Genomic DNA, 72,089 nt, shown 5'->3' with positions numbered 1-72,089 from the left:
GAAATCTAATGTCAGAAAATGGCACTTTACTCTAGTGATTTTTCGGTTTTTTCAACTTTCTGTAAAAACCTATCATTAGATTTTCTTCAAAATACGATATTCTTGCTTAAATAACGTTTTTACATAGGGATTAAGCATTTAGAACGAAATCTAATGTCAGAAAATGGCACTTTACTCTTGTGATTTTTCGGTTTTTTCAATTTTCTGAAAAAAACTATCATTATAGATATACTTCAAAATACGATATTCTTGCATAAATAACGTTTTTACATAGGGATGAAGCATTTAGAACGAAATCTAATGTCAGAAAATGGCACTTTACCCTTGTGATTTTTCGGTTTTTTCAATTTTCTGAAAAAACCTATCATTAGATTTTCTTCAAAATACCATAATCTTGCTTAAATAACGTTTTTATATAGGGATTGAGCATTTAGAACGAAATCTAATGTCAGAAAATGGCACTTTACTCTTGTGATTTTTCGGTTTTCTCAATTTTCTGAAAAAACCTATCATTAGATTTTCTTCAAAATACCATAATCTTGCTTAAATAACGTTTTTATATAGGGATTGAGCATTTAGAACGAAATCTAATGTCAGAAAATGGCACTTTACTCTAGCGATTTTACGGTTTTTTCAATTTTCTGAAAAAACCTATAATTAGATTTACCTCAAACTACGATATTCTTGCTGAGATAACACTTTTACATAGGGATTAAGCATTTAGAACGAAATCTAATGTCAGAAAATGGCACTTTCCTCTTATGATTTTACGGTTTTTTGAATTTTCTGAAAAAACCTATCATTATAGATATACTTCAAGATACGATATTCTTGCTTAAATAACGTTTTTACATAGGGATGAAGCATTTAGAACGAAATCTAATGTCAGAAAATGGCACTTTACTCTAGCGATTTTTCGGTTTTTTCAATTTTCTGAAAAAACCTATAATTAGATTTACCTCATACTACGATATTCTTGCTTAGATAACACTTTTACATAGGGATTAAGCATTTAGAACGAAATCTAATGTCAGAAAATGGCACTTTCCTCTTATGATTTTACGGTTTTTTCAATTTTCTGAAAAAACCTGTCATTAGATTTTCTTAAATACGAGAGTCTGGCTTAGCTAACGATTTTACATTAGAACTAAGTATTTAGAACGAAATCTAATGTCAGAAAATGGCACTTTACTCTTGTGATTTTTCGGTTTTTTCAATTTTCTGAAAAAACCTATCATCAGATTTTTTAACTACGAGAATCTTGCTTAACTAACGATTTTACATCAGAATTAAGTATTTAGAACGAAATCTAAAGTCAGAAAATGGCGCTTTACTCTAGTGATTTTTCGGTTTTTTCAACTTTCTGTAAAAACCTATCATTAGATTTTCTTCAAAATACGATATTCTTGCTTAAATAACGTTTTTACATAGGGATTAAGCATTTAGAACGAAATCTAATGTCAGAAAATGGCACTTTACTCTTGTGATTTTTCGGTTTTTTCAATTTTCTGAAAGGATCTATCATTATTGATATACTTCAAAATACGATATTCTTGCTTCAATAACGTTTTTACATAGGGATTAACCATTTAGAACGAAATCTAATGTCAGAAAATGGCACTTTACTCTTGTGATTTTTCGGTTTTTTCAATTTTCTGAAAAAACCTATCATCAGATTTTTTAAATACGAGAATCTTGCTTAACTAACGATTTTACATTAGAATTAAGTATTTAGAACGAAATGTAATGTCAGAAAATGTCACTTTACTCTTGTGACTTTTCGGTTTTTTCAATTTTCTGAAAAAACCTATCATTAGATTTTCTTCAAAATACCATAATCTTGCTTAGATAACGTTTTTATATAGGGATTGAGCATTTAGAACGAAATCTAATGTCAGAAAATGGCACTTTACTCTTGTGATTTTTCGGTTTTTTCAATTTTCTGAAAAAACCTATAATTAGATTTACTTCAAAATACGATATTCTTGCTTACATAACGTTTTTACATAGGGATGAAGCATTTAGAACGAAATCTAATGTCAGAAAATGGCACTTTACTCTAGTGATTTTTCGGTTTTTTCAACTTTCTGTAAAAACCTATCATTAGATTTTCTTCAAAATACGATATTCTTGCTTAAATAACGTTTTTACATAGGGATTAAGCATTTAGAACGAAATCTAATGTCAGAAAATGGCACTTTACTCTTGTGATTTTTCGGTTTTTTCAATTTTCTGAAAAAAACTATCATTATAGATATACTTCAAAATACGATATTCTTGCATAAATAACGTTTTTACATAGGGATGAAGCATTTAGAACGAAATCTAATGTCAGAAAATGGCACTTTACCCTTGTGATTTTTCGGTTTTTTCAATTTTCTGAAAAAACCTATCATCAGATTTTTTAAATACGAGAATCTTGCTTAACTAACGATTTTACATTAGAATTAAGTATTTAGAACGAAATGTAATGTCAGAAAATGTCACTTTACTCTTGTGACTTTTCGGTTTTTTCAATTTTCTGAAAAAACCTATCATTATAGATATACTTCAAAATACGATATTCTTGCTTAAATAACATTTTTACATAGGGATGAAGCATTTAGAACGAAATCTAATGTCAGAAAATGGCACTTTACTCTAGCGATTTTTCGGTTTTTTCAATTTTCTGAAAAAACCTATAATTAGATTTACTTCAAAATACGATATTCTTGCTTACATAACGTTTTTACATAGGGATGAAGCATTTAGAACGAAATCTTATGTCAGAAAATGGCACTTTACTCTAGCGATTTTACGGTTTTTTCAATTTTCTGAAAAAACCTATAATTAGATTTACCTCAAACTACGATATTCTTGCTTAGATAACACTTTTACATAGGGATTAAGCATTTAGAACGAAATCTAATGTCAGAAAATGGCACTTTCCTCTTATGATTTTACGGTTTTTTCAATTTTCTGAAAAAACCTGTCATTAGATTTTCTTAAATACGAGAGTCTGGCTTAGCTAACGATTTTACATTAGAACTAAGTATTTAGAACGAAATGTAATGTCAGAAAATGGCACTTTACTCTTGTGATTTTTCGGCTTCTTCAATTTTCTCAAAACACCTCTCATTAGATTTTTTTAAATACGAGAATCTTGCTTAACTAACAATTTTACATCAGAATTAAGTATTTAGAACGAAATCTAAAGTCAGAAAATGGCGCTTTACTCTAGTGATTTTTCGGTTTTTTCAACTTTCTGTAAAAACCTATCATTAGATTTTCTTCAAAATACGATATTCTTGCTTAAATAACGTTTTTACATAGGGATGAAGCATTTAGAACGAAATCTAATGTCAGAAAATGGCACTTTACTCTTGTGATTTTTCGGTTTTCTCAATTTTCTGAAAAAACCTATCATTAGATTTTCTTCAAAATACCATAATCTTGCTTAAATAACGTTTTTATATAGGGATTGAGCATTTAGAACGAAATCTAATGTCAGAAAATGGCACTTTACTCTAGCGATTTTACGGTTTTTTCAATTTTCTGAAAAAACCTATAATTAGATTTACCTCATACTACGATATTCTTGCTTAGATAACACTTTTACATAGGGATTAAGCATTTAGAACGAAATCTAATGTCAGAAAATGGCACTTTACTCTTGTGATTTTTCGGTTTTTTCAATTTTCTGAAAAAACCTATCATCAGATTTTTTAAATACGAGAATCTTGCTTAACTAACGATTTTACATTAGAATTAAGTATTTAGAACGAAATGTAATGTCAGAAAATTGTCACTTTACTCTTGTGACTTTTCGGTTTTTTCAATTTTCTGAAAAAACCTATCATTATAGATATACTTCAAAATACGATATTCTTGCTTAGATAACACTTTTACATAGGGAATAAGCATTTAGAACGAAATCTAATGTCAGAAAATGGCACTTTCCTCTTATGATTTTACGGTTTTTTGAATTTTCTGATAAAACCTATCATTATAGATATACTTCAAGATACGATATTCTTGCTTAAATAACGTTTTTACATAGGGATTGAGTATTTAGAACGAAATCTAATGTCAGAAAATGGCACTTTACTCTAGCGATTTCTCGGTTTTTTCAATTTTCTGAAAAAACCTATAATTAGATTTACTTCAAAATACGATATTCTTGCTTACATAACGTTTTTACATAGGGATGAAGCATTTAGAACGAAATCTAATGTCAGAAAATGGCACTTTACTCTAGCGATTTTACGGTTTTTTCAATTTTCTGAAAAAACCTATAATTAGATTTACCTCAAACTACGATATTCTTGCTTAGATAACACTTTTACATAGGGATTAAGCATTTAGAACGAAATCTAATGTCAGAAAATGGCACTTTCCTCTTATGATTTTACGGTTTTTTGAATTTTCTGATAAAACCTATCATTATAGATATACTTCAAGATACGATATTCTTGCTTAAATAACGTTTTTACATAGGGATTGAGTATTTAGAACGAAATCTAATGTCAGAAAATGGCACTTTACTCTAGCGATTTCTCGGCTTCTTCAATTTTCTGAAAAAACCTATCATTATAGATATACTTCGAAATACGATATTCTTGCTTCAATAACGTTTTTACATAGGGATTAAACATTTAGAACGAAATCTAATGTCAGAAAATGGCACTTTACTCTTGTGATTTTTCGGTTTTTTCAAATGTCTGTAAAAACCTATAATTAGATTTACTTCAAAATACGATATTCTTGCTTACATAACGTTTTTACATAGGGATGAAGCATTTAGAACGAAATCTAATGTCAGAAAATGGCACTTTACTCTAGTGATTTTTCGGTTTTTTCAACTTTCTGTAAAAACCTATCATTAGATTTTCTTCAAAATACGATATTCTTGCTTAAATAACGTTTTTACATAGGGATTAAGCATTTAGAACGAAATCTAATGTCAGAAAATGGCACTTTACTCTTGTGATTTTTCGGTTTTTTCAATTTTCTGAAAAAAACTATCATTATAGATATACTTCAAAATACGATATTCTTGCATAAATAACGTTTTTACATAGGGATGAAGCATTTAGAACGAAATCTAATGTCAGAAAATGGCACTTTACTCTTGTGATTTTTCGGTTTTTTCAATTTTCTGAAAAAACCTATCATCAGATTTTTTAAATACGAGAATCTTGCTTAACTAACGATTTTACATGAGAATTAAGTATTTAGAACGAAATGTAATGTCAGAAAATGTCACTTTACTCTTGTGACTTTTCGGTTTTTTCAATTTTCTGAAAAAACCTATCATTATAGATATACTTCAAAATACGATATTCTTGCTTAAATAACATTTTTACATAGGGGTGAAGCATTTAGAACGAAATCTAATGTCAGAAAATGGCACTTTACTCTTGTGATTTTTCGGTTTTCTCAATTTTCTGAAAAAACCTATCATTAGATTTTCTTCAAAATACCATAATCTTGCTTAAATAACGTTTTTATATAGGGATTGAGTATTTAGAACGAAATCTAATGTCAGAAAATGGCACTTTACTCTAGCGATTTTTCGGTTTTTTCAATTTTCTGAAAAAACCTATAATTAGATTTACTTCAAAATACGATATTCTTGCTTACATAACGTTTTTACATAGGGATGAAGCATTTAGAACGAAATCTAATGTCAGAAAATGGCACTTTACTCTAGCGATTTTACGGATTTTTCAATTTTCTGAAAAAACCTATAATTAGATTTACCTCAAACTACGATATTCTTGCTTAGATAACACTTTTACATAGGGATTAAGCATTTAGAACGAAATCTAATGTCAGAAAATGGCACTTTCCTCTTATGATTTTACGGTTTTTTCAATTTTCTGAAAAAACCTGTCATTAGATTTTCTTAAATACGAGAGTCTGGCTTAGCTAACGATTTTACATTAGAACTAAGTATTTAGAACGAAATGTAATGTCAGAAAATGGCACTTTACTCTTGTGATTTTTCGGCTTCTTCAATTTTCTCAAAACACCTCTCATTAGATTTTTTTAAATACGAGAATCTTGCTTAACTAACGATTTTACATTAGAATTAAGTATTTAGAACGAAATCTAAAGTCAGAAAATGGCGCTTTACTCTAGTGATTTTTCGGTTTTTTCAATTTTCTGAAAAAACCTGTCATTAGATTTTCTTAAATACGAGAGTCTGGCTTAGCTAACGATTTTACATTAGAACTAAGTATTTAGAACGAAATGTAATGTCAGAAAATGGCACTTTACTCTTGTGATTTTTCGGCTTCTTCAATTTTCTCAAAACACCTCTCATTAGATTTTTTTAAATACGAGAATCTTGCTTAACTAACGATTTTACATTAGAATTAAGTATTTAGAACGAAATCTAAAGTCAGAAAATGGCGCTTTACTCTAGTGATTTTTCGGTTTTTTCAACTTTCTGTAAAAACCTATCATTAGATTTTCTTCAAAATACGATATTCTTGCTTAAATAACGTTTTTACATAGGGATTAAGCATTTAGAACGAAATCTAATGTCAGAAAATGGCACTTTACTCTTGTGATTTTTCGGTTTTTTCAATTTTCTGAAAGGATCTATCATTATTGATATACTTCAAAATACGATATTCTTGCTTCAATAACGTTTTTACATAGGGATTAACCATTTAGAACGAAATCTAATGTCAGAAAATGGCACTTTACTCTTGTGATTTTTCGGTTTTTTCAATTTTCTGAAAAAACCTATCATCAGATTTTTTAAATACGAGAATCTTGCTTAACTAACGATTTTACATTAGAATTAAGTATTTAGAACGAAATGTAATGTCAGAAAATGTCACTTTACTCTTGTGACTTTTCGGTTTTTTCAATTTTCTGAAAAAACCTATCATTAGATTTTCTTCAAAATACGATATTCTTGCTTAAATAACGTTTTTACATAGGGATTAAGCATTTAGAACGAAATCTAATGTCAGAAAATGGCACTTTACTCTTGTGATTTTTCGGTTTTTTCAATTTTCTGAAAAAACCTATCATCAGATTTTTTAAATACGAGAATCTTGCTTAACTAACGATTTTACATTAGAATTAAGTATTTAGAACGAAATGTAATGTCAGAAAATGTCACTTTACTCTTGTGACTTTTCGGTTTTTTCAATTTTCTGAAAAAACCTATCATTATAGATATACTTCAAGATACGATATTCTTGCTTACATAACGTTTTTACATAGGGATGAAGCATTTAGAACGAAATGTAATGTCAGAAAATGGCACTTTACTCTTGTGATTTTTCGGTTTTTTCAATTTTCTGAAAAAACGTATCATTATAGATATACTTCAAAATACGATATTCTTGCTTAAATAACGTTTTTACATCGGGATGAAGCATTTAGAACGAAATCTAATGTCAGCAAATGGCAGTTTACGCTAGCGATTTTTCGGTCTTTTCAATTTTCTGAAAAAACCTATAATTAGATTTACCTCAAACTACGATATTCTTGCATAAATAACACTTTTACATAGGGATTAAGCATTTAGAACGAAATCTAATGTCAGAAAATGGCACTTTCCTCTTATGATTTTACGGTTTTTTGAATTTTCTGAAAAAACCTGTCATTAGATTTTCTTAAATACGAGAATCTGGCTTAGCTAACGATTTTACATTAGAATTAAGTATTTAGAACGAAATCTAAAGTCAGAAAATGGCGCTTTACTCTAGTGATTTTTCGGTTATTTCAATTTTCTGAAAAAACCTGTCATTAGATTTTCTTAAATACGAGAGTCTGGGTTAGCTAACGATTTTACATTAGAACTAAGTATTTAGAACGAAATGTAATGTCAGAAAATGGCACTTTACTCTTGTGATTTTTCGGCTTCTTCAATTTTCTCAAAACACCTCTCATTAGATTTTTTTAAATACGAGAATCTTGCTTAACTAACGATTTTACATTAGAATTAAGTATTTAGAACGAAATCTAAAGTCAGAAAATGGCGCTTTACTCTAGTGATTTTTCGGTTTTTTCAACTTTCTGTAAAAACCTATCATTAGATTTTCTTCAAAATACGATATTCTTGCTTAAATAACGTTTTCACATAGGGATTAAGCATTTAGAACGAAATCTAATGTCAGAAAATGGCACTTTACTCTTGTGATTTTTCGGTTTTTTCAATTTTCTGAAAAAACCTATCATTATAGATATACTTCAAAATACGATATCCTTGCTTAAATAACGTTTTTACATAGGGATGAAGCATTTAGAACGAAATCTAATGTCAGAAAATGGCACTTTACTCCTGTGATTTTTCGGTTTTTTCAATTTTCTGAAAGGACCTATCATTATTGATATACTTCAAAATACGATATTCTTGCTTCAATAACGTTTTTACATAGGGATTAAACATTTAGAACGAAATCTAATGTCAGAAAATGGCACTTTACTCTTGTGATTTTTCGGTTTTTTCAAATGTCTGTAAAAACCTATTCTTAGACTTCCTTCCAGGTACAATATTGTTGCTTAAATAACGTTTTTACATAGAGATTAAGCATTTAGAACGAAATCTAATGTCAGAAAATGGCAATTTACTCTTGTGATTTTACGGTTTTTTCAATTTTCTGAAAAAACCTATCATTATAGATATACTTCAAGATACGATATTCTTGCTTACATAACGTTTTTACATAGGGATGAAGCATTTAGAACGAAATCTAATGTCAGAAAATGGCACTTTACGCTAGCGATTTTTCGGTCTTTTCAATTTTCTGAAAAAACCTATAATTAGATTTACCTCAAACTACGATATTCTTGCATAAATAACACTTTTACATAGGGATTAAGCATTTAGAACGAAATCTAATGTCAGAAAATGGCACTTTCCTCTTATGATTTTACGGTTTTTTCAATTTTCTGAAAAAACCTGTCATTAGATTTTCTTAAATACGAGAATCTGGCTTAGCTAACGATTTTACATTAGAACTAAGTATTTAGAACGAAATGTAATGTCAGAAAATGGCACAATACTCTAGCGGTTTTTCGGTTTTTTCAATTTTCTGAAAAAACCTATAATTAGATTTACCTCAAACAACGATATTCTTGCTTAAATAACACTTTTACATAGGAATTAAGCATTTAGAACGAAATCTAATTTCAGAAAATGGCACTTTACTCTTGTGATTTTACGGATTTTTCAATTTTCTGAAAAAACCTATCATTATAGATATACTTCAAAATACGATATTCTTGCTTAAATAACGTTTCTACATAGGGATGAAGCATTTAGAACGAAATCTAATGTCAGAAAATGGCACTTTCCTCTTATGATTTTACGGTTTTTTCAATTTTCTGAAAAAACCTGTCATTAGATTTTCTTAAATACGGGAATCTAGCTTAGCTAACGATTTTACATTAGAACTAAGTATTTAGAACGAAATCTAAAGTCAGAAAATGGCGGTTTACTGTAGTGATTTTTCGGTTTTTTCAAATTTCTGTAAAAACCTATCATTAGATTTTCTTCAAAATACGATATTATTGCTTAAATAGCGTTTTTACATGGGGATGAAGCATTTAGAACGAAATCTAATGTCAGAAAATGGCACTTTACGCTAGCGATTTTTCGGTCTTTTCAATTTTCTGAAAAAACCTATAATTAGATTTACCTCAAACTACGATATTCTTGCATAAATAACACTTTTACATAGGGATTAAGCATTTAGAACGAAATCTAATGTCAGAAAATGTTACTTTCCTCTTATGATTTTACGGTTTTATGAATTTTCTGAAAAAACCTGTCATTAGATTTTCTTAAATACGAGAATCTGGCTTAGCTAACGATTTTACATTAGAACTAAGTATTTAGAACGAAATGTAATGTCAGAAAATGGAACTTTACTCTCGTGATTTTACGGTTTTTTCAATTTTCTGAAAGAACCTATTATTAGATATACTTCAAAATACGATATTCTTGCTTCAATAACGTTTTTACATAGGGATGAAGCATTTAGAACGAAATCTAATGTCAGAAAATGGCACAATACTCTAGCGGTTTTTCGGTTTTTTCAATTTTCTGAAAAAACCTATAATTAGATTTACCTCAAACTACGATATTCTTGCTTAAATAAGACTTTTACATAGGAATTAAGCATTTAGAACGAAATCTAATGTCAGAAAATGGCGGTTTACTGTAGTGATTTTTCGGTTTTTCAACTTTCTGTAAAAACCTATCATTAGATTTTCTTCAAAATACGATATTCTTGCTTAAATAACATTTTTACATAGGGATTAAGCATTTAGAACGAAATCTAATGTCAGAAAATGGCACTTTACTCTTGTGATTTTTCGGATTTTTCAATTTTCTGAAAGGACCTATCATTATTGATATACTTTAAAATACGATAATCTTGCTTCAATAACGTTTTTACATAGGGATTAAACATTTAGAACGAAATCTAATGTCATAAAATGGCACTTTACTCTTGTGATTTTTCGGTTTTTTCAAATGTCTGTAAAAACCTATTCTTAGACTTCCTTCCAGGTACAATATTGTTGCTTAAATAACGTTTTTACATAGAGATTAATCATTTAGAACGAAATCTAATGTCAGAAAATGGCACTTTACTCTTGTGATTTTACGGTTTTTTCAATTTTCTGAAAAAACCTATCATCAGATTTTTTAAATACGAGAATCTTGCTTAACTAACGATTTTACATTAGAATTAAGTATCTAGAACGAAATGTAATGTCAGAAAATGGCATTTTACTCTTGTGATTTTACGGTTTTTTCAATTTTCTGAAGAAACCTATCATTAGATTTTTTAAATACGAGAATCTTGCTTAACTACCGATTTTACATTAGAATTAAGTATTTAGGACGAAATCTAAAGTCAGGAAATGTCACTTTACTCTTGTTAATTTTCGGTTTTTTCAATTTTCTGAAAAAACCTATCATTAGATTTTCTTCAAAGTACGATATTCCTGCTTAAATAACGTTTTTACATAGGGTTGAAGCATTTAGAACGAAATCTAATGTCAGAAAATGGCACTTTACTCTTGTGATTTTTAGGTTTTTTCCATTTTCTGAAAGAATCTATCATTTGATTTTCTTCAAAGTCAGATATTCTTGCCTAAATAACGTTTTTACATAGGGATTATGCATTTAGAACGAAATCTAATGTCAGAAAATGGCACTTTACTCCTGTGATTTTTCGGTTTTTTCAATTTTCTGAAAAAACCTATCATCAGATTTTTTAAATACGAGAATCTTGCTTAACTAACGATTTTACATTAGAATTAAGTATCTAGAACGAAATGTAATGTCAGAAAATGGCATTTTACTCTTGTGATTTTACGGTTTTTTCAATTTTCTGAAGAAACCTATCATTAGATTTTTTAAATACGAGAATCTTGCTTAACTACCGATTTTACATTAGAATTAAGTATTTAGGACGAAATCTAAAGTCAGGAAATGTCACTTTACTCTTGTTAATTTTCGGTTTTTTCAATTTTCTGAAAAAACCTATCATTAGATTTTCTTCAAAGTACGATATTCCTGCTTAAATAACGTTTTTACATAGGGTTGAAGCATTTAGAACGAAATCTAATGTCAGAAAATGGCACTTTACTCCTGTGATTTTTCGGTTTTTTCAATTTTCTGAAAAAACCTATCATCAGATTTTTTAAATACGAGAATCTTGCTTAACTAACGATTTTACATTAGAATTAAGTATCTAGAACGAAATGTAATGTCAGAAAATGGCATTTTACTCTTGTGATTTTACGGTTTTTTCAATTTTCTGAAAACACCTCTCATTAGATTTTTTTAAATACGAGAATCTTGCTTAACTAACGATTTTACATTAGAATTAAGTATTTAGAACGAAATCTAAAGTAAGAAAATGGCGCTTTACTCTAATGGTTTTTCGGTTTTTTCAACTTTCTGTAAAAACCAATCATTAGATTTTCTTCGAAGTACGATATTCTTGCTTAAATATCGTTTCTAAATAGGGATTAAGCATTTAGAACGAAATCTAATGTCAGAAAATGGCACTTTACTCTTGTGATTTTACGGCTTTTTCAATTTTCTGAAAAAACCTATCATTAGATTTTTTAAATACGAGGATCTTGCTTATCTAACAATTTTACATTAGAATTAAATATTTAGAACGAAATGTAATGTCAGAAAATGTCACTTTACTTTTGTCAAATTTCGGTTTTTTCAATTTTCTGAAAAAACCTATCATTAGATTTTCTTCAAAGTACGATATTCCTGCTTAAATAACGTTTTTACATAGGGTTGAAGCATTTAGAACGAAATCTAATGTCAGAAAATGGCACTTTACTCCAGTGATTTTTCGGTTTTCTCAATTTTCTGAAACAACCTATCATCAGATTTTTTAAATACGAGAATCTTGCTTAACTACCGATTTTGTTCATTTGTTCATTTGTTCATTTGTTCATTTGTTCATTTGTTCATTTGTTCATTTGTTCATTTGTTCATTTGTTCATTCGCTCTGCTCTGCTCTTCCTCGCTCTGCTCTGCTTTGCTCTTCTCTGTTCTTCTCTGCTCTCCTCTGCTCTTCTCCGCTCTTCTCAGTTCTTCTCTGCTCTTCTCTGCTCTTCTCTGCCCTGCACTTCTCTGGTCTGCTCTGGTCTGATCTGGTATGCTCTTCTCTGCTCTGCTCTACTCTTCTCCGCTCTTCTCTGCTCATCTCTGCTCTGCTCTTCTCTGCTCTGTTCTGTTCTTCTCTGCTCTGCTCTGCTCTGATCTGCTCTGCTCTCCTCTGCTCTGCTCTGCTCAGCTCTTCTCTCCTCTGCTATGCTCTGCTCTGCTCTTCTCTGCTCTGCTCTGCTCTTCTCTGCTCTTCTCTGCACTCCTCCGCTCTGCTCTTCTCTGCTCTTCACTGCTCAGCTCACCACTGCTCTGCTCTGCTCTCCTCTGCTCTTCTCTGCTCTGCTCTTCTCTGCTCTTCACTGCTCTTCTCTGCTCTGCTCTGCTCTTCTCTGTTCTGCTCTTCTCCGCTCTTCTCTGCTCTGCACTCCTCTGCTCTGCTCTGCTCTTCTCTGCTCTGCACTCCTCTGCTCTGCTCTGCTCTTCTCTGCTCTTCTCTGCTCTGCTCTGCTATGCTCTGCTCTTCTCTGCTCTTCTCAGCTCTGCTCTTCTCAGCTCTGCTCTGCTCAGCTCTTCTCTGCTCTGCTCTTCTCCGCTCTTCTCTGCTCTGCTCAGCTCTTCTCTGCTCTGCTCTTCTCTGCTCTTCTCTGCACTCCTCCGCTCTGCTCTTCTCTGCTCTTCACTGCTCAGCTCACCACTGCTCTGCTCTGCTCTCCTCTGCTCTTCTCTGCTCTGCTCTTCTCTGCTCTTCACTGCTCTTCTCTGCTCTGCTCTGCTCTTCTCTGTTCTGCTCTTCTCCGCTCTTCTCTGCTCTGCACTCCTCTGCTCTGCTCTGCTCTTCTCTGCTCTGCACTCCTCTGCTCTGCTCTGCTCTTCTCTGCTCTTCTCTGCTCTGCTCTGCTATGCTCTGCTCTTCTCTGCTCTTCTCAGCTCTGCTCTTCTCAGCTCTGCTCTGCTCAGCTCTTCTCTGCTCTGCTCTTCTCCGCTCTTCTCTGCTCTGCTCAGCTCTTCTCTGCTCTGCTCTTCTCCGTTCGGGGCAGACCAGATAACTGCAGCCCCTAAAAATTCAACGAATAACAGTTATCTGGTGTGCCCCGGGGCTCGCGATTCTCTAAAGGAAAAACAAACTGATCTGTGGGAAACCACGCGACAGTCCTCGGCCACTTACCCGGCAATATATATATTTTGTCTGCGATCCAGGAAACCAAACACTATTGGGGCCTCGAGTGCCTGGTCGTGTGTATTTCGTCAGTCGAAGGCGCGACACAATCGCCGCTCGCACTCAACATAATTTACGACAAACGCACAATTGTTTCTTTCTCTTAGTACGACATTGACAGTATGCATCGTTAGCCCGTCGACCGGATTTATGGCCATAGAAAACGAATTACGGTTTTTCCCCAATTCATGCGACTGTCCGCCGTGGGTCCTATCGGCAGACCGGACCACCCGCGAGCCACGTGAAAATATTGGAAATGCGGTCTAATTATCATAATACAAAGTATTTAATTTTATTGATTGAAACTACTGAAAATTTAAATATTCTAATTTTAAAAGTCCAATTTTAAATTAGTTTTAAAATAAATTTATCCCGTTAAGTTAAATTATATTACAACAAAGTAATAAAATTGTTATGAAATACAAATCATTTAATTTTACTGATTATTTTAATAAAAATTTAAATCTTCAATTATCATAAATCTAAACTTAATTCTTTACACGACTTTAATACTTTATATGACAATGAACTATTATTTATTTCATTTATTATTGAATACCCTAAACTAACCAATTCAATTTGATGTAGGATAAATGAATAAATATATTTAAAAGTATGAAATAATAATGTCCGTAAAAAAGAAAAGAAAAAAAAAATTCCAATAAAAAATGTAACAACTAACAATGCCAAAGTTAGGATTTTCTTCCAACATAAACTCATCAATTCAGTATTAATAATTTTTATGATACATAACAGAAATATTAAATTAACTCTTTTACTTTCGAGATAATTAAAAACACTAACTTTATTTTAATTAACCCTGATACAAAAAGTACGAAAAAATCACTTTTACTTATACTAATATTACTTTCTTCTTCTACAACACACGCACACACATTTTAAAATCATTAAATTTATTCGTAAATAAATACTATAACTTATAATCATGTAATTCCTTTTTTCAAATATATTAAATTAAGAAATCAATAATATTTATAATTTGTGCAAATAATAAAATTTTCCTCATTCAGAATCCTTTCAATGTAAATGAAACACTTATTGTTAAACTAAAATTTTAATGAAAACATTTTCCCATACTTTTACAACGTTACGATTTATTCCATTTATAATGAAAGTGGCGGGCAATTTGTACGGTTCACATAAATTTATTCAACCTAGATAATTATTAAAATTTATTATCGAGATAACTGAAGCCCCTAAAAATTCTTAAAATTAACGAATAACAGCAGTTTAACCGTTGGTGCTGGCGCACTAAATTTACCATTATTTAATTTAAATTTCTTATTCAAACTTTCATGTAATATTAAAAATTAATCTCTACTTTTCACTCGTATGAAAACTATTTAAATTTTTAGATGACTTCATAAATTGTATGTATGAAAAATATTCTATAGCCAATTTTTTAGCCGCAATTAAAATAATATATATATTCTCACTCCAACAAAGCAAATTAATACATAATTAACAGTTCAATATAATTCAATCAAATGAACCCAAATAAAATAAATGATATTATTACAATCATAGTACTAATTAGCTATAACTCAATTATTTATTTCTACGAAAATTACCCCGTAACTGTATATTAGAAATCAAATTCAATTATTCAATTAGATAATTTCATATCTCTCGAACCGAAATCAAAATAAAAATTAAATTCAACTCTATTATAAATTAATCCCACATTAGTAATCAACATAAAATTCATCTTAAATAAGTCTAAACTCTAATATATAATATTATATTTTTTAAATAATAGATACGTATACAATAAATTTTGTATTATTTTACTTCGTGATAGTCAGAGATAACCACAGCTTGCAACCGGGTTGAAATTTTGCGCAGCTAGGTTTTTGATGACCGGTGGGCCGTATTGCTATGCAACAAATCGTTGCTACTTGTATTGTCATCGTTATCATTTGCAAGTGTTCAATTAAAATGGAAAGATTGAACGGCTTACTGCAGGTTATGATTCGAAATGGTTGCAACGGCACAGTGACTCTGGCTCACATTATTTAATTAATAATATCAATTTATTTAGATCGAACGGTATAGTACTCATTTGAAAAACCTGTAAGGACAATTTTGACCATCTTGAATCGGCTACGCTCTTTGCAGAAGATTGAAGAGAAAACGTTTGTTGCAAACAAATGCAGAATACGTATTGAAATAATATCTGCAGTGGGCCCTCACCGTGGGAGGGAATGAATTGTCGGACGCGGAAATTGTAACCTTCCCATCTGCGTGCCGTACGCGGCCGAGTTCCAGATCCTCGGCCTTCTAATTTCTTTCTTTAGGGACACACGAAGGCAATCGGCTTTCTTTACGACAATAATCCTAAAATTTCCTTTCGACCCCATCTGTTCGTCAAACAATACGAACATCCGTCCATACAACCGGGAAAGCATTTGTACGTGACGAAGATCCCAAAAAAAGGAAGGGATATCTCGATGTCAGTGTTTTCGATGATACAGAAATTTACGTGAAATATAAATGACGTATAAATGACACTAATCAGCTACTTCGACCCGTCGATTTTGTTTTGCAACTTCATTCTAATGATTGAATATGGACTACAGCATATGTCAATATCATAAAAATCCGAGAAATGGAAGTACAAAAGCGAGAAAGCGAAAAAATGTATTTCCAGCAGTAATGAGAACTTTTGCTCTTACCATTTAAATTATATCGAAACATATTACCGAAATCATAGTAACGAAACAAAATGCTCACTTACCTCTCCTTCATAATTTTTCTTTTGCTGTATCTTGGTGTGGTCAAGGTCAGTTTTTTCGATGCATCCCCCTTCATACGTCTAAACAATTGGGAAGAAACCACATCCTCCCAATTCATTGAATTCACAACCTTTGGCATCGTTTCGCTACACTTTTGAAATTGTTAAATTTATCTGTTTCTATTGTTTACAATGAAATGTAGTAGAATAATGCCAAATAGAGTAGAATATAAAAGTAGAATCAAAAAGAATAGAATTGAATAAAATAAAATAGAATGAAGTAGAATGAAATAGAATGAAATAGAAAAAATCTAAAATTATAAGAAATAAACATCGCGCGCTTTGCACTCCTAGACCGTATCACTTGGAGAACAAATCACGACTGAACGCGACGTAAAAACGCAGAGAACAGCTGAATGCGAGTCACGTTACGATACTACTAATACATGTAGCTTTATCGCCTACGAAAGTGTAAACAAATCATTTTCGAACTGCAAACAGCGGTAGCGGGAAATTCGAAATAGGGAAAGCAACCGTTGTGTGGGATCATGATTTGGACCAGGGTATGCTTGCGATGCTACCATTGGACATTGCCATTGGCAGACAACCAATGATATTTTTTGAACCATTGGCAGACAATCAATGATACTATTTCAACCATTGGCAGACAACCAATGATATTATTTGAACCATTGGCAGACAACCAATGATACTATTTGAACCATTGGCAGACAACCAATCATACTATTTGAACCATTGGCGCATCATGTAGTCCCATTTTGAAAATCCCCCCACCACAAACACGGCTCCGAGACCGACACTGGGCCTAACTTCGAGCTGCGAAGGGTCGCAGTTTCATTCAACGCTGAACTCTTGGAGGAGTAAGAAACCACGAAGAAATTGCAAGTAAGTACATACTAATATATAAACTATGTATGTGGCACTAGAATTTCAAAGTTTTGAAACGTTTGCGTACCACGAGCCACTTTCGCGCTCTTCAGATTTTGGGTTGAGAAAAGCCAGGGCATATACATGTAGTATATTTTTCGTTAAATATAAGTTAAAATATTAGTTATGTAATCGAAGGAGCGCGATCGCGCTCTTTGGCGTTTTTCGATCCTGTTTTTTTAGAACCATCTGGTATGCAAACGATTCAATTGATTTTATTTCGAATTTATAACGCGATAAAATTTAGTATTGTGGAAATTTGTTCTAGTAATCGTGTAGCAATTTATTTTAATAATATTATTTTTTTTGCAGAAATATGGAACGAGAAGTCGAACAAAAAATGCAGGAAATGCAACGAGTGTTCTACAGCCCAAAGGCCTAATTAAAGGCAGGCTCTCCTGAACGAGGCTTACGCCCATGTCAGGTACCGATGGTCGGTGCAGAAACAGCTGCGAGGGGAGAGAGGACTTGGAAAAACCCCCCTGTCACCCGTGAAGGATCATTCAGAGGGAGGACCGTCCCGTGAGGGAAGCAACCCACTTAGCCGCGGCGTCCGCGATCCCCCTCAGGTGAGGTAGAATCCCGCACGCCGCGTTGACAGCGGGGGCCACGTGGAGGCGAGGTCGCCAGCAAAAGCTCGGTCCCTTGCGGGCTCGTAGAAACGAGAGTTTGGTGACATAAGTCACCACTCACCTGGACAATTACAGTTACCCAAGGGGTTACTGCAACCCGCGTCGTCACAGATGGGTTTTGAGGAAGGGTAGGAGGGAGGGAAAGAAAAGGAAGGGATGAGGAGGGGAGGGGGAAGGAAAGGAGGTTTGGAGGTTTGAGGGGGGTGGGGTGGATGCACATGGAAAGAAGAAGTCACACCCTTGTGCGGGAGCGTGTACTGAGTCCCCTGAGTTGTATTGGGAGCGCTCTTCCAGGTGGTCTCCCAAGTCTGGGTCTTAACAATGCATCCTGCCTTCTCCTATCTATTGTTTCTCGGTGTTTCATAACAGCTATTGCAAAAATTCTGAAACCTTCAAACGCATCCTGAGACAGGAGACATTTCAATTGGCATGGCCAGGCTATCTGCTTTTCCGTCAAGGTGCTAATGAGAGTAGTCCGGTGATGATGTAGTTTACTGCATTCGAAAATTATGTGGTCTACAGAGTCCCTTTGTCCACATTCACATATATCATCTTTAGTAATTTTATGTTTTTTCATTGTGTTTCCAATGATGCCATGTCCAGAGATTAGTTGAGTAGAATAATAGTTTAGAGATATCCATGAAGATGAGATTCTGTCAGAAATGTTGTCTATGAAACGGAAAGTGGTTCTTCCATTGGCGGATGCTTCCCATCGTGCTTGCCAGAGATGTAATACCTGTGTCCCGATTAATTGTTTAATTTTAGAAATATATTTTTTATCTGGCAGTTCTGTTGGGGGGATAATGTGCAGCTCTCCTATTGAGAATTCCTTATTTGTTCGGAGCAGATAGTAACATTTATGTCTTTCCAAGAGAAGGTCAACTGGGATGGCAGCATTAATAATATTTAGAGCATCTGAGGAAATAGTACGATAGGCCTTAGAGACTCTCAGAAGAGCATGTCTCTGAGATTGGAAGAGGCGTCTGATGTGATGCGTATTTAACTTATCAACCCATCCTGTGGCAGCATATGTAATGATGGGGATGAAGGTTCCTTTGTATATAGTGTTCATACTTTTTTGATTTAGTCCCCAGTTTGCCTTGGCTATTACTGTTAACTTGTTAAAGAGTATTTTAGCTTTATCTGCAATGTAGTTGACATGTGGCGTGATATTAAGTCTAGTGCCGAAACTGATTCCCAAATACTTTGCAACTTTTGTCATCCTTATTGAATGACCGTTTATCTTAACTACGGGAGGTCTTTTTATGTCAAAGAAGCCTTTAACCAGCAGCATCTCCGATTTTGCTGTGGAGAGTTTCAATTTGTAACGGTCACACCACTTGGATAAAATATCAGTTACACAATTTGCTTGGATTTCAATTTGCCTTCTAGTATTTCCCTGAATAATTACTGCGAGATCATCTGCATAAGCAATTGTACAGAAATTGTTACTATTTAAAGAGTTTATGGCGTCATCAAAAACCAGGTTCCAGAAATAGGGGCCAAGAACTGACCCCTGCGGGCAGCCTCTGTTTACCTGCTTTTTAATTGTTATTTTGGCTCCTGAGATTTCAATGGTCCTTTCGCTTAAATAACTTTGTATGAGTTTATAGAGGTTCTGTGGACAATTTCGTATCTTAAGGTTTGATAAAATTGATGGCCACCAAACATTATCAAACGCACCTGTTATGTCAAAGAACAGTGCTATAGAGTATTTTTCAGTAGTTTGCTTTATCTTGTCTCTGAACATAACTATTGCATCCTCTGTAGAGCGTCCCTTCCTAAATCCAAATTGAGATACAGCTGAGAGTGGGTGGTTGGTAATAAGATCACAAATCCTCTTAAGTATGAGTTTTTCGGCTACTTTACTCATTACAGGAAGGAGACAAATTGGTCTGTATGATCGAAGTTCAGTCCTGTCTTTGTCCTGTCCCTTGATAAGAACGCGGATAATCCCTCTCTTCCATCTACGAGGGAAGGAGCCAGTCCTCAAACACAAGTTTAATAGGTTAGTGATACTTGGGCCAAGTAGATGCCAAGCATTTTTAATAATCTCAGCTTCCAAAAGATCATAACCAGGGGCTTTTCTATTTTTAAGGGAAACTATGGCCGCTTTGACTTCATCTGTGCTAAAAGGTGGAGCGTCATCTGTGGATGGAGGATCAGCCACGGATGTGCGCAGAGTTTTTTGCCAGGGTGTTTCTTTATCAGTGCAGTCGTCAGGTATCAGTGCATTTAATAGTGCGCTATACGTTTCTTCCCAGGTAGTTGTATGTGTGCCGTCTATTTTAACGTTGCTACAGACTTGTTCTATTTTTAATTTTCCCGCCTGGATCTTGTATGGAAGGCCCCAGGGGTCGGCATTTCCTTTGTCGTTTAAAAATTTTGTCCAGCTGTCTAATTTAGATTTCCTGATTAGAGACTTGTACTTATTTCTAAGTTGCCTATAATCTGATTTACGGAGGTTACGAAGGATTGGGTCTCCAGTGTGTAGGTATTTGCGGTGAGCGGTTCGGATTTCTTTGCGAAGTGCAGTGAGATTTCTGTTCCACCATGGAACAGACTTTTGAAAACGTGTTTTCCTGGGAATGGAAGCGTCAGATGCCTTAGTAATGACCTGTTCTATTTCCCAGCAGAGATGCTCTGCAGTCTGTACTGAGTCTTGCTGCTCGCAGAGGGTAGTCACAGAGGTAGTCAATTCTTCCTCAAAGTAGGACCAGTCCGCTCTCTTGAGGTTATATCGACTGGGGCCATATTGCGTGGTAAAGGTGTCCTCCGGAGGATTTACTAGGAAGGTGATGGTGTTGTGATCACTCGTTGTGAAGTCAGGAATTATTTTCCATTTGGAGATTGCGTTGTAACACGAACCGGAAGCTAGCGTTACATCAATATTTGAACGCCCATGCGTGTTGTTAAAGGTGTATTCATTTGAGGGGGTATTTATAATGAAAAGGCTGTTCTGAGCAATGAGGAGTTCTAGAGCTTCTCCTCTCTCATCCAACGCGTCACTATGCCAAAGAGGTGATTTTGCATTTGCATCCATAAGAATGATAATATGTTCTCCTCTGAGGCAACTGATTATCTTGTCTAAATGGTTCAGGTAAGGTTCAATTCTATCACAATATTGTAAGTACATGTTTATCAGATAGAATCGATAGGAGGTAGTTGTGACTTCAATGCATGTGCAATGCGTGTTGCAAAAGTTTTCGAGTTTTAGAATGGTAAAATTTGGATTAAGAATGGCTATTGCAGATTTGATGTTTTTTGATAAAATTTTCTGTGTAAAAATTTTGTTATCAGAAACTATTCTGGTCGCTAAACCAAGTCCTATAACTTTATTATTCATATTGTAAGGTTCTTGGATTGCAATAATGTCTATACTGTTTTCGTGCGCGCGTTTCCTCAAATCGTCTAGGACCGTCCTTGAGTTCTGAGCATTTAACTGTGCTATATAGATAGGGGATTTGCAGTGCTGGATTCTATTCTTTTTAGACTTGTTCACCATAATCTATTTTTGAAATATGTACTTTACTTGCGTACAGAAAGGCCGGGCATTCTTTGGAACGTGAAGAATGGTTATGTTGCTTACCAAATCTCTTGCAGTTTGCACAGGCTGGGTCCTGAGATTTAAAATTACACTCCTTGTATGTATGGCCCTCCTTTGCACAGTGACCACATGTGTCCGTTTGGGCTCTGCAGTACTTTGAAACATGCCCAAAGCTCTGACATTTATAACATCTGCTGACCATAGTAAAGTCCTGTACAAAGCAAGAGTGCCATTCCATAAAGACACGCCCTTCTTTTTTGAAAATATCTCGGATTTCTGGGGAGACTTCAACCACCCAATTAATTGTATCTCTATTTTTATTTCCTGTTTTGAAAAGAAGTTTCAAATCATCTTTGGCCTTAGGGTTTTTTAAATTGCTTAAATTTTGCTGAGTTATCGCCGCTATTATATCTTCTTCTACAATGTCTCTGGGTACTCCGTATATAATCATTGCAGGAAATGCAGCTAGAAGAAGAAAACGCATCCGCCGGATCAGCAGCGGCGAACACCGCCGCAGCATCAACGGCGACCTCAGCAGCGGCGAACACCGCCGCAGCATCAACGGCGACCTCAGCAGCGACGGACACCTCCGCCGCGAACGAGTCGCTGGACTCAATACTAGCGCAGCAGCGAGAAATCGCTGCCGCGTACGAGTCCGGGAGGGCTGTAAGTATATGCAATATAAGTGTGCACAACAGAATGTATATTTATAATATATATATTTCTAATTCTGCTGTTATGTTACAGTCCCAGTGGAGGAACATATTGGGCCAATTGACCAGAGGGGTAGCCAGGCCTAACCTGGCAAACCTGGTGGCGGCCAATGTAAGTAAATGAAAAATACTTTTATATATAATATAATATAGTAATATGTATAGTAACAAATTATAATAATAATATATACTTATACGTTGCAGAGAGAGCTCAAAAAACTGTTCAAAACAACTATTTATGGCCCTCAAAAAAGGGGCAAAGAACGGAAAGGAAAAGGAGGAAGAGGAGGAAGAGGAGGACGAGGAGGGGGAGGAGGGGGGAGTTGTAAATACGTTTTGAATTTTTATTAATTAATAAAAGGATCGTTTTTATTATTTCTGTTGTTCATTTTATTTACGAATTGCTCCATCACCATCAGTTTTTTAAATAAACGAACTACATTTAAATTATTTGTTTACTTCGCATTATCTACATATCACATCCTATCCCACTAGCACTGTCCGACAAAATCAAACTTTTTTTCTGATTTCCTATAATTATTCATCCTTACGTTTTTATTATTCTTAGTTTATTATAGTATAATGAATCATTCTATAAAAATTATAAATACATGTCTTATTAAATTATTATTATTATAAAAAAATCTATTATTATTTTAATATATATTATTATATATTAAAATTCCTACATCACCTACCCGATTACTCGACGAGCGTTCTGGCTGCAACTGCCGCGCCGCTCACGACTGCCCCGCACGCCACCTTCCCCTGGTCAAGTAACCTAGCGCGCGGCAGAATATCTTCGTGACAACTGTTCGTTTCAAGCAAGATGGACGTGCCTATATTCGAGTAAGCAGTTCGAGAGTTGGATATATCGATCCAGAAAGTCTAAGCTGGGAGGCTTCGGATGTAGAAAGGACCATTTTTTTATTATTGTTCAGATATTTACAGTATTCGACGAGCGTTCTTGCTGCAACTGCCGCGCCGCTCACGACTGCCCCGCACGCCAATAACCTACTTCCCCCACGGACGAGAGCAAGTTGCTCAAGTATTGATACTTTGGTTGACGCAGCGATTTCGAATACACGGACACGTTTGCGAATCGCAGCCAATTCGGACTCTCCAACAGACTAATCATAACGTTCGTTTTACCACATCCTCACGGGCCGCTTATCACGCACCGTATACTACTCGGTAGCAATGATCCGTGTTTCCGAATTATCACATCGTGATCGTCGAACGTGCGGCAGGTCGGAACCCGGACATTCAAGGACTGTCGTACGAAACTGTAGATATCAGTCTCCCCGCATTCCAATGATAGAGCGCATCTCCATGTAAACTGACGTACGTACATTTTTTCTTTTTTCATAATCAACAGAAAAATAAAACAAACCTTGACATAACAGCTCCATATACCATTTACAGACTGGTAAAAACAGCTCTGTATACCGTTACACACTGGTAACAACAGCTCTGTATACCGTTACAGACTGGTAAAAACAGCTCTGATAAGATTAGGTATGGGTTTGAAGAAGAAGAAGAAGAAGGTGGAAGACCGACGAACGGTCAAAGGAAAAAGAAAGAAGGTAGAAACAGTATCGAATGAATTCTACCTATCATCAAACGAGGCGGTTTTCTACCGCTGTTATTACCCGCTTTGGGAGCTTCGGAAGCGTTGACAGATGGCGCTGCGCTGGGGTGATCAAAACAATAAACGATGCGAATGCTGCGAAGAAACAATTGGAGGAAGCGCGACGACACAATCGCGCTATGGAGGCTCGCGGAGTGTATCTCGCGCCGTACAAACGTGGAAAAGGAATGAAGAAGAAAAAAAACGTCAAAAGAAAGGAAAAAGATAACTCGACGACGGACGTTGAATTGAAAATCGCCTGTAAAAGATTATCGCATTTTCGCGGAGTTTTCATGCGCGATGAATTGCCGAAACAAATATGGGTAAACGAACGAGGAATAGTGAATCTGGATAGCGGTCATGGTTCAGGAACGCACTGGGTGGCGTATATAAAGCATGATTCGCGTGTCAGTTACTTCGATAGTTTTGGAGATCTTCGACCACCGATCGAATTGATTCATTATTTCCGTCCATCACGTACAATCACAAGATTTATCAAAGATACAACGAAAGCGTGTGCGGACAATTGTGTGTGAAATTTCTGCGAGGAACTCTAATATAGTCCGTCGCAAGAATGTCAGACACGTTCACGTTATCGGGAAGAAGTAGCGTGTTATCGTCCAAGTACTTCCCGCCTATAGATCTCAACAATGCCGATTACGAACTGGGCCTGCTCGATTTGCAAACTTATTACACGATACCAAACATCAGTTCAAATATCGGTATTGGGATTAAGGCTTGGATTATTTCTCAAATAAATATGATATTAATTCTTTTTCTTAAAAAGCTTTATTTTTACTTTTATTTGAGAGAAGGTATATGTACGAATTGACTGAGCGACCAAAACTTTGTATACGCGGTATTGAGATCACTAACGGTCAGAGCACGATGTGTTCTTACAACACCGGCGATTGTATATGGCGATATCTTTGATGTACAGTTTACATCACCGTCGGTGCGCGCTGACGGAACCGGCGGAAACGTAATCTGATATTTTCGAATCTCAGTCCTAAGTAAACTATAGATTAATTTTTGTCCGAGGCTAAAGTTTTTTTTCAATACGCCCCCTCAAAAATTAAACAAAAGAAAAATACAAGTTTAACATGCAACCAATAAAAATATGTATATTTATCAACTAAATATGTTCTCTCTTTTGGGAAATACAATATGGTCTTTGGCGGCGGTTCGTGTGTCGTGGAAATGGTAAGGAGTGGGGAGACGTTTCGTCCGGGGCCCGCTAGAGGACTCATCGGTAAGGCTATCCTAGCGGGCCCTTGCCTTAGACGTAAGGGTAGGACGAAGTCTCGGTGTATATATAGGGATCGGAACGGATCGGCTACTAGCGGGAAGAGGAGCCCTCTGCTGGCGGGTCTGGAGGTAGCCGCCACAGGTCCAACATTTGTTGCTAAGGGTCAGGGGAAACCCAGAAAAACCTGACCAGACCATTTACTTCTTATAATAATTGAAAAATGAGAAAAAAATTCTATTATTGTACGCCTATTCCAATTTTCATTTGGATGAACTTCTGTCCTGGAAGGCTTGGTTAGCATATCTGCCAATTGATGACCTGTTGGAATATATTTTAATATTACCACTTTATTCTCTACCTGCTCTCTGGAAAAGTGATATTTAATATCGATATGTTTTGATCTTTTGTGACTAGAGTTGGGTTGTTTGCAATACTAATACCACCATTATTGTCTTCATAGATTACAATGGATTCTGATATATTTACTTTGATACTGTTGCTAAAGATTTTAACCATAATGCTTCTTTAACTGCTTCAAATAAAGCCATGTATTCAGCCTCAGTCGAAGAGGCCGCGACTGATGATTGCTTTTTCGTATTCCAACTAATTGTATATTTTTCGAGCAATTTAAATATATAACCTGTTGTGCTTTTTCTATCGTACATATCGTTTCCATCCCAATCTGAATCAGCATACCCTGCTGTCTATCAAGATGTTATCATGTGTACCTCTTGTGTACGTTAGTTTGATATCTGTCGTGCCTTTCAAATATCTTAAAACTCTTTTAAGACAAATCCATAATTCCTTATTTCTTTTATTTGTGTATCTGCTCAAAATGCTCACAGCTACACATAGATCAGGTCACGTACAGATCATAATATTGTTACGTGCCGAGGGCCAGGCAGTTTGGGTGGCCGGAGGTTGCATGCAATTGGAATCTTTTTGGATGAGGTGCGTAGACCAGCCGATGTTTATTTCGACACGGGTGGCTACCTTTTAGGTTAGGATGAGGTGCGTAGACCAGCCAATGTTTATTTCGACACGGGTGGCTATCTTCAAAGGGGTTTGGATAAGGTGGTTGGAGGAATTGGTGTTAGGGTGCCTCGTAACTTTGTTAAAAAGAAATAAGGATATACCTCGAGCAGCTGAGGTATACCTTGGTGGGTTCTTACCTATTACTGGTTCGAAGCAGGAGATGGTAATAATTGAAATGGAAACCAAAAAACTGGTAGAAACTAATTTATTGCGCGCTGGGTTTAACAAGTGTGAGTGTGTGTTTGTGGACTCTAAACGCGCTCTCAGTTTTTCGCACTGAGCCGGCGGGGGCTTTCGATTCTAGGCTGTTACCTCTGAGATTTGGTTGAAAGAGAATTTAACTCGATCTTGCTAATGTTTCCGTCTCAACGAATGTCACGAAACTAGCCCGCTTCCCGGTCGCGTTAGAGCCCTTTATATACTAAAATTTTATGGGAAAAATGGTAGTGGCGGTGTTGCTACGTGGTCCGGTTCCAGAACGTTCGTCGTCGTACCCCCTCGGAGGCACTCGACTCACGATATACAAATCCACCCCCGACTGGCTGCCGCCAGCCTGGCGTATGCCTTCAGGAAGGAATATAAAAAATACGTGGGAAGATTCCTCGTATGTTACAATATACATCAAACAATCAATAACATTTCGACAAGGTGCCTCATATTGTTCGTCTGAATTCAGGGCTTCATAATTAAGCTTACTTTCAAGTGGAGTATTTATGGGTTTACAATTATCCATATTAAATTTCTTCAATACTTTTCTAATATAAGTACTTTGGTCTAGAGTTATATTTTCTCCAGTCCTTTCAATTCTAATGAAACTGTTCATTACCTGTTCATTAAGTAGTCTTTGAAATTATTCATCGTTACGATATTAGCTGTCGCAACTACCAAATGATCGACATACAAAACTACATAGATATTTTTAGAAATATCTCCTTTATCTAAAATATAAGTACAACGGTCAACTGGGGAATTCTGAAAATCTTTTTAAGAGCCTTTTCGAATTCTTCAAACCAGCATCTTGCTGCTTGTTTTAATCCATACAAAGCTTTATTTAATTTACAAACTTGATTCTGTTTGTTTTCAATTCCCTCAGGTACTCTCATATAAATTTCCTCCTTTAATATACCGTTTAAAAATGCGGTTTCTACATCCATATGATGGATTAATAAATTAAATTGATTAGCATAAGCAATTATAAATCTGAAACTTGAAATCCTTGCAATCGGAGCAAAGGTTTCATTATAATCTACTAAATACTTTTGGCTAAACGCTTTTGCAACCAGCCGAGCTTTATATCTTAATGGGTTTACAAATTCATCATCTTTTATCGTAAATACCCATTTATAATTTATTATATTTTTATTGCTAGGACTTGGTACTAATGTCCAAGTTTTATTCACCATAAGAGAATTAATTTCTTCTCTAATAGCTTGTTCCCATTGTTCCCTATCATTTCTGTTATTTGTTTCCTGATATGATGCAGGAGTTTCACAAACTTCCGATTGTGCACACATCACATAATCAATCGGCATGTCCTCTTCATCATATGAAATGTGCGGTTTCCTTTTAATCCTATCACTCCTTCTTGGTTCTGATAACATTCTTTTACTGCTATTTGTACTATCTGTATTTGTACTATTCTGAGAAGAAGACCTATCTACTGTTATTTCAATATTATCATTATGGAATTTTTCATTGATTCTGTTTGGATTTATACTCTCTAGTTTATCTGTTTTTCCATCAACAGACTTACTAGGATCACCCACTGATTTTGACTTTACGTCAGAAACATCAGTTTTATTTCCGATATTTTCCGAACTTAAACTATCTGGTTTGCCATTATCAGATTTCTTTAATTCCTTTATTGAGTTTGACATTACGTCAGAAATTTCAATTTTATTTTGAGATTTTTCACAACTAATCTCTTTAACATTTGCTACCGGCCTTGACTTTAGGAAATTAACTTCGTCAAATATTGTATCTCTGACAACGAAATACTTTTCCTTTTCACGTCCCACACTCTATACCCGTTTGTTTCATAGCCTGCTAGTATTCCTTTCCATGACTTTTCGTTACAATTGGTTTTACTAGTTTTATCATGCACATATACTGTAGAATCAAATATTCTTAAATATTTTATTTGTGGAAGGAGTGATTGGACCGCACACGTCCGAATGTACTATAAACAAAGGTCTTTTTACATGATCTTTATCTTTTTCCTTTTTAAACGGCAATCGTGCTTGTTTTCCATTAACGCAAGCTTCGCATAAGTTATTATTAGGTATTATTTTATTTACCAATTCGACATCGCTAATCATTCCTTTATTTCTTAACTCTAAGAATTTACTTTTTTCAATATGTCCCAAGCGTTCATGCCATAGTTCAAAATTACCTTTGATAATACTGTACATTTGGACTGAGTTTACTTGTTCATGCTTTATTTTAAAATCTATTGTAACAAGATTGTTCGAGGACTTACCCCTGATGATCACCTTACCGGATTTAAAAATCTGTACACCTTGTTTATCAAATACAATCGTATTACCCAAACTTTGCATCTTTGATACAGAGAGCAAGTTATATGGTACTTCCGGCGAATATAGGACGTCCTTCAATTCTCCTGCGACTCCTGTGTCACTGAGTACGTCTAGTGTGTCCCTTTTTGTTGCCATGATGTATTCTCCAGATTTTGTCACTGATATCCTGATCGGTGTCTTCAGCTCCTCGTTTTGCTAAGTCCTCCCTATTGATAATATGGTCGGACGCTCCTGAATCCAATAAAAATGACATAACCCGTTCTCTTCTATCTTCAGTGCATTCCACATATCCTGCCATGAATGCAAATCCATCTGTATTTGCAGCATTTGTATTTTGCTGCACACACTGCACTGTTTGTAATGTTCTCCTGTTTTCGCCATTTTTATAGTCCATGGTTCTCTTGTGGTAGTAACAATCCTTCTTTATATGTCCTTTTCTTCCACACTGGTAACATTTTGTCACATGTGTTGCTTTTGTCTTCATGTTCGTAGACGTTTTATTTTGTATTTAAAAATTTCCATGTTTTTTTGTTTTTATAGGAAAGTCTTGATTAGTGAATCTCCTTTTATTATTATTTTGTTTAATTGCCTGGAGAATCTTTATACTTGAATCGGCATTCTCATTTAACAATTTCACCTCATGATCCAATAGCCTGGTTTTTACGAATGCAATACTTAAGTTGTCTTCAGCTAAAGTTTCAATAGCTGTTATCATTCCATCATAAGATGATGGAAGTGTTAATAACAAATGAGAAATTACATCTATCTCTTCTAATTTTCCTCCAGCTGCTTTCAATTCAGTGATTAGGCCATCAAATGTCGTGAAGTGTCTCATCAATGGGGTATCACTTTGCAATTTTATACTCAGTAATTTCTTTTGCAGAGCCAGTTGCGTGGTACACACGAGGTGTCATGCACATCAGAAAATTAAAACGGCTGCCACGGTTAAACTTCATATTATTTCGGGTCCGAAAAATTAGTAAATATTCTTCAGACGTTCTAAAGTAAAGGTGAACAGCGTTTTTCTTAAAAATATCACTGTTATGTAGTAAAAAAATCCGGTAAGTTCTCGCCTTGTGACTTGTTCAATACTTCGAACGCGGCTCGAGTCCGTCCCGACCTTCTGTTAAAGCCTCGTGCTGCGGACTCTCTCGCGGACCCTCTCCCTCGCACCGTCACCTCTCATTGGCCAGTGTTTTTCGTTAATAACTCGTAAACAAAGCCCCAGATTGCATTTTCGCAAAGGAAAAAGTTACTTCAAATGACCTCAGCTACCCTTCATTTTTGGCAGTTAAAATAATCGTCGAACACCCTGTATAGCGGTATCTTTGATATACAGTTTACATCACCGTCGGTGCGTGTTGACGGAACCGGCGGAAACGTAATCTGATATTTTCGAATCTCAGTCCTAAGTAAACTATAAATTAATTTTTGTCCGAGGCTAAAGTTTCTTTTTCGACAATCGGAGACAATAAATTCTATTTCGGCGACGAGGGTGAGGAGATAAACATCCCGGACGGCTCGTACGAACTGGGGGCGATCAACGCTTACTTGAGGCGTGAGATAAACGCGCGGTATCCTTCTCCAGCCAAAGATAACAACGATGTAGAATATCCGCTGATTCTACGAGCGATCAACAATACTATGAAAAGCGAAATTAAAAGCGCATATAAGATAGATTTTACGAAACCCGACACCGTGGGTCCAATCCTAGGATTTTCTAGGAATCGCATTCTATCACCGAACACGTGGCATGTATCGCACACTTCCGTGAATATCATTAACACGAATATTATTCGAATAGAATGCAACGTAACCACCGGTTCGTACGATAACGGGAAACTGATTCACACGATACACGAATTCACGCCTAACATGTCGCCGGAGTATAAAATATCGGAAACACCGGCACGAGTCATTTACCTCCTGATCGTTACACGATCAATGGAAGATTTAACGATTCGCATCGTGGACCAGTCTGCACGTTTGATTGATTTTCGAAACGAAGAAATCACGGTTCGGCTGCACGTTCGTCGAATCGTCTCATAACCTTGACATAGCCGTTATGTTAATTCATAATAATAATAATAGGATATCGAATACGTCGAACATAAAAAACGGCGCGCCATTTCGACAATAAGGAGAAGAAGAAGACGAGGAAACTAACCGAAACGTGGAATATTTGCGATCTTTGGGATTCATCGTTACCAAGTAATCGAACTCGCTTCACCGCCATGTCCGACGACATTCTGAACATCTCTGAGGCACCAATCTTCGACAATCGAATAACTACGATCGACAATACGTACGCCAACACAACGTTTGGAAACAGTGATGAGATAAGAATACCCATTCAACATCAAGACTTGTACACTCTTCCGTGTAAAAGCTTCCTATACGTGGAGGGAAGACTCAGCCTACCAGGAGGATCGACCAACGACACGGTGGCTCTAGAGAACAATGCGGTAGCGTTTATGTTCGACGAGATACGTTATGAACTGAACGGAGTGGAAATCGATCGGTCCAGAAATCCCGGTACAACGACGATCTTGAAGAATTACATCAGTCTGAACATTACGAAGAGCAACGCGCTTGTGATGTAAATTTTCACACTTAGATATATAAAAAACTTTATTTCATTCAAGCGGGTTACGCCTGAATGTACAATACAATAAATGAACACAATACAAATTTTAATAGTAACGACGGACAGCAATTTGATGTGTATGGGTCAAAACCCTGATTCCAACTCAATGGTCTGTCTTTGATGTGCGGTGATTTTATACAGGCTCTTATCTCGCTCCACGTGGAGCAGGCTCTTATCTCGCTCCACGTGGATCGTAGTCGGCTGGACCTTAACCGGATGTTGTTATGATGGTGTAACGGGGCGTGTAGGCTGTCACACGCTGTCCAACGCGGGCTGGATATACAGAAACGATGATCAACGGAGGGAAACTCTCACCGTAACGCTTACGAATTTGCTACATTTCAACTTTTGCGTGCATATGAACACATTGCTAGACTTCTGCGAAGATTACAAACGCGTTGTAATAAATGCTCGGCACGGATTGATTTTGATTCGCGCGCGCAACGACGCTAACGCTTTACGAAGCTGGTCCGACAATGCGAAACCTGTCCTGGATTTGTATCAAATTCAATGGAGAATGTCGCACGTCGCTTTGGATGAAATACACAAGTTGTCGATGCTGCGTATTCTTGAGAGCGAAAGAACGATCAGCATGAGTTTCCGTTCGTGGTAACTGTACAAGTATCCGATGCTGCAAACAACCACGAAGCACACGTGGGCGATAAAAACAGCTCCGCAAATGAAAAAACCGCGGTACGTGACAATCGCGTTACAAACCGAAAGGAAAAACGATTTAAAGATAAACCCTACCCAATTCGATTCGTGCTTATTATCCAATATTCGACTTTTTCTGAACTCGGAAATGTATCCCTATTTTCGATTGATGCATATGCTTTTACACAGCAAATTTACAAATTAAAAAATATTTTAAACTTTGTATTACATTTTTTTTATTCATCGTTGACGCCACCACCCTCGTTGTCGTCGTCATCGTTGATGGACAAAACGGATATTGCGCGCTAAACATATACATAACGTTGTTCGAGGATCGTACGGACAATTCCTGGACCAAAAGCGATGCTCCAACATGGGTTTGTCCCCGGCTTCCCACCAATAGAGTCCTATGCCGCACGCGAAGCATTCCACGAAATCATCCTCCCTCAGATAATAAAATCCAGCGATCGCGAGCTCCTCCGGCTTAATAAACGGGATCGGCCAATTTTCAAAGCTGCTAAGCCTGTCCTCTTCGCACCGATAATCCATACGTTCCTACGTTCTCTCTCTCTCTCTCTCTCTCTCTCTCTCTCTCTCTCTCTCTCTACAAAAAGGCGCCATAGAAATAAAAAATAATTCTAACTAAAAAAAAAGAAAAAAAATGTGTTACCTTTCGATTTCATTAGCCACATCTAAAATACACGAACTTCGCTCAAACAACAATGATATTGAATCTTTTCTTTCGAAGTTCGCGTCCAGCAATGAAGCCTGCATGGTACGTGGTATTCTTGATACATCGGCTCCGCGATCAATGAATTGAATTTCGGACAGCCGAGATATTCCAAATTGAAACTGCCAACTCCTATTTTATTTAAAATATCCTTTTCAATATGCCCCCCTTTGTACGCGACGACGGGATCTTTGTAGTCTCGAACGAAATTTTTTATAATAATGCCAATGTCCTCTTGTTGATAATTCTTTTTCCCCTGGAAATTTTTAAATGAAATCCCGTGCACGAAATTCGAGACATGCCATGCAGACTTTTGATCGCTTCTGGATAAATCCATGTAGCGAACGTACAATTCGAATTCAAATAATTCATATTCAGCGGTATGAGCATTTACGATGGCTAATTCTTTACAATTAAATTTGTTGGCTACGAAGAAACCGTCCATATCGACAATAAAATCTATTGCGGGCATCTTAAACGTAAACTTACTTTTTGCAAAATATATGTCTATAGCAACACGCACCTTTACACTGTACGACAACAATTTAATTTGCTCCGCGTTATGCTTCATCTATTTATTAACAGGCACGCACGCGCACTTCACTCTCCACAACGTCGTCAAAATGCAAGCGCAGCCTCTCTAATCTAACCCTCTCTCTTTCGCTCTCACACTCCAAAACATTTCCTATAATGTAAAAATGCAAGCGCGATAAAAAAACGCCACATGATTAAATTCAATAAGACAAGAAGACCGCTTAGAAATCGTCTCCAGACTCGTTACAAATGCGACGCATTCGTCGTGCGCGACGGTAACCGTTGCGACGCATCTATCCTCCATCTCTCTCTCACTCCTAAAAACCGCGCTTCGTTCATAGCGGACCAAGCGGAAGAGAGAGAGAGAGAGAGAGAGAGAGAGAGAGAGAAACCGTAACGATGCGTCTATCCCCCTTTCTCACTCCACTAACCGCGCAACGTATATTATTTTTCTAACATTGACGTAGGCTTTAGATTCTGCAATCTCGGTCTTGCAACCTGCTCTTCTGTCCAACCTTTTGTCCCAACACAAATCATCATATTTGGAAATCTTTTTGATTAATTTCTTAAGCTTATTATGCAAAAACTTCATTGTTACAGCAATCAGGTTCGTTTCGTTCTTCTCTTTGAGCATTTGGTAGACTTTCAGATCCAAATCTACTTCAAAGAGATTAAAAAGAATTTCAAAGAAATTTCTCAGTACTCTTTCTCCCTCGCCGTTGGAATAATCTTTATCGTCTCCTTTAGTATGTAGTTCTGCTTCAGATAATATTTGTCTCTGGCAAGCTCCTCTAATCATCGAAAGAGAGAGAGAGAGAGAGAGAGAGAGAGGGAGAGAGAGAGAGCAACGGAGGCAGAATAATACAAATAGTTAAAACCTTTCTAAATCTTGATCTAGAAACAGTTCTCACGGTAGTTGTTTTGATTTAAAACGATAATGATAAAATATATGAAAGTATATACTAATTAAAGTGATATTATCCGACATATAATAATGCCTTTAATTATAATCTTCAATCATTTTTGCTGCTGGTTAATATAGTAGATTTGATATGTTTGGATTAAATGGATTACCAGATCTATCATCTGATGCTGCTGCTCTAAAATGATTTGTTATTAAAGAAACGATTTTCATTTTTAGTTAGATAAAAAATGTAAAGGATAAACAGAAACAAGAGAAGCTTAATCAACCTTTGGAAACATTAAGAAAGAAATTGCCTGAAGACTTTAGATAGGAGCTGCTGCGGGTAAAGTAGATTGTTTTCTTTTTCTTTTTTTCTTTTTTTCTTTTTGTTTTGAGGATCTGATTACAGGTAGTAGAGGATTCAGTATAAAGTCTTTACGGAAAAGTTGCAAGCAATATGCGCAACAAGTTAATCAGTCGAAGAAAGGCTCATGTTTGGGTAATGCTGTAAAAGAAGGATATGAAAACTTTGTGAATATATTCCACACATTGAATTTACTGCAGAAGACATTGGAAATATGGGTTCCGGTCCAGAAGTAAGAAATCTAAAGTTGAAAAATGTTCTATGCGGAAGTCCTGAAATTGAAGGAAAAATGGTGGACAAAGATAGTAAGGTACCAAAAAGTGGGCACGATTTACAAGATGGATCTAGACGGGATGGATTGAGTAATGCTTATCAACGTATTCCTCATCAATTGATTGGACTTATGTATCAATTAGACTTGTCGATTCTTTGCTTACTAAGGAAGTCCATATATAAACATAAATATCCTTCATTATCGTTAGCGTTTGAAAAGTCTGATATTGATAAGTTTAGTAACATTGTTCTTTGCTACGAGAAGAAGTCTATCCATCTAAAAATTGAAAATGTAGACAAATATTATACAGATAATAATATTAGTTATGCCAGATTATTTACTAAAGAAAATCGAAGTTTCTCCATGAATAATTACCTTAATAGTTTTGTTAAACATCTAATCTCTAAGACAGATGATTTATCAAATGATATAGAATACCTTGTTATCTATACTAATTCAAGCTTGAATCTTGCGAAAGGAAACAGATTAAAAAGGGGACGATTTAAAAACTTTTATCCGTTTAAATTTGATAGCATGGAAGAACGTGATATCATATTAAGAGACTTTTTCTTTACAAATGATAATCTACAAGGGCGTGGTTTTTATCAATTTGCGCGAGATAAAATAATAAGAGATGAACTTTTAAAGCGATTAGAATTTTCGTCCGCTATGCAGACAGTAATAAAAGATAGGAAATATTCCCGGAAAGAAATAAAAGAAGCATTTTTGGATAAATTAGTATTTGCAGTTAATCAACCTAATAGAGAAGAATTGAACAGCATTATCAAAAGTGAAATGGGAAAAAATAGTAAAGTTCACGACGGTTATGTAGCATTACAAAAAATTGTGTTACGTGATTTAATAGCTTCAGAAAAAGATGGAAAACTTGGAAGTTATATATCTGAAATTACATATGGATCCAATTTATTAATGTCCTTCTTACACAATATGTTCTTGCGTAAAAACATGTTTCTCATCAATTTTGAGGAAAGAAACTATGGCATATCTGTTGACGTCACTATCAATTATAAAGATAGCATTACTTGTATAAAGCCTCACAATGCAAATAATAGTATTGGTTATTATCAGTTATTTCCTTCTAAACGGCAGGAGAAAAAGAATACATTTTCTGTGAATAAGTGCTTCGCTCTTTTCATTGAAAAATTAGAAAAGGATGAAAATATAAAATATTTTGTCATCTATACTAATGCAGACCTAAATCTTACAGAAGAAAAGAAATTCAAATATGAACGATCTAAAAATTTCTATCCTTTACAATTCAATAACATAAATATTAAAAAAAAAGGATATAAGATTTTTAACGATTGTTTTTGTATAAATGAGAATGGTCTTTATCAATTTTCGCAAAAAGAAATGACAAGGCTTTTAAATTTGTTAAAGCTGCCACCTTTTTGGCAGAAAGAAAAAGAAGAAGGAAGACTTTCTGGCAAGGGTGAAAAAGAAATAAAAGAGAAATTTTTAGATAGACTAATATTTGCAGTTAATCAGTGTGACAAGGAAGCATTGAACAGTGTTATTAGAAATGGGATAGATGAGGGTAATGTTCCATATAATTGCGAAGAATTACATGAAATAGCGTTACGTTGGTTAGAATCTCATGAATTTGGCCCTATTACTAAGGGAATAATGGAAAATTTGTTGGGAGATATAAAATATAATAGGTCTAGTTATCAGGAAATTGTAGAAAATATTGATGAAGAAATCAAATTTGCCAGAAGTGTAGTTGGCAGAGAAGGAATATCTGCATTTTATCAATTTTTAAGTTTCTTAATTAAGGGAGAAGGGAAAATATGTCTGGAGGTACTAAAGAAGGAAAGAATAAATTTAGCTACTATGTCGAGTATTTTGCATGTGACAGGAGCTAACGCTGCAAAAGCCTTTAAAGACCTATATGACCTATGGTTTGATGAAGAAGGAAGTAAAACACAATATCTAAAAACTCTAGACAAAGAAGAGATAAATCAAAGTAATATTTCCAGTATTTTGAGTGGAGCAGGAGCTAACGCTGCAAAAGCCTTTAAAGACCTATACGACCTTTTGTTCGATGAAGAAGGAAGTAAAACACAATATCTAGAAACTTTAGAGAGAGAGGAGATAAATCTAAGTAATATTTCTAGTATTTTAAGTGGAGCAGGAGCTAACGCTGCAAAAGCCTTTAAAGACTTACATATCCTTTGGTTTGATGAAGAAGGAAGTAAAACACAATGTTTAAAAACTCTGGAGAAAGAAGGAATAAATCTAACTAATATTTCCAGTATTTTGAATGTAGCAGGAGCTAATGCTGCAAAAGCTTTTAAAGGCTTATATGATCTTTGGTTTAATGAAGAAGGAGGTAAAACACAATATTTCAAAACGTTAGAAAAGGAAGGGATACGTCTATCTAATATTTCCAGTATTTTACATGGAGCAAGAGCTAAAGCTCCTGAAACTTTTACAAATTTATATGATCTTTGGTTTGATGAGGAAGGAAACAAAAGACTATATATAAAAACTTTAGAAAACGAGAAGATAAATCTGTCTAATATGTCCAGTATTTTGAATGGTGCAGGAGCTAACGCTGCAGAAGCTTTTAAAGATTTATATGACTCTTGGTTTGATGCAAGAGGAAATCAAACACAGCGTTTGAAACATTTTATTGAAGGGGTCGGTGATGAGGGAAGTAACTTTACGTTGCATAACTTGTCTAGCATATTAAGTAGAGCAGGAGGCAAGGCTAAAGGTGCTTTTCAAGAGTTGCACAGCGTTTGTTTTAATAGCAAAGGACAAAGAACAGAGCTTTTAGAGGACTTCTACAACGCAGGTTTTAGACCAAGTAACTTATCCTCTATACTATGTGGAACAGGAGCTCGTGCTTCTTTTACTTTGAAACAACTGCATAATATTTCTTTTAATAAGAAAAGAAAGGAAACACAGCTTTTAAAGGATTTTTACAATGTGGGTTTTAGGCCGTGCGATTTATGTGGTATATTGAGTGCGGCAGCGAATAGTTTAAAAGAATTTCATGATTTTTGTTTTATAAACGAAACAAAAAAGTATTTGAATCGTTTCTTAATTGAGAAGAAAGGTTTTACACCAAAAAATTTATCTAAAATATTGCATGGAGCAGCAACTAAGATTTGTTCTGCTTTAAAAGATTTTCATGATATCTGTTTTGATGGGAATGGAAACAAAACACAACTTTTAAATGATTTCCATAAAGCAGGCTTTAAGCCATGCAATTTATCTAACATATTATCCATGACAGGAGATAATGCTACTTCCATTTTAAGAAATTTCCATAAATCTTGTTTTAATAAAGAATCATTTTTAAATCATTTCTTAGCTGAGAAAGAGCTTTTTATGCCAAAGGATTTATCTAAGATTTTATATGGAGGAGGACTTGGTACTTGCCATACTTTTGAAAAGTTGCATGATCTTTGCTTTGATAAGGCAGGAAATAAAACAGATTATTTAAATAATCTTATAAAAAATAGCTCGCCGAATGCGATACTTAATATACTATATAAAAAAGTAAAAAAAAATTAAAAAAGCTCCTTTGCTTTCTTAGTAGAAACGGGCCAAAGACAAGATTGGGATAGTTCACAAAAAAAAATGATCCTAAGAGAAAAACCCGTAAGTGTACTAGTAATCAGAGTAAGAGCAAAGGAGGTAGTAAAAATAGCAACAAGCTCTCTGGGATCTTCTAGATAAAAGAGGAGTTAGCTAGAGAATATCTTGATAGCCCGAGAAATAGCAAGAACATAGAAGAAGTGGTACAAGTAACCAATGTAATTCCTTTTGTAGTTCGAAAACGTGAAATTGAAGAAGCACAGCAAACATGCAGGCCGTAGCAATCTTTGCCAAAACAATTGGTTAAAGGAGCAATTAATTTTATAATCCACGAGCTCGCTCTTGATTTTTCTGCTTGTGAAAACACCTGAAATTCATCGAAATCATTTAATAGTGGAAACAGTTATTTCTTCCTTGAGCCTTTTTGACCTTATAAAAACATAAAGTTAATTATTGTCGATGAAGAGCATGATTCGTCTTTCAAAAATAAGAACAGGAAATTATATACATACAATGCTCGAGATATGGCGATAATTTTAGCCAAATTTGAAAATATTCCGATCATTTTATCATCGACTTCTCCACTGTTTGAAAGGATCCATCATGTTAATAACGGGAATTGCAATCACGTGATGTTAACTAAGCGATTTGATGATGCAAATGGAACAGGCTATTAACGATACCTACAAGGAAGGGCTTTCTCCCACAATAATATGTTAATTTTGTTATATAGAACAGGATAATTTATTTTTGTTAATTTTTTAAAGATTATTTGAGTAGTCTCACCGAAATATTTGTTTATAATAATAGATTTTAATTGTTAATTCGTCCACCGATAAGTTAAGATAGAGTTTGAATAAAGTTTATATATTGGGAAAAATAACGCTTTTTTTCCACCTTCACCGACGCGAACCCCAGTGTTACATTTTTCTAAACTGCAGAGGAAAGACGCAACTAGCAAGCAATTCGTAAAATTGTAGATATGAAATTCGGCAGGGAGCGAACAGCTCGCTTTGCCAGTCCAGTTCTCTATAAGCGCATATCCTCTCTGTCCGACTAACTTGCGCTCTATACGTGTATTTTCGATTGGTCTGGTTCCCTAGCGTCTAACACGTCCATTTCAAGTCTAAACGTCTTACGAGCTCAAATAGACTTCTTTAAGACATCTTATTCCAGACGTTGAAACGACGCCCGAAACAAGATTATTTAAAGGCGTCTGTTTCGAAACATCTTTAAGACACTTGAAATATGTTTTTGTAGGTGTACACGGTACATTTCTGACGTGTTGTGTTTACAAGGCCTAGACGAGAATGCGTTGTCGGGCAGCAGGGATAGCAAGAGATTCTGCAGAAAAGGCACATATTACAACAAACATTTGATGAATTAATCAAGTTTTTTGTTTTTATTACCCATACATATATACTATTGCTAATTTAATAATTGACATAACTTTGACATAACCCTACATGTAATCCCTATTTCTACATTTCCTACAAATGGTCTGCAAACGACCTCTAATAATGAATAAACGTGCAGACGATTTTTATTATTGTCATTGAAATTACTGATTTCACCCTTGACTCATCCTCGACCTCTGTCCTTGCCGCATCATATTTGAACTTTTGCCTCGTCGCATCATCTTCAAAACGAAATGTTAGATATATTAAGGGACCTGAACACTTTGAAATTGAAAAAAAAAATCGAATTTTTCTTGTCTAACGTAGCAGTTCGTTTGAAATGTTAAAAATAAACTACAAAATATTCCAGCCTTTTAAAAAAATTGCTTTTATAAATAAGAAGCCTATAGCTGATTCACGTACACGTGCGCGCCGTAGTGTTAACATATGAAAAATTACGTTCGGAAACTTTAAACACGTTTCTCTTAAAACAATGTTTTTAAAAACGGTGTGCAAAATATCTCGAGATTAGATCAACCGATTACCTCGAAATTTTGCAGATGCCTTTAGTATAATATATATATATATATATTAGACACTGACGATCCGTGTCTTTCTAATTTCTAATAATTTTAGAAATTATGAAGAAAAAAAACATAGAAATTTTTCGTACAAATTCGATAAGTCAGACACAAACAGCAGTCATTTTGATAATTTTCACAAAAATGGGAATGTTCGATGTACATATATCTTAGTTTTAAGCATCTTTTGAATTTTTGTTCCAGGCAATCCCGTTTGGTAAGAATCCTGCACACCGTCGAGCAATCTTTAAAAAAGAGGAATACAGAAAGATAGCGGTTAAAACCTAAATAAACAGCATTTGAAACAAAATTAACACTGTTATTTTATAGTTCATAGCATCGTAAAATAAACCATAAAATCTTATATATCATTCAAGTATTTATTTGTTTTCTGTTGTTGTTTTAAAGTATAATTAATTTTTGATCGCGTCAAAGTACCCCTTTTAGAGCAAAGCAATATGTTAAAAGTTGGTAATAAAAATGGTATAGGTAAATTAATTGAAACAATTCAGAAATTACCTTCTGTTTTTCCAAATCTTGACGAGGATAGAAAAATTAGAGATGTGGGAATTTTTAATACCCTTAAGACCCCCTATAATCCTAGTGAAATAATGAATAGAACTATGTCTCTAGAGAAAATGCTCTTATGTGAAAAAATGGGAACTATGAACATTACCTATTTAACCGGACCCTAAATGCACGTATGCACGTATAGTTAATATATCCGTGTATTAACCCATGTACTTCTTAATGCACAGGGTCACGAGAGCACTGGTCCGAGATACATGGGTACAAGCTTAATTAATGTATCCATGTTTTAATTCGTTCAGAAAATATAACAATAAGAGTTTCTTAATTTCGCGTAGATACATAAGAAAAATGCAGGTTGTGGCAAAAAGGTAGAAATGTATAGGTGAGGAATTTAGTAGGAATTTAAAAATTAATAGAAAAATTGTATACAAGGACAGGATTATGAGCTTCTTTGTTCGATCCTGGGTTAGAGTGAGATAGGTATTCTTTTATCTTTGTCCAAACAAATGATGTAGTTATATGGCCGGCAATAGCTGCCTCCAGCTCTGCCTCCTGCTCGAAGCTCTGTACCTGTAATATTTGTTCCGTCCTTCCACGGAATTTCGGGCCGCATCGGCTCAGCTTTCTCTGGGACGAATTCCCTTTTCCTTCCACCTCCCCAAAAGAAGAAAAAACATTTATTGACGGGAAAACTCCGACTCAACGAGGCGAGTTGCCCGTCCGTCAACAAGCGAGGTGCCATTGACAAAAGGTAGCGTCCGTTAGGTTTCTAGGGTCGTAGATGCCATAACTTTCCTTCCGGCAATGAAACCATTTACACCCTTTAAACAAGGTACGCCTTCATAGGCAGCATTTTTTATGACGGGCTAGTACGCATCGCTTCGGTCGCCGTCCAGGGTTTTTGCTACCTGCGGTACTGCGTGCTACGTCATCTCCGCATCCCCTTCCATCGCATCAATGTCCACTCAATTTCCAGTATTCGATCCACGAACCAGTATATAAGCTCAAACCCGAGGCAAAGGCCAGTCTTCACTCGATAGTCAGCATCACCTTAGTCTTCAAGCAGTCGTCAGTTTCAGTTCATCCTTGTTTAGTGACACATTCTAAACCAAATATTTGTCCCGTTCTAATCAAACGGACAAAAATATTGGTCCACTCTGTCGCGCAGCGGACTCAGCATTACAACCCGAAGGGTAATTAATATCGCGGAGTGGCAATATCGGGTGTGAATACGACGCACCCAAACAATATTTAGATTTACTATTTTGTCACTTTTTTCTTCTTCAGCTATAGTAATTTCAGTATCCAGGTAAGGTTTGCTGCTGTGGATGGAAACTCTCGTAACGAGAGTTTCGTAATAACGGCAATATCTTTCCCTTCTTTTGTCTTTTTCGTCAGCTAAAAAGGCTTTTCTTTATCTTTACGTGTTAATCCACCATATGTCAACTTGTTAATTATATCGTTTTTATTAGCATTTCTCAATGTTTTCATATAATGTTTCTCCTATGATAGTTGTACAATGAAAATTTGCAATCTTGTAAAATCTATGAAAATTTGTAAGAGTATAAAAATTCTTCTAATTTGACTGGATTCAGGAACTCGCGATACAATTCCGAAATAAACAGTGAGACTATTTGTTGGTTTACGAAAATATCTACAATTGTTGCAGTAAACGTTGCTGAGCGATATACTTGTTTATGTATAGGTTCCGCATATAAGTTTTTGAGTCTTTTCGTATAGCTTCTAGGTTCGACCTTTCAATTTGCCTCTAAGCACAGGAACTCCTTAGAAATCAAACTTTCGAAGTGTATATTATTTTTCTAACATTGACGTAGGCTTTAGATTCTGCAATCTCGGTCTTGCAACCTGCTCTTCTGTCCAACCTTTTGTCCCAACACAAATCATCATATTTGGAAATCTTTTTGATTAATTTCTTAAGCTTATTATGCAAAAACTTCATTGTTACAGCAATCAGGTTCGTTTCGTTCTTCTCTTTGAGCATTTGGTAGACTTTCAGATCCAAATCTACTTCAAAGAGATTAAAAAGAATTTCAAAGAAATTTCTCAGTACTCTTTCTCCCTCGCCGTTGGAATAATCTTTATCGTCTCCTTTAGTATGTAGTTCTGCTTCAGATAATATTTGTCTCTGGCAAGCTCCTCTAATCATCGAAAGAGAGAGAGAGAGAGAGAGAGAGAGGGAGAGAGAGAGAGAGAGCAACGGAGGCAGAATAATACAAATAGTTAAAACCTTTCTAAATCTTGATCTAGAAACAGTTCTCACGGTAGTTGTTTTGATTTAAAACGATAATGATAAAATATATGAAAGTATATACTAATTAAAGTGATATTATCCGACATAAAATAATGCCTTTAATTATAATCTTTAATCATTTTTGCTGCTGGTTAATATAGTAGATTTGATATGTTTGGATTAAATGGATTACCAGATCTATCATCTGATGCTGCTGCTCTAAAATGATTTGTTATTAAAGAAACGATTTTCATTTTTAGTTAGATAAAAAATGTAAAGGATAAACAGAAACAAGAGAAGCTTAATCAACCTTTGGAAACATTAAGAAAGAAATTGCCTGAAGACTTTAGATAGGAGCTGCTGCGGGTAAAGTAGATTGTTTTCTTTTTCTTTTTTTCTTTTTTTCTTTTTTTCTTTTTTTCTTTTTTTCTTTTTTTCTTTTTTTCTTTTTGTTTTGAGGATCTGATTACAGGTAGTAGAGGATTCAGTATAAAGTCTTTACGGGAAAGTTGCAAGCAATATGCGCAACAAGTTAATCAGTCGAAGAAAGGCTCATGTTTGGGTAATGCTGTAAAAGAAGGATATGAAAACTTTGTGAATATATTCCACACATTGAATTTACTGCAGAAGACATTGGAAATATGGGTTCCGGTCCAGAAGTAAGAAATCTAAAGTTGAAAAATGTTCTATGCGGAAGTCCTGAAATTGAAGGAAAAATGGTGGACAAAGATAGTAAGGTACCAAAAAGTGGGCACGATTTACAAGATGGATCTAGACGGGATGGATTGAGTAATGCTTATCAACGTATTCCTCATCAATTGATTGGACTTATGTATCAATTAGACTTGTCGATTCTTTGCTTACTAAGGAAGTCCATATATAAACATAAATATCCTTCATTATCGTTAGCGTTTGAAAAGTCTGATATTGATAAGTTTAGTAACATTGTTCTTTGCTACGAGAAGAAGTCTATCCATCTAAAAATTGAAAATGTAGACAAATATTATACAGATAATAATATTAGTTATGCCAGATTATTTACTAAAGAAAATCGAAGTTTCTCCATGAATAATTACCTTAATAGTTTTGTTAAACATCTAATCTCTAAGACAGATGATTTATCAAATGATATAGAATACCTTGTTATCTATACTAATTCAAGCTTGAATCTTGCGAAAGGAAACAGATTAAAAAGGGGACGATTTAAAAACTTTTATCCGTTTAAATTTGATAGCATGGAAGAACGTGATATCATATTAAGAGACTTTTTCTTTACAAATGATAATCTACAAGGGCGTGGTTTTTATCAATTTGCGCGAGATAAAATAATAAGAGATGAACTTTTAAAGCGATTAGAATTTTCGTCCGCTATGCAGACAGTAATAAAAGATAGGAAATATTCCCGGAAAGAAATAAAAGAAGCATTTTTGGATAAATTAGTATTTGCAGTTAATCAACCTAATAGAGAAGAATTGAACAGCATTATCAAAAGTGAAATGGGAAAAAATAGTAAAGTTCACGACGGTTATGTAGCATTACAAAAAATTGTGTTACGTGATTTAATAGCTTCAGAAAAAGATGGAAAACTTGGAAGTTATATATCTGAAATTACATATGGATCCAATTTATTAATGTCCTTCTTACACAATATGTTCTTGCGTAAAAACATGTTTCTCATCAATTTTGAGGAAAGAAACTATGGCATATCTGTTGACGTCACTATCAATTATAAAGATAGCATTACTTGTATAAAGCCTCACAATGCAAATAATAGTATTGGTTATTATCAGTTATTTCCTTCTAAACGGCAGGAGAAAAAGAATACATTTTCTGTGAATAAGTGCTTCGCTCTTTTCATTGAAAAATTAGAAAAGGATGAAAATATAAAATATTTTGTCATCTATACTAATGCAGACCTAAATCTTACAGAAGAAAAGAAATTCAAATATGAACGATCTAAAAATTTCTATCCTTTACAATTCAATAACATAAATATTAAAAAAAAAGGATATAAGATTTTTAACGATTGTTTTTGTATAAATGAGAATGGTCTTTATCAATTTTCGCAAAAAGAAATGACAAGGCTTTTAAATTTGTTAAAGCTGCCACCTTTTTGGCAGAAAGAAAAAGAAGAAGGAAGACTTTCTGGCGAGGGTGAAAAAGAAATAAAAGAGAAATTTTTAGATAGACTAATATTTGCAGTTAATCAGTGTGACAAGGAAGCATTGAACAGTGTTATTAGAAATGGGATAGATGAGGGTAATGTTCCATATAATTGCGAAGAATTACATGAAATAGCGTTACGTTGGTTAGAATCTCATGAATTTGGCCCTATTACTAAGGGAATAATGGAAAATTTGTTGGGAGATATAAAATATAATAGGTCTAGTTATCAGGAAATTGTAGAAAATATTGATGAAGAAATCAAATTTGCCAGAAGTGTAGTTGGCAGAGAAGGAATATCTGCATTTTATCAATTTTTAAGTTTCTTAATTAAGGGAGAAGGGAAAATATGTCTGGAGGTACTAAAGAAGGAAAGAATAAATTTAGCTACTATGTCGAGTATTTTGCATGTGACAGGAGCTAACGCTGCAAAAGCCTTTAAAGACCTATATGACCTATGGTTTGATGAAGAAGGAAGTAAAACACAATATCTAAAAACTCTAGACAAAGAAGAGATAAATCAAAGTAATATTTCCAGTATTTTGAGTGGAGCAGGAGCTAACGCTGCAAAAGCCTTTAAAGACCTATACGACCTTTTGTTCGATGAAGAAGGAAGTAAAACACAATATCTAGAAACTTTAGAGAGAGAGGAGATAAATCTAAGTAATATTTCTAGTATTTTAAGTGGAGCAGGAGCTAACGCTGCAAAAGCCTTTAAAGACTTACATATCCTTTGGTTTGATGAAGAAGGAAGTAAAACACAATGTTTAAAAACTCTGGAGAAAGAAGGAATAAATCTAACTAATATTTCCAGTATTTTGAATGTAGCAGGAGCTAATGCTGCAAAAGCTTTTAAAGGCTTATATGATCTTTGGTTTAATGAAGAAGGAGGTAAAACACAATATTTCAAAACGTTAGAAAAGGAAGGGATACGTCTATCTAATATTTCCAGTATTTTACATGGAGCAAGAGCTAAAGCTCCTGAAACTTTTACAAATTTATATGATCTTTGGTTTGATGAGGAAGGAAACAAAAGACTATATATAAAAACTTTAGAAAACGAGAAGATAAATCTGTCTAATATGTCCAGTATTTTGAATGGTGCAGGAGCTAACGCTGCAGAAGCTTTTAAAGATTTATATGACTCTTGGTTTGATGCAAGAGGAAATCAAACACAGCGTTTGAAACATTTTATTGAAGGGGTCGGTGATGAGGGAAGTAACTTTACGTTGCATAACTTGTCTAGCATATTAAGTAGAGCAGGAGGCAAGGCTAAAGGTGCTTTTCAAGAGTTGCACAGCGTTTGTTTTAATAGCAAAGGACAAAGAACAGAGCTTTTAGAGGACTTCTACAACGCAGGTTTTAGACCAAGTAACTTATCCTCTATACTATGTGGAACAGGAGCTCGTGCTTCTTTTACTTTGAAACAACTGCATAATATTTCTTTTAATAAGAAAAGAAAGGAAACACAGCTTTTAAAGGATTTTTACAATGTGGGTTTTAGGCCGTGCGATTTATGTGGAATATTGAGTGCAGCAGCGAATAGTTTAAAAGAATTTCATGATTTTTGTTTTATAAACGAAACAAAAAAGTATTTGAATCGTTTCTTAATTGAGAAGAAAGGTTTTACACCAAAAAATTTATCTAAAATATTGCATGGAGCAGCAACTAAGATTTGTTCTGCTTTAAAAGATTTTCATGATATCTGTTTTGATGGGAATGGAAACAAAACACAACTTTTAAATGATTTCCATAAAGCAGGCTTTAAGCCATGCAATTTATCTAACATATTATCCATGACAGGAGATAATGCTACTTCCATTTTAAGAAATTTCCATAAATCTTGTTTTAATAAAGAATCATTTTTAAATCATTTCTTAGCTGAGAAAGAGCTTTTTATGCCAAAGGATTTATCTAAGATTTTATATGGAGGAGGACTTGGTACTTGCCATACTTTTGAAAAGTTGCATGATCTTTGCTTTGATAAGGCAGGAAATAAAACAGATTATTTAAATAATCTTATAAAAAATAGCTCGCCGAATGCGATACTTAATATACTATATAAAAAAGTAAAAAAAAATTAAAAAAGCTCCTTTGCTTTCTTAGTAGAAACGGGCCAAAGACAAGATTGGGATAGTTCACAAAAAAAAAATGATCCTAAGAGAAAAACCCGTAAGTGTACTAGTAATCAGAGTAAGAGCAAAGGAGGTAGTAAAAATAGCAACAAGCTCTCTGGGATCTTCTAGATAAAAGAGGAGTTAGCTAGAGAATATCTTGATAGCCCGAGAAATAGCAAGAACATAGAAGAAGTGGTACAAGTAACCAATGTAATTCCTTTTGTAGTTCGAAAACGTGAAATTGAAGAAGCACAGCAAACATGCAGGCCGTAGCAATCTTTGCCAAAACAATTGGTTAAAGGAGCAATTAATTTTATAATCCACGAGCTCGCTCTTGATTTTTCTGCTTGTGAAAACACCTGAAATTCATCTAAATCATTTAATAGTGGAAACAGTTATTTCTTCCTTGAGCCTTTTTGACCTTATAAAAACATAAAGTTAATTATTGTCGATGAAGAGCATGATTCGTCTTTCAAAAATAAGAACAGGAAATTATATACATACAATGCTCGAGATATGGCGATAATTTTAGCCAAATTTGAAAATATTCCGATCATTTTATCATCGACTTCTCCACTGTTTGAAAGGATCCATCATGTTAATAACGGGAATTGCAATCACGTGATGTTAACTAAGCGATTTGATGATGCAAATGGAACAGGCTATTAACGATACCTACAAGGAAGGGCTTTCTCCCACAATAATATGTTAATTTTGTTATATAGAACAGGATAATTTATTTTTGTTAATTTTTTAAAGATTATTTGAGTAGTCTCACCGAAATATTTGTTTATAATAATAGATTTTAATTGTTAATTCGTCCACCGATAAGTTAAGATAGAGTTTGAATAAAGTTTATATATTGGGAAAAATAACGCTTTTTTTCCACCTTCACCGACGCGAACCCCAGTGTTACATTTTTCTAAACTGCAGAGGAAAGACGCAACTAGCAAGCAATTCGTAAAATTGTAGATATGAAATTCGGCAGGGAGCGAACAGCTCGCTTTGCCAGTCCAGTTCTCTATAAGCGCATATCCTCTCTGTCCGACTAACTTGCGCTCTATACGTGTATTTTCGATTGGTCTGGTTCCCTAGCGTCTAACACGTCCATTTCAAGTCTAAACGTCTTACGAGCTCAAATAGACTTCTTTAAGACATCTTATTCCAGACGTTGAAACGACGCCCGAAACAAGATTATTTAAAGGCGTCTGTTTCGAAACATCTTTAAGACACTTGAAATATGTTTTTGTAGGTGTACACGGTACATTTCTGACGTGTTGTGTTTACAAGGCCTAGACGAGAATGCGTTGTCGGGCAGCAGGGATAGCAAGAGATTCTGCAGAAAAGGCACATATTACAACAAACATTTGATGAATTAATCAAGTTTTTTGTTTTTATTACCCATACATATATACTATTGCTAATTTAATAATTGACATAACTTTGACATAACCCTACATGTAGTCCCTATTTCTACTTTTCCTACAAATGGTCTGCAAACGACCTCTAATAATGAATAAACGTGCAGACGATTTTTATTATTGTCATTGAAATTACTGATTTCACCCTTGACTCATCCTCGACCTCTGTCCTTGCCGCATCATATTTGAACTTTTGCCTCGTCGCATCATCTTCAAAACGAAATGTTAGATATATTAAGGGACCTGAACACTCTGAAATTGAAAAAAAAAATCGAATTTTTCTTCTTCAGCTATAGTAATTTCAGTATCCAGGTAAGGTTTGCTGCTGTGGATGGAAACTCTCGTAACGAGAGTTTCGTAATAACGGCAATATCTTTCCCTTCTTTTGTCTTTTTCGTCAGCTAAAAAGGCTTTTCTTTATCTTTACGTGTTAATCCACCATATGTCAACTTGTTAATTATGTCGTTTTTATTAGCATATCTCAATGTTTTCATATAATGTTTCTCCTATGATAGTTGTACAATGAAAATTTGCAATCTTGTAAAATCTATGAAAATTTGTAAAAGTATAAAAATTCTTCTAATTTGACTGGATTCAGGAACTCGCGATACAATTCCGAAATAAACAGTGAGACTATTTGTTGGTTTACGAAAATATCTACAATTGTTGCAGTAAACGTTGCTGAGCGATATACTTGTTTATGTATAGGTTCCGCATATAAGTTTTTGAGTCTTTTCGTATAGCTTCTAGGTTCGACCTTTCAATTTGCCTCTAAGCACAGGAACTCCTTAGAAATCAAACTTTCGAAGTGTATATTATTTTTCTAACATTGACGTAGGCTTTAGATTCTGCAATCTCGGTCTTGCAACCTGCTCTTCTGTCCAACCTTTTGTCCCAACACAAATCATCATATTTGGAAATCTTTTTGATTAATTTCTTAAGCTTATTATGCAAAAACTTCATTGTTACAGCAATCAGGTACGTTTCGTTCTTCTCTTTGAGCATTTGGTAGACTTTCAAATCCAAATCTTTCTCAATTTTCTGAAAAAACCTATCATTAGATTTTCTTCAAAATACCATAATCTTGCTTAAATAACGTTTTTATATAGGGATTAAGCATTTAGAACGAAATCTAATGTCAGAAAATGGCACTTTACTCTCGTGAATTTACGGTTTTTTCAATTTTCTGATAGAACCTATTATTAGATATACTTCAAAATACGATATTCTTGCTTCAATAACGTTTTTACATAGGGATTAAGCATTTAGAACGAAATCTAATGTCAGAAAATGGCACTTTCCTCTTATGATTTTACGGTTTTTTCAATTTTCTGAAAAAACCTATCATTAGATATACTTCAAAATACGATATTCTTGCTTAAATAACGTTTTTACATAGGGATGAAGCATTTAGAATGAAATCTAATTTCAGAAAATGGCACTTTACTCTAGCGATTTTTCGGTTTTTTCAATTTTCTGAAAAAACCTATAATTAGATTTACCTCAAACTACGATATTCTTGCTTAAATAACACTTTTACATAGGGATTAAGCATTTAGAACGAAATCTAATGTCAGAAAATGGCACTTTCCTCTTATGATTTTACGGTTTTTTCAATTTTCTGAAAAAACCTGTCATTAGATTTTCTTAAATACGAGAATCTGGCTTAGCTAACGATTTTACATTAGAACTAAGTATTTAGAACGAAATGTAATGTCAGAAAATGGCACTTTACTCTTGTGATTTTTCGGCTTCTTCAATTTTCTGAAAAAACCTATCATTATAGATATACTTCGAAATACGATATTCTTGCTTCAATAACGTTTTTACATAGGGATTAAACATTTAGAACGAAATCTAATGTCAGAAAATGGCACTTTACTCTTGTGATTTTTCGGTTTTTTCAAATGTCTGTAAAAACCTATTCTTAGACTTCCTTCCAGGTACAATATTGTTGCTTAAATAACGTTTTTACATAGAGATTAAGCATTTAGAACGAAATCTAATGTCAGAAAATGGCACTTTACTCTTGTGATTTTTCGGATTTTTCAATTTTCTGAAAGAATCTATCATTTGATTTTCTTCAATGTCCGATATTCTTGCTTAAATAACGTTTTTACATAGGGATGAAGCATTTAGAATGAAATCTAATTTCAGAAAATGGCACTTTACTCTAGCGATTTTTCGGTTTTTTCAATTTTCTGAAAAAACCTATAATTAGATTTACCTCAAACTACGATATTCTTGCTTAAATAACACTTTTACATAGGGATTAAGCATTTAGAACGAAATCTAATGTCAGAAAATGGCACTTTCCTCTTATGATTTTACGGTTTTTTCAATTTTCTGAAAAAACCTGTCATTAGATTTTCTTAAATACGAGAATCTGGCTTAGCTAACGATTTTACATTAGAACTAAGTATTTAGAACGAAATGTAATGTCAGAAAATGGCACTTTACTCTTGTGATTTTTCGGCTTCTTCAATTTTCTGAAAAAACCTATCATTATAGATATACTTCGAAATACGATATTCTTGCTTCAATAACGTTTTTACATAGGGACTAAACATTTAGAACGAAATCTAATGTCAGAAAATGGCACTTTACTCTTGTGATTTTTCGGTTTTTTCAAATGTCTGTAAAAACCTATTCTTAGACTTCCTTCCAGGTACAATATTGTTGCTTAAATAACGTTTTTACGTAGAGATTAAGCATTTAGAACGAAATCTAATGTCAGAAAATGGCACTTTACTCTTGTGATTTTTCGGATTTTTCAATTTTCTGAAAGAATCTATCATTTGATTTTCTTCAATGTCCGATATTCTTGCTTAAATAACGTTTTTACATAGGGATTATGCATTTAGAACGAAATCTAATGTCAGAAAAAGGCACTTTACTCTTGTGATTTTTCGGTTTTCTCAATTTTCTGAAAAAACCCATCATTAGATTTTCTTCAAAATACCATAATCTTGCTTATATAACGTTTTTATATAGGGATTAAACATTTAGAACGAAATCTAATGTCAGAAAATGGAACTTTACTCTCGTGATTTTACGGTTTTTTCAATTTTCTGAAAGAACCTATTATTATATATACTTCAAAATACGATATTCTTGCTTCAATAACGCTTTAACATAGGGATTAAGCATTTCGAACGAAATCTGATGTCAGAAAATGGCGGTTTACTGTAGTGATTTTTCGGTTTTTTCAAATTTCTGTAAAAACCTATCATTAGATTTTCTTCAAAATACAATATTCTTGCTTAAATAACGTTTTTACATAGGGATTAAGCATTTAGAACGAAATCTAATGTCAGAAAATGGCACTTTACTCTAGCGATTTTTCGGTTTTTTCAATTTTCTCAAAAAACGTTTAATTAGATTTACCTCAAACTACGATATTCTTGCTTAAATAACACTTTTACGTAGGAATTAAGCATTTAGAACGAAATCTAATGTCAGAAAATGGCACTTCCCTCTTATGATTTTACGGTTTTTTCAATTTTCTGAAAAAACCTATCATTAGATATACTTCAAAATACGATATTCTTGCTTAGATAACACTTTTACATAGGGATTAAGCATTTAGAACGAAATCTAATGTCAGAAAATGGCACTTTCCTCTTATGATTTTACGGTTTTTTCAATTTTCTGAAAAAACCTGTCATTAGATTTTCTTAAATACGAGAATCTGGCTTAGCTAACGATTTTACATTAGAAATAAGTATTTAGAACGAAATGTAATGTCAGAAAATGGCACTTTACTCTTGTGATTTTTCGGCTTCTTCAATTTTCTAAAAACACCTCTCATTAGATTTTTTTAAATACGAGAATCATGCTTAACTAACGATTTTACATTAGAATTAAGTATTTAGAACGAAATCTAAAGTCAGAAAATGGAGCTTTACTCTAGTGATTTTTCGGTTTTTTCAACTTTCTGTAAAAACCTATCATTAGATTTTCTTCAAAATACGATATTCTTGCTTAAATAACGTTTTTACATAGGGATTAAGCATTTAGAACGAAATCTAATGTCAGAAAATGGCATTTTGCTCTAGCGATTTTTCGGTTTTTTCAATTTTCTCAAAAAACGTATAATTAGATTTACCTCAAACTACGATATTCTTGCTTAAATAACACTTTTACATAGGGATTAAGCATTTAGAACGAAATCTAATGTCAGAAAATGGCACTTTACTCTTGTGATTTTTCGGTTTTTTCAAATGTCTGTAAAAACCTATTCTTAGACTTCCTTCCAGGTACAATATTGTTGCTTAAATAACGTTTTTACACAGAGATTAAGCATTTAGAACGAAATCTAATGTCAGAAAATGGCACTTTACTCTTGTTAATTTTCGGTTTTTTCAATTTTCTGAAAAAACCTATCATTAGATTTTCTTCAAAGTACGATATTCCTGCTTAAATAACGTTTTTACATTAGAATTAAGCATTTAGAACGAAATCTAATGTCAGAAAATGGCACTTTACTCTTGTGATTTTTCGGATTTTTCAATTTTCTGAAAGAATCTATCATTTGATTTTCTTCAATGTCCGATATTCTTGCTTAAATAACGTTTTTACATAGGGATTAAGCATTTCGAACGAAATCTGATGTCAGAAAATGGCGGTTTACTGAAGCGATTTTTCGGTTTTTTCAATTTTCTGAAAAAACCTATAATTAGATTTGCCTCAAACTACGATATTCTTGCTTAAATAACACTTCTACATAGGGATTATGTATTTAGAACGAAATCTAATGTCAGAAAATGGCACTTTCCTCTTATGATTTTACGGTTTTTTCAATTTTCTGAAAAAACCTGTCATTAGATTTTCTTAAATACGAGAATCTGGCTTAGCTAACGATTTTACATTAGAACTAAGTATTAAGAACGAAATGTAATGTCAGAAAATGGCACTTTACTCTTGTGATTTTTCGGCTTCTTCAATTTTCTGAAAAAACCTATCATTATAGATATACTTCGAAATACGATATTCTTGCTTCAATAACGTTTTTACATAGGGATTAAACATTTAGAACGAAATCTAATGTCAGAAAATGGCACTTTACTCTTGTGATTTTTCGGTTTTTTCAAATGTCTGTAAAAACCTATTCTTAGAATTCCTTCCAGGTACAATATTGTTGCTTAAATAACGTTTTTACATAGAGATTAAGCATTTAGAACGAAATCTAATGTCAGAAAATGGCACTTTACTCTTGTGATTTTTCGGGTTTTTCAATTTTCTGAAAGAACCTATTATTATATATACTTCAAAATACGATATTCTTGCTTCAATAACGTTTTTACATAGGGATTAAGCATTTCGAACGAAATCTGATGTCAGAAAATGGCGGTTTACTGTAGTGATTTTTCGGTTTTTTCAAATTTCTGTAAAAACCTATCATTAGATTTTCTTCAAAATACGATATTCTTGCTTAAATAACGTTTTTACATAGGGATTAAGCATTTAGAACGAAATCTAATGTCAGAAAATGGCACTTTACTCTAGCGATTTTTCGGTTTTTTCAATTTTCTCAAAAAACGTATAATTAGATTTACCTCAAACTACGATATTCTTGCTTAAATAACACTTTTACATAGGAATTAAGCATTTAGAACGAAATCTAATGTCAGAAAATGGCACTTTCCTCTTATGATTTTACGGTTTTTTCAATTTTCTGAAAAAACCTATCATTAGATATACTTCAAAATACGATATTCTTGCTTAGATAACACTTTTACATAGGGATTAAGCATTTAGAACGAAATCTAATGTCAGAAAATGGCACTTTCCTCTTATGATTTTACGGTTTTTTCAATTTTCTGAAAAAACCTGTCATTAGATTTTCTTAAATACGAGAATCTGGCTTAGCTAACGATTTTACATTAGAAATAAGTATTTAGAACGAAATGTAATGTCAGAAAATGGCACTTTACTCTTGTGATTTTTCGGCTTCTTCAATTTTCTAAAAACACCTCTCATTAGATTTTTTTAAATACGAGAATCATGCTTAACTAACGATTTTACATTAGAATTAAGTATTTAGAACGAAATCTAAAGTCAGAAAATGGAGCTTTACTCTAGTGATTTTTCGGTTTTTTCAACTTTCTGTAAAAACCTATCATTAGATTTTCTTCAAAATACGATATTCTTGCTTAAATAACGTTTTTACATAGGGATTAAGCATTTAGAACGAAATCTAATGTCAGAAAATGGCATTTCGCTCTAGCGATTTTTCGGTTTTTTCAATTTTCTCAAAAAACGTATAATTAGATTTACCTCAAACTACGATATTCTTGCTTAAATAACACTTTTACATAGGGATTAAGCATTTAGAACGAAATCTAATGTCAGAAAATGGCACTTTACTCTTGTGATTTTTCGGTTTTTTCAAATGTCTGTAAAAACCTATTCTTAGACTTCCTTCCAGGTACAATATTGTTGCTTAAATAACGTTTTTACGTAGAGATTAAGCATTTAGAACGAAATCTAATGTCAGAAAATGGCACTTTACTCTTGTGATTTTTCGGTTTTTTCAATTTTCTGAAAAGACCTATCATTATTGATATACTTCAAAATAAGATATTCTTGCTTCAATAACGTTTTTACATAGGGATTAAACATTTAGAACGAAATCTAATTTCAGAAAATGGCACTTTACTCTTGTGATTTTTCGGTTTTTTCAAATGTCTGTAAAAACCTATTCTTAGACTTCCTTCCAGGTACAATATTGTTGCTTAAATAACGTTTTTACATAGAGATTGAGCATTTAGAACGAAATCTAATGTCAGAAAATGGCACTTTACTCTTGTTAATTTTCGGTTTTTTCAATTTTCTGAAAAAACCTATCATTAGATTTTCTTCAAAGTACGATATTCCTGCTTAAATAACGTTTTTACATTAGAATTAAGCATTTAGAACGAAATCTAATGTCAGAAAATGGCACTTTACTCTTGTGATTTTTCGGATTTTTCAATTTTCTGAAAGAATCTATCATTTGATTTTCTTCAATGTCCGATATTCTTGCTTACATAACGTTTTTACATAGGGATTAAGCATTTCGAACGAAATCTGATGTCAGAAAATGGCGGTTTACTGAAGCGATTTTTCGGTTTTTTCAATTTTCTGAAAAAACCTATAATTAGATTTACCTCAAACTACGATATTCTTGCTTAAATAACACTTTTACATAGGGATTAAGCATTTAGAACGAAATCTAATGTCAGAAGATGGCACTTTACTCTTGTGATTTTTCGGTTTTTTCAATTTTCTGAAAAAACCTATCATTATAGATATACTTCAAAATACGATATTCTTGCTTAAATAACGTTTTTACATAGGGATGAAGCATTTAGAACGAAATCTAATGTCAGAAAATGGAACATTACTCTCGTGATTTTACGGTTTTTTCAATTTTCTGAAAGAACCTATGATTATAGATATACTTCAAAATACGATATTCTTGCTCCAATAACGTTTTTACATAGGGATTAAGCATTTCGAACGAAATCTAAAGTCAGAAAATGGCGGTTTACTGTAGTGATTTTTCGGTTTTTTCAAATTTCTGTAAAAACCTATCATTAGATTTTCTTCAAAATACGATATTCTTGCTTAAATAACGTTTTTACATAGGGATGAAGCATTTAGAACGAAATCTAATGTCAGAAAATGGCACTTTACTCTTGTGATTTTTCGGTTTTCTCAATTTTCTGAAAAAACCTATCATTAGATTTTCTTCAAAATACGATATTCTTGCTTCAATAACGTTTTTACATAGGGATGAAGCATTTAGAACGAAATCTAATGTCAGAAAATGGCGCTTTACTCTAGTGATTTTTCGGTTTTTTCAAATGTCTGAAAGAATCTATCATTAGATTTTCTTCAAAGTCCGATATTCTTGCTTAAATAGCGTTTTTACATAGGGATTAAGCATTTAGAACGAAATCTAATGTCAGAAAATGGCACTTTCCTCTTATGATTTTACGGTCTTTTCAATTTTCTGAAAAAACCTGTCATTAGATTTTTTTAAATACGAGAATCTGGCTAAGCTAACGATTCTACATTAGAATTAAGTATTTAGAACGAAATCTAAAGTCAGAAAATGGCGGTTTACTGTAGTGATTTTTCGGTTTTTTCAAATTTCTGTAAAAACCTATCATTAGATTTTCTTCAAAATACCATAATCTTGCTTAAATAACGTTTTTATATAGGGATGAAGCATTTAGAACGAAATCTAATGTCAGAAAATGGAACTTTACTCTCGTGATTTTACGGTTTTTTCAATTTTCTGAAAGAACCAATTATTAGATATACTTCAAAATACGATATTCTTGCTTCAATAACGTTTTTACATAGGGATTAAGCATTTAGAACGAAATATAATGTCAGAAAATGGCACTTTACTCTAGTGATTTTTCGGTTTTTTCAATTTTCTGAAAAAACCTATCATTATTGATATACTTCAAAATACGATATTCTTGCTAAAATAATGTTTTTATATAGGGATTGAGCATTTAGAACGAAATCTAATGTCAGAAAATGGCACTTTACTCTTGTGATTTTAAGGTTTTTTCAATTTTCTGAAAAAACCTATCATTATAGATATACTTCAAAATACGATATTCTTGCTTAAATAACGTTTCTACATAGGGATGAAGCATTTAGAACGAAATCTACTGTCAGAAAATGGCACTTTACTCTTGTGATTTTTCGGTTTTTTCAATTTTCTGAAAAAACCTATCATTATAGATATACTTCAAAATACGATATTCTTGCTTAAATAACGTTTTTACATAGGGATTGAGCATTTAGAACGAAATCTAATGTCAGAAAATGGCACTTTACTCTTGTGACTTTACGGTTTTTTCAATTTTCTGAAAAAACCTATCACTATTGATATACTTCAAAATACGATATTCTTGCTTAAATAACGTTTTTACATAGGGATGAAGCATTTAGAACGAAATCTAATGTCAGAAAATGGAACATTACTCTCGTGATTTTACGGTTTTTTCAATTTTCTGAAAGAACCTATGATTATAGATATACTTCAAAATACGATATTCTTGCTCCAATAACGTTTTTACATAGGGATTAAGCATTTCGAACGAAATCTAAAGTCAGAAAATGGCGGTTTACTGTAGTGATTTTTCGGTTTTTTCAAATTTCTGTAAAAACCTATCATTAGATTTTCTTCAAAATACGATATTCTTGCTTAAATAACGTTTTTACATAGGGATGAAGCATTTAGAACGAAATCTAATGTCAGAAAATGGCACTTTACTCTTGTGATTTTTCGGTTTTCTCAATTTTCTGAAAAAACCTATCATTAGATTTTCTTCAAAATACGATATTCTTGCTTCAATAACGTTTTTACATAGGGATGAAGCATTTAGAACGAAATCTAATGTCAGAAAATGGCGCTTTACTCTAGTGATTTTTCGGTTTTTTCAAATGTCTGAAAGAATCTATCATTAGATTTTCTTCAAAGTCCGATATTCTTGCTTAAATAGCGTTTTTACATAGGGATTAAGCATTTAGAACGAAATCTAATGTCAGAAAATGGCACTTTCCTCTTATGATTTTACGGTCTTTTCAATTTTCTGAAAAAACCTGTCATTAGATTTTTTTAAATACGAGAATCTGGCTAAGCTAACGATTCTACATTAGAATTAAGTATTTAGAACGAAATCTAAAGTCAGAAAATGGCGGTTTACTGTAGTGATTTTTCGGTTTTTTCAAATTTCTGTAAAAACCTATCATTAGATTTTCTTCAAAATACCATAATCTTGCTTAAATAACGTTTTTATATAGGGATGAAGCATTTAGAACGAAATCTAATGTCAGAAAATGGAACTTTACTCTCGTGATTTTACGGTTTTTTCAATTTTCTGAAAGAACCAATTATTAGATATACTTCAAAATACGATATTCTTGCTTCAATAACGTTTTTACATAGGGATTAAGCATTTAGAACGAAATATAATGTCAGAAAATGGCACTTTACTCTAGTGATTTTTCGGTTTTTTCAATTTTCTGAAAAAACCTATCATTATTGATATACTTCAAAATACGATATTCTTGCTAAAATAATGTTTTTATATAGGGATTGAGCATTTAGAACGAAATCTAATGTCAGAAAATGGCACTTTACTCTTGTGATTTTAAGGTTTTTTCAATTTTCTGAAAAAACCTATCATTATAGATATACTTCAAAATACGATATTCTTGCTTAAATAACGTTTCTACATAGGGATGAAGCATTTAGAACGAAATCTACTGTCAGAAAATGGCACTTTACTCTTGTGATTTTTCGGTTTTTTCAATTTTCTGAAAAAACCTATCATTATAGATATACTTCAAAATACGATATTCTTGCTTAAATAACGTTTTTACATAGGGATTGAGCATTTAGAACGAAATCTAATGTCAGAAAATGGCACTTTACTCTTGTGACTTTACGGTTTTTTCAATTTTCTGAAAAAACCTATCACTATTGATATACTTCAAAATACGATATTCTTGTTAAAATCACGTTTTTATATATGGATTGAGCATTTAGAACGAAATCTAATGTCAGAAAATGGAACTTTACTCTCGTGATTTTACGGTTTTTTGAATTTTCTGAAAGAACCTATCATTAGATATACTTCAAAATACGATATTCTTGCTTCAATAACGTTTTTACATAGGGATGGAGCATTTAGAACGAAATCTAATGTCAGAAAATGGCACTTTACTCTTGTGATTTTTCGGTTTTCTCAATTTTCTGAAGAAACCTATCATTAGATTTTCTTCAAAATACCATAATCTTGCTTAAATAACGTTTTTATATAGGGATTAAGCATTTAGAACGAAATCTAATGTCAGAAAATGGAACTTTACTCTCGTGATTTTACGGTTTTTTGAATTTTCTGAAAGAACCTATCATTAGATATACTTCAAAATACGATATTCTTGCTTCAATAACGTTTTTACATAGGGATTAAGCATTTAGAACGAAATCTAATGTCAGAAAATGGCATTTTACTCTAGCGATTTTTCGGTTTTTTCAATTTTCTCAAAAAACGTATAATTAGATTTACCTCAAACTACGATATTCTTGCTTAAATAACACTTTTACATAGGGATTAAGCATTTAGAACGAAATCTAATGTCAGAAAATGGCACTTTCCTCTTATGATTTTACGGTTTTTTCAATTTTCTGAAAAAACCTGTCATTAGATTTTCTTCAATACGAGAATCTGGCTTAGCTAACGATTTTACATTAGAACTAAGTATTTAGAACGAAATGTAATGTCAGAAAATGGAACTTTACTCTCGTGATTTTACGGTTTTTTCAATTTTCTCAAAGAACCTATTATTAGATATACTTCAAAATACGATATTCTTGCTTCAATAACGTTTTTACATAGGGATGAAGCATTTAGAACGAAATCTAATGTCAGAAAATGGCACTTTACTCTAGCGGTTTTTCGGTTTTTTCAATTTTCTGAAAAAACCTATAATTAGATTTACCTCAAACTACGATATTCTTGCTTAAATAACACTTCTACATAGGAATTAAGCATTTAGAACGAAATCTAATGTCAGAAAATGGCACTTTACTCTTGTGATTTTACGGTTTTTTCAATTTTCTGAAAAAACCTATCATTATAGATATACTTCAAAATACGATATTCTTGCTTAAATAACGTTTCTACATAGGGATGAAGCATTTAGAACGAAATCTAATGTCAGAAAATGGCACTTTCCTCTTATGATTTTACGGTTTTTTCAATTTTCTGAAAAAACCTGTCATTAGATTTTCTTAAATACGAGAATCTAGCTTAGCTAACGATTTTACATTAGAACTAAGTATTTAGAACGAAATCTAAAGTCAGAAAATGGCGGTTTACTGTAGTGATTTTTCGGTTTTTCAACTTTCTGTAAAAACCTATCATTAGATTTTCTTCAAAATACGATATTCTTGCTTAAATAACGTTTTTACATAGGGATTAAGCATTTAGAACGAAATCTAATGTCAGAAAATGGCACTTTACTCTTGTGATTTTTCGGTTTTTTCAATTTTCTGAAAAAACCTATCATTATAGATATACTTCAAAATACGATATTCTTGCTTAAATAACGTTTTTACATAGGGATGAAGCATTTAGAACGAAATCTAATGTCAGAAAATGACACTTTACTCTTGTGATTTTTCGGATTTTTCAATTTTCTGAAAGGACCTATCATTATTGATATACTTTAAAATACGATATTCTTGCTTCAATAACGTTTTTACATAGGGATTAAACATTTAGAACGAAATCTAATGTCAGAAAATGGCACTTTACTCTTGTGATTTTTCGGTTTTTTCAAATGTCTGTAAAAACCTATTCTTAGACTTCCTTCCAGGTACAATATTGTTGCTTAAATAACGTTTTTACATAGAGATTAAGCATTTAGAACGAAATCTAATGTCAGAAAATGGCACTTTACTCTTGTGATTTTACGGTTTCTTCAATTTTCTGAATAAACCTACCATTATAGATATACTTCAAGATACGATATTCTTGCTTACATAACGTTTTTACATAGGGATGAAGCATTTAGAACGAAATGTAATGTCAGAAAATGGCACTTTACTCTTGTGATTTTTCGGTTTTTTCAATTTTCTGAAAAAACGTATCATTATAGATATACTTCAAAATACGATATTCTTGCTTAAATAACGTTTTTACATAGGGATGAAGCATTTAGAACGAAATCTAATGTCAGAAAATGGCACTTTACGCTAGCGATTTTTCGGTCTTTTCAATTTTCTGAAAAAACCTATAATTAGATTTACACTCAAACTACGATATTCTTGCATAAATAACACTTTTACATAGGGATTAAGCATTTAGAACGAAATCTAATGTCAGAAAATGGCACTTTCCTCTTATGATTTTACGGTTTTTTGAATTTTCTGAAAAAACTTGTCATTAGATTTTCTTAAATACGAGAATCTGGCTTAGCTAACGATTTTACATTAGAACTAAGTATTTAGAACGAAATGTAATGTCAGAAAATGGAACTTTACTCTCGTGATTTTACGGTTTTTTCAATTTTCTGAAAGAACCTATAATTAGATTTACCTCAAACTACGATATTCTTGCTTAAATAACACTTTTACATAGGAATTACGCATTTAGAACGAAATCTAATGTCAGAAAATGGCACTTTACTCTTGTGATTTTACGGTTTTTTCAATTTTCTGAAAAAACCTATCATTATAGATATACTTCAAAATACGATATTCTTGCTTAAATAACGTTTTTACATAGGGATTGAGCATTTAGAACGAAATCTAATGTCAGAAAATGGCACTTTACTCTTGTGATTTTACGGTTTTTTCAATTTTCTGAAAAAACCTATCATTATAGATATACCTCAAGATACGATATTCTTGCTTACATAACGTTTTTACATAGGGATTAACTATTTAGAACGAAATCTAATGTCAGAAAATGGCACTTTACTCTTGTGATTTTTCGGTTTTTTCAATTTTCTGAAAAAACGTATCATTATAGATATACTTCAAAATACGATATTCTTGCTTAAATAACGTTTTTACATAGGGATGAAGCATTTAGAACGAAATCTAATGTCAGAAAATGGCACTTTACGCTAGCGATTTTTCGGTCTTTTCAATTTTCTGAAAAAACCTATAATTAGATTTACCTCAAACTACGATATTCTTGCATAAATAACACTTTTACATAGGGATTAAGCATTTAGAACGAAATCTAATGTCAGAAAATGGCACTTTCCTCTTATGATTTTACGGTTTTTTGAATTTTCTGAAAAAACCTGTCATTAGATTTTCTTAAATACGAGAATCTGGCTTAGCTAACGATTTTACATTAGAACTAAGTATTTAGAACGAAATGTAATGTCAGAAAATGGAACTTTACTCTCGTGATTTTACGGTTTTTTCAATTTTCTGAAAGAACCTATTATTAGATATACTTCAAAATACGATATTCTTGCTTAAATAACGTTTTTACATAGGGATGAAGCATTTAGAACGAAATCTAATGTCAGAAAATGGCACTTTACTCTTGTGATTTTTCGGTTTTCTCAATTTTCTGAAAAAACCTATCATTAGATTTTCTTCAAAATACGATATTCTTGCTTCAATAACGTTTTTACATAGGGATGAAGCATTTAGAACGAAATCTAATGTCAGAAAATGGCGCTTTACTCTAGTGATTTTTCGGTTTTTTCAAATGTCTGAAAGAATCTATCATTAGATTTTCTTCAAAGTCCGATATTCTTGCTTAAATAGCGTTTTTACATAGGGATTAAGCATTTAGAACGAAATCTAATGTCAGAAAATGGCACTTTCCTCTTATGATTTTACGGTCTTTTCAATTTTCTGAAAAAACCTGTCATTAGATTTTTTTAAATACGAGAATCTGGCTAAGCTAACGATTCTACATTAGAATTAAGTATTTAGAACGAAATCTAAAGTCAGAAAATGGCGGTTTACTGTAGTGATTTTTCGGTTTTTTCAAATTTCTGTAAAAACCTATCATTAGATTTTCTTCAAAATACCATAATCTTGCTTAAATAACGTTTTTATATAGGGATGAAGCATTTAGAACGAAATCTAATGTCAGAAAATGGAACTTTACTCTCGTGATTTTACGGTTTTTTCAATTTTCTGAAAGAACCAATTATTAGATATACTTCAAAATACGATATTCTTGCTTCAATAACGTTTTTACATAGGGATTAAGCATTTAGAACGAAATATAATGTCAGAAAATGGCACTTTACTCTAGTGATTTTTCGGTTTTTTCAATTTTCTGAAAAAACCTATCATTATTGATATACTTCAAAATACGATATTCTTGCTAAAATAATGTTTTTATATAGGGATTGAGCATTTAGAACGAAATCTAATGTCAGAAAATGGCACTTTACTCTTGTGATTTTTCGGTTTTTTCAATTTTCTGAAAAAACCTATCATTATAGATATACTTCAAAATACGATATTCTTGCTTAAATAACGTTTTTACATAGGGATTGAGCATTTAGAACGAAATCTAATGTCAGAAAATGGCACTTTACTCTTGTGACTTTACGGTTTTTTCAATTTTCTGAAAAAACCTATCACTATTGATATACTTCAAAATACGATATTCTTGTTAAAATCACGTTTTTATATATGGATTGAGCATTTAGAACGAAATCTAATGTCAGAAAATGGAACTTTACTCTCGTGATTTTACGGTTTTTTGAATTTTCTGAAAGAACCTATCATTAGATATACTTCAAAATACGATATTCTTGCTTCAATAACGTTTTTACATAGGGATGGAGCATTTAGAACGAAATCTAATGTCAGAAAATGGCACTTTACTCTTGTGATTTTTCGGTTTTCTCAATTTTCTGAAGAAACCTATCATTAGATTTTCTTCAAAATACCATAATCTTGCTTAAATAACGTTTTTATATAGGGATTAAGCATTTAGAACGAAATCTAATGTCAGAAAATGGAACTTTACTCTCGTGATTTTACGGTTTTTTGAATTTTCTGAAAGAACCTATCATTAGATATACTTCAAAATACGATATTCTTGCTTCAATAACGTTTTTACATAGGGATTAAGCATTTAGAACGAAATCTAATGTCAGAAAATGGCATTTTACTCTAGCGATTTTTCGGTTTTTTCAATTTTCTCAAAAAACGTATAATTAGATTTACCTCAAACTACGATATTCTTGCTTAAATAACACTTTTACATAGGGATTAAGCATTTAGAACGAAATCTAATGTCAGAAAATGGCACTTTCCTCTTATGATTTTACGGTTTTTTCAATTTTCTGAAAAAACCTGTCATTAGATTTTCTTCAATACGAGAATCTGGCTTAGCTAACGATTTTACATTAGAACTAAGTATTTAGAACGAAATGTAATGTCAGAAAATGGAACTTTACTCTCGTGATTTTACGGTTTTTTCAATTTTCTCAAAGAACCTATTATTAGATATACTTCAAAATACGATATTCTTGCTTCAATAACGTTTTTACATAGGGATGGAGCATTTAGAACGAAATCTAATGTCAGAAAATGGCACTTTACTCTTGTGATTTTTCGGTTTTCTCAATTTTCTGAAGAAACCTATCATTAGATTTTCTTCAAAATACCATAATCTTGCTTAAATAACGTTTTTATATAGGGATTAAGCATTTAGAACGAAATCTAATGTCAGAAAATGGCACTTTACTCTTGTGATTTTACGGTTTTTTCAATTTTCTGAAAAAACCTATCATTATAGATATACTTCAAAATACGATATTCTTGCTTAAATAACGTTTCTACATAGGGATGAAGCATTTAGAACGAAATCTAATGTCAGAAAATGGCACTTTCCTCTTATGATTTTACGGTTTTTTCAATTTTCTGAAAAAACCTGTCATTAGATTTTCTTAAATACGAGAATCTAGCTTAGCTAACGATTTTACATTAGAACTAAGTATTTAGAACGAAATCTAAAGTCAGAAAATGGCGGTTTACTGTAGTGATTTTTCGGTTTTTCAACTTTCTGTAAAAACCTATCATTAGATTTTCTTCAAAATACGATATTCTTGCTTAAATAACGTTTTTACATAGGGATTAAGCATTTAGAACGAAATCTAATGTCAGAAAATGGCACTTTACTCTTGTGATTTTTCGGTTTTTTCAATTTTCTGAAAAAACCTATCATTATAGATATACTTCAAAATACGATATTCTTGCTTAAATAACGTTTTTACATAGGGATGAAGCATTTAGAACGAAATCTAATGTCAGAAAATGACACTTTACTCTTGTGATTTTTCGGATTTTTCAATTTTCTGAAAGGACCTATCATTATTGATATACTTTAAAATACGATATTCTTGCTTCAATAACGTTTTTACATAGGGATTAAACATTTAGAACGAAATCTAATGTCAGAAAATGGCACTTTACTCTTGTGATTTTTCGGTTTTTTCAAATGTCTGTAAAAACCTATTCTTAGACTTCCTTCCAGGTACAATATTGTTGCTTAAATAACGTTTTTACATAGAGATTAAGCATTTAGAACGAAATCTAATGTCAGAAAATGGCACTTTACTCTTGTGATTTTACGGTTTCTTCAATTTTCTGAATAAACCTATCATTATAGATATACTTCAAGATACGATATTCTTGCTTACATAACGTTTTTACATAGGGATGAAGCATTTAGAACGAAATGTAATGTCAGAAAATGGCACTTTACTCTTGTGATTTTTCGGTTTTTTCAATTTTCTGAAAAAACGTATCATTATAGATATACTTCAAAATACGATATTCTTGCTTAAATAACGTTTTTACATAGGGATGAAGCATTTAGAACGAAATCTAATGTCAGAAAATGGCACTTTACGCTAGCGATTTTTCGGTCTTTTCAATTTTCTGAAAAAACCTATAATTAGATTTACACTCAAACTACGATATTCTTGCATAAATAACACTTTTACATAGGGATTAAGCATTTAGAACGAAATCTAATGTCAGAAAATGGCACTTTCCTCTTATGATTTTACGGTTTTTTGAATTTTCTGAAAAAACTTGTCATTAGATTTTCTTAAATACGAGAATCTGGCTTAGCTAACGATTTTACATTAGAACTAAGTATTTAGAACGAAATGTAATGTCAGAAAATGGAACTTTACTCTCGTGATTTTACGGTTTTTTCAATTTTCTGAAAGAACCTATAATTAGATTTACCTCAAACTACGATATTCTTGCTTAAATAACACTTTTACATAGGAATTACGCATTTAGAACGAAATCTAATGTCAGAAAATGGCACTTTACTCTTGTGATTTTACGGTTTTTTCAATTTTCTGAAAAAACCTATCATTATAGATATACTTCAAAATACGATATTCTTGCTTAAATAACGTTTTTACATAGGGATTGAGCATTTAGAACGAAATGTAATGTCAGAAAATGGCACTTTACTCTTGTGATTTTACGGTTTTTTCAATTTTCTGAAAAAACCTATCATTATAGATATACCTCAAGATACGATATTCTTGCTTACATAACGTTTTTACATAGGGATTAACCATTTAGAACGAAATCTAATGTCAGAAAATGGCACTTTACTCTTGTGATTTTTCGGTTTTTTCAATTTTCTGAAAAAACGTATCATTATAGATATACTTCAAAATACGATATTCTTGCTTAAATAACGTTTTTACATAGGGATGAAGCATTTAGAACGAAATCTAATGTCAGAAAATGGCACTTTACGCTAGCGATTTTTCGGTCTTTTCAATTTTCTGAAAAAACCTATAATTAGATTTACCTCAAACTACGATATTCTTGCATAAATAACACTTTTACATAGGGATTAAGCATTTAGAACGAAATCTAATGTCAGAAAATGGCACTTTCCTCTTATGATTTTACGGTTTTTTGAATTTTCTGAAAAAACCTGTCATTAGATTTTCTTAAATACGAGAATCTGGCTTAGCTAACGATTTTACATTAGAACTAAGTATTTAGAACGAAATGTAATGTCAGAAAATGGAACTTTACTCTCGTGATTTTACGGTTTTTTCAATTTTCTGAAAGAACCTATTATTAGATATACTTCAAAATACGATATTCTTGCTTCAATAACGTTTTTACATAGGGATGAAGCATTTAGAACGAAATCTAATGTCAGAAAATGGCACTTTACTCTAGCGGTTTTTCGGTTTTTTCAATTTTCTGAAAAAACCTATAATTAGATTTACCTCAAACTACGATATTCTTGCTTAAATAACACTTCTACATAGGAATTAAGCATTTAGAACGAAATCTAATGTCAGAAAATGGCACTTTACTCTTGTGATTTTACGGTTTTTTCAATTTTCTGAAAAAACCTATCATTATAGATATACTTCAAAATACGATATTCTTGCTTAAATAACGTTTCTACATAGGGATGAAGCATTTAGAACGAAATCTAATGTCAGAAAATGGCACTTTCCTCTTATGATTTTACGGTTGTTTCAATTTTCTGAAAAAACCTGTCATTAGATTTTCTTAAATACGAGAATCTAGCTTAGCTAACGATTTTACATTAGAACTAAGTATTTAGAACGAAATCTAAAGTCAGTAAATGGCGGTTTACTGTAGTGATTTTTCGGTTTTTTCAAATTTCTGTAAAAACCTATCATTAGATTTTCTTCAAAATACGATATTATTGCTTAAATAACGTTTTTACATAGGGATGAAGCATTTAGAACGAAATCTAATGTCAGAAAATGGCACTTTACTCTTGTGATTTTACGGTTTTTTCAATTTTCTGAAAGAACCTATAATTAGATTTACCTCAAACTACGATATTCTTGCTTAAATAACACTTTTACATAGGAATTAAGCATTTAGAACGAAATCTAATGTCAGAAAATGGCACTTTACTCTTGTGATTTTTCGGTTTTTTCAATTTTCTGAAAAAACGTATCATTATAGATATACTTCAAAATACGATATTCTTGCTTAAATAACGTTTTTACATAGGGATGAAGCATTTAGAACGAAATCTAATGTCAGAAAATGGCACTTTACGCTAGCGATTTTTCGGTCTTTTCTATTTTCTGAAAAAACCTATAATTAGATTTACCTCAAACTACGATATTCTTGCATAAATAACACTTTTACATAGGGATTAAGCATTTAGAACGAAATCTAATGTCAGAAAATGGCACTTTCCTCTTATGATTTTACGGTTTTTTGAATTTTCTGAAAAAACCTGTCATTAGATTTTCTTAAATACGAGAATCTGGCTTAGCTAACGATTTTACATTAGAACTAAGTATTTAGAACGAAATGTAATGTCAGAAAATGGAACTTTACTCTCGTGATTTTACGGTTTTTTCAATTTTCTGAAAGAACCTATTATTAGATATACTTCAAAATACGATATTCTTGCTTCAATAACGTTTTTACATAGGGATGAAGCATTTAGAACGAAATCTAATGTCAGAAAATGGCACTTTACTCTAGCGGTTTTTCGGTTTTTCCAATTTTCTGAAAAAACCTATAATTAGATTTACCTCAAACTACGATATTCTTGCTTAAATAACACTTCTACATAGGAATTAAGCATTTAGAACGAAATCTAATGTCAGAAAATGGCACTTTACTCTTGTGATTTTACGGTTTTTTCAATTTTCTGAAAAAACCTATCATTATAGATATACTTCAAAATACGATATTCTTGCTTAAATAACGTTTCTACATAGGGATGAAGCATTTAGAACGAAATCTAATGTCAGAAAATGGCACTTTCCTCTTATGATTTTACGGTTTTTTCAATTTTCTGAAAAAACCTGTCATTAGATTTTCTTAAATACGAGAATCTAGCTTAGCTAACGATTTTACATTAGAACTAAGTATTTAGAACGAAATCTAAAGTCAGTAAATGGCGGTTTACTGTAGTGATTTTTCGGTTTTTTCAAATTTCTGTAAAAACCTATCATTAGATTTTCTTCAAAATACGATATTATTGCTTAAATAACGTTTTTACATAGGGATGAAGAATTTAGAACGAAATCTAATGTCAGAAAATGGCACTTTACTCTTGTGATTTTACGGTTTTTTCAATTTTCTGAAAAATCCTATCATTATAGATATACTTCAAGATACGATATTCTTGCTTACATAACGTTTTTACATAGGGATGAAGCATTTAGAACGAAATGTAACGTCAGAAAATGGCACTTTACTCTTGTGATTTTTCGGCTTCTTCAATTTTCTGAAAACATCTCTCATTAGATTTTTTTAAATACGAGAATCTTGCTTAACTAACAATTTTACATTAGAATTAAGTATTTAGAACGAAATCTAAAGTCAGAAAATGGCGCTTTACTCTCGTGATTTTTCGGTTTTTTCAACTTTCTGTAAAAACCTATCATTAGATTTTCTTCAAAATACGATATTCTTGCTTAAATAACGTTTTTACATAGGGATTAAGCATTTAGAACGAAATCTAATGTCAGAAAATGGCACTTTACTCTTGTGATTTTTCGGTTTTTTCAATTTTCTGAAAAAACCTATCATTATAGATATACTTCAAAATACGATATTCTTGCTTAAATAACGTTTTTACATAGGGATGAAGCATTTAGAACGAAATCTAATGTCAGAAAATGGCACTTTACTCTTGTGATTTTTCGGTTTTTTCAATTTTCTGAAAAGACCTATCATTATTGATATACTTCAAAATACGATATTCTTGCTTCAATAACGATTTTACATAGGGATTAAACATTTAGAACGAAATCTAATGTCAGAAAATGGCACTTTACTCTTGTGATTTTTCGGTTTTTTCAAATGTCTGTAAAAACCTATTCTTAGACTTCCTTCCAGGTACAATATTGTTGCTTAAATAACGTTTTTACATAGAGATTAAGCATTTAGAACGAAATCTAATGTCAGAAAATGGCACTTTACTCTAGCGGTTTTTCGGTTTTTTCAATTTTCTGAAAAAACCTATAATTAGATTTACCTCAAACTACGATATTCTTGCATAAATAACACTTTTACATAGGGATTAAGCATTTAGAACGAAATCTAATGTCAGAAAATGGCACTTTCCTCTTATGATTTTACGGTTTTTTGAATTTTCTGAAAAAACCTGTCATTAGATTTTCTTAAATACGAGAATCTGGCTTAGCTAACGATTTTACATTAGAACTAAGTATTTAGAACGAAATGTAATGTCAGAAAATGGAACTTTACTCTCGTGATTTTACGGTTTTTTCAATTTTCTGAAAAAACCTATTATTAGATATACTTCAAAATACGATATTCTTGCTTCAATAACGTTTTTACATAGGGATGAAGCATTTAGAACGAAATCTAATGTCAGAAAATGGCACTTTACTCTAGCGGTTTTTCGGTTTTTTCAATTTTCTGAAAAAACCTATAATTAGATTTACCTCAAACTACGATATTCTTGCTTAAATAACACTTCTACATAGGAATTAAGAATTTAGAACGAAATCTAATGTCAGAAAATGGCACTTTACTCTTGTGATTTTACGGTTTTTTCAATTTTCTGAAAAAACCTATCATTATAGATATACTTCAAAATACGATATTCTTGCTTAAATAACGTTTCTACATAGGGATGAAGCATTTAGAACGAAATCTAATGTCAGAAAATGGCACTTTCCTCTTATGATTTTACGGTTTTTTCAATTTTCTGAAAAAACCTGTCATTAGATTTTCTTAAATACGAGAATCTAGCTTAGCTAACGATTTTACATTAGAACTAAGTATTTAGAACGAAATCTAAAGTCAGTAAATGGCGGTTTACTGTAGTGATTTTTCGGTTTTTTCAAATTTCTGTAAAAACCTATCATTAGATTTTCTTCAAAATACGATATTATTGCTTAAATAACGTTTTTACATAGGGATGAAGCATTTAGAACGAAATCTAATGTCAGAAAATGGCACTTTACTCTTGTGATTTTACGGTTTTTTCAATTTTCTGAAAAAACCTATCATTATAGATATACTTCAAGATACGATATTCTTGCTTACATAACGTTTTTACATAGGGATGAAGCATTTAGAACGAAATGTAACGTCAGAAAATGGCACTTTACTCTTGTGATTTTTCGGCTTCTTCAATTTTCTGAAAACATCTCTCATTAGATTTTTTTAAATACGAGAATCTTGCTTAACTAACAATTTTACATTAGAATTAAGTATTTAGAACGAAATCTAAAGTCAGAAAATGGCGCTTTACTCTCGTGATTTTTCGGTTTTTTCAACTTTCTGTAAAAACCTATCATTAGATTTTCTTCAAAATACGATATTCTTGCTTAAATAACGTTTTTACATAGGGATTAAGCATTTAGAACGAAATCTAATGTCAGAAAATGGCACTTTACTCTTGTGATTTTTCGGTTTTTTCAATTTTCTGAAAAAACCTATCATTATAGATATACTTCAAAATACGATATTCTTGCTTAAATAACGTTTTTACATAGGGATGAAGCATTTAGAACGAAATCTAATGTCAGAAAATGGCACTTTACTCT

This window comes from Megalopta genalis, chromosome 9, assembly GCF_051020955.1.
Source record: "Megalopta genalis isolate 19385.01 chromosome 9, iyMegGena1_principal, whole genome shotgun sequence".
In the NCBI taxonomy this organism is placed as follows: domain Eukaryota; kingdom Metazoa; phylum Arthropoda; class Insecta; order Hymenoptera; family Halictidae; genus Megalopta; species Megalopta genalis.
This window is presented reverse-complemented; position numbering follows the sequence as displayed.